Source organism: Pan troglodytes, chromosome 3, assembly GCF_028858775.2.
Source record: "Pan troglodytes isolate AG18354 chromosome 3, NHGRI_mPanTro3-v2.0_pri, whole genome shotgun sequence".
Lineage (NCBI taxonomy): Eukaryota > Metazoa > Chordata > Mammalia > Primates > Hominidae > Pan > Pan troglodytes.
This window is the reverse complement of record NC_072401.2, coordinates 129018022-129077733: the sequence shown is the minus strand read 5'-3', so window position 1 is coordinate 129077733 and position 59712 is coordinate 129018022. Positions and strand designations below refer to the sequence as shown.

Here is a 59712-nt window from a genome sequence, read left to right as displayed (position 1 = left end):
TAACTATTGAAGCTGAGTGATGGTTACATGGGGGCTCATCATGCTAGTCCATTTATATTTGTAGGAATCTTTCCATAATAAAATAGCTTTTAAGTGAAGGACTTAAAAAGCTGATTGGTTGGGCCGGGCGCAGTGGTTCACGCCTGTAATCCCAGCACTTTGGGAGGCCAAGGAGGGCAGATCACGAGGTCAGGAGATCAAGACCATCCTGGCTAACACGGTGAAACCCCGTCTCTACTAAAAATACAAAAAATTAGCCGGGAATGGTGGCGGGCGCTGGTAGTCCCAGCTACTCAGGAGGCTGAGGCAGGAGAATGGCGTGAACCCGGGAGGCGGAGCTTGCAGTGAGCCGAGATCGCGCCACTGCACTCCAGCCTGGGGACAGAGTGAGATTCCGTCTCAAAAAACAACAACAACAACAACAACAACAAAAAAACTTTCCACATTATACACTTATGAAAGTAAAACAAACCATATGTTTTGGAAGGCAATCTAGAAGAATATCTTTGCAACTTTGTATGTAACTAAAGAAAGAAATAGAAAAAAAAAAAACACTAGCCATAAAGAAAGATTGCATAATTGGATTATATTAAAGTTAAGAACTTCTGTTTATCAAAAGATACTATTAGGAGAGTGAAAGGACAAGCCTATACACAGATAGGTAGAGACAATTTACAGAGTTCTCAGAGAAATGCCTGGTGTGTAGTAATCATTCAATGAATATTGGCTGCTATTATTCCTATTATTGTTGTTGTTGTTACTGGAAAACAAGAACTGGTCCTACGTTTATGAAACAATTATGATGAAATAGTGACTTTCTCTGATACACAGAGCAATATGTTTATGCTCCTAGCAATATGTTTAAGAACTGATAAAGATTTTCCTAAGTGTTCGAGGTTTTTATCTATGAAGAATGTCTACTTGGTGCCTTCTGTGCATTTCATCTCGCCTGTTTAGTTTTTATCTGTTCTAAATTTGGTTTAATGTTGCACTGATTGATCCAATCATTTAGAAATGTCATCTTTGTCCCAAACACTAATTTTCCTGTATCACGCTCACTAGGAAAACAGATAACTGTTTTCACTCCCATGTCATGTTTAGCTCCGTGTCAGTTATCCTCTGGGATACTTTGTGAGCTTCCTTTGAAAGATCTCAGAGATGGGTATTTTCCCAAATGGGAATTTTACAAAACACGTCTTCCATAAGGAATATAAAGGTTGTCAGCCTGGCATTTTCTTTCTCCAGTGAAATCTGCCAAAATCCACTGGCGCCATCCAGCCTGTGGAGAATGTGGTACCTCTCGCCAACTTAATTAAGGAGGATGTCTTCTAGCATTGGTAACATGTTTTCCTTACATACGTGTTAATAAAGTATTTTAGAAATATATATATATTTTAAAAAAGGACAAGCATAGAAAGGGAGAAGATATTTGCAACACATATCAATAAACGAAGGATACATACTGATAACTCTTTTATTTTTTAATTTTAATTTTTTTTATCTTTTGAGACGGAGTCTCTCTCTCTGTCGCCCAGGCTGGAGTGCAGTGGCGCGATCTCGGCTCACTGCAAGCTCCGCCTCCCGGTTCATGCCATTCTCTTGCCTCAGCCTCCCGAGTAGCTGGAAATACAGGTGCCCGCCACTACGCCTGGCTAATTTTTTGTATTTTTAGTAGAGACAGGGTTTCACCGTGTTAGCCAGGATGGTCTTGATCTCCTGACCTCGTGATCCGCTCGCTTTGGCCTCCCAAAGTGCTGGGATTACAGGCGTGAGTCACCGCGCACAGCCCATACTGAGAACTCTTAAAAACCACTAAGAAAAAGCCAGACAACACAATAGGAAAAAATAGGCAAAAGATATTAACAGGCAAATCACAAGACAAATATCTAATAAACATTTAACATTTCAACCTCTTTAGTAATGAGGAGAATTCAAGTTAAAACCACATTGATACACTGTTCTTGAACACCTGGCCTCAAGCTACCTTTCTGCCTCCCAAAGTGCTACAATTACAGTCAATGTGCCTGGCCTTACACTATTCTATCAAACGGGCAATAATTTTAAGAGACTCTAACACCAAGTTCTGGCGAGGATGTGAAGCAAAATATACTTTTATATGCTGCAAATGGAAGTGTAAAAAAATTAGGCGTTATCTACTAAAGTTTGACATACACAAATCGTAAGATTACTAAATTCATTGCAGTAAAATCCTAGAGAAACTTGTATGTAGCTGCACCAGAAGATGTTCATAAAGTATATATTTACAGCCAAAATCTGGAAACAACTCAAATGTCCATCAATAGTATAACATATAAACAAACTGCTGTACATTCCTACACTGGAAAACTACAAAGGAACCAGTCCAGGTAGAAAAAGGAAAGCAGAGAGATGTCTCCAAAAGAGGGGATAAATGGATCAACAAAAAAACACAGACAGATTACCTGACATATCAGAGAAAACAAAATAATTCCAGAAAAAAATTGTTCAAGAAATATAATTCTAGCATAGTACATAGTTCAGCTGTGAGTATTTTCTTTTTTTCTTTTTCCTTCTTTTTTTTTTTTTTTTTGAGATGGAGTTTCGCTTTTGTTGCCCAGGCTGGAATGCTATGGTGTGATCTCAGCTCACCGCAACCTCTGCTTCCTGGAGTTTCTCCTGCCTCAGCCTCCAGAGTAGCTAGGATTACAGGCATGTGCCACCATGCCTGGCTAATTTTGTATTTTTAGTAGAGATGGGGTTTCTTCATGTTGGTCACGCTGATCTCGAACTCCCGACCTCAGGTGATCCGCCTCCCTTGGCCTCCCAAAGTGCTGGGATTACAGGTGTGAGCCACTGCGCCTGGCGGAGCTATGAATATTTTCATAGTCACAGTAATATAAACATTGAATATTAAACTACCACCATACCTCTCCCCCAGAGAAAACGAGTAGAGAGAAAAAAGGGGATTAAAGGAAACTTAGCTTGAAAGAAGTAACAGGAAAAAAAGAAAAGCAAAGCAAAAATATAGTACATGCTAGAAAGCACAAAATTAATTGCTAGACATAAATCCAAATAGAACTGTAATGACAATAAGACAGCCAGAAATAACAGTATATGTAAAAATTAGAAGTTATTAAATTGTAATCAAAATAAAATTTAGCTATATATTATGTATAAGAAAAATACTTAAAAAATAAAGACTCACTCATAAAGACGAAGAGATAATAAAAAGTATACTAGTTAACATCTGTCAAAGCAGAAATGTATGTTTTGAGTCATTGGCCTTTAAAATTTAGCTCAGGCCAGGTGCAGTGGCTCACGCCTGTAATCCCAGCACTCTCGGAGGCCGAGACGGGTGGATCACTTGAGGTCAGGAGTTCGGGACCAGCCTGGCCAACATGTTGAAACCCCATCTCTACTAAAAATACAAAAATTAGCTGGGCATGGTGGCACATGTCTACAATTCCAGCTATTTGGGAGGCTGAGGCAGATGAATCGCTTGAACCCGAGAGGCAGAGGTTGCAGTGAGCCGAGATCATGCCACTGCACTCCAGCCTGGGTGACAGAAGGAGACTCCGTCTAAAAAATAATAATAAAATAAAATAAAATTTAGCTTGGGATTACTTTATTTCCATTTTTATTTTATTTATTTTTGAGACAGAGTCTTGCTCTGTTGCCCAGGCTGGAGTGCAGTGGCATGATCTTGGCTAACTGCAACCTCTGTCTCCCAGGTTCAAGCAATTCTCCTGCCTCAGCCTCCCGAGTAGCTGGGATTACAGGCATGTGCCACCATGCCCAGCTAATTTTTGTATTTTTAGTAGAGATGGGGTTTCACCATGTTTGCCAGGCTGGTCTTGAACTCCTGACCTCAAGTGATTCACCCGCTTTGGCCTCCCAAAGTGTTAGGATTACAGGCATGAGCCACTGTGCCTGGCATTTTATTTCAATTTTTAAAGGGAAATTGTTATTACTGATCATATTTTCTCTAAGGGCTTACATCCTTCCTTTCCCCAAAGTTGGATTATCAATGTGGTAATTCTTATAGATATAGATACTGCCATATTACTTTCACAGTTATCATTTACACCCTAATCAACACCTGAGAATGTCTTATACATATTGTGAGCATTATTATTTCAATTTTTTTTTTTTTTTTTTAAAGACAGAGCCTTGCTCTGTCACCCAGGCTGGAGTGCAGTGGCGCTATCTCAGTTCACTGCAACCTCCACCTCCCGGGTTCTAGAGATTCTCATGCCTCAGTCTCCCAAGTGGCTGGGATTAGAGGCATGCACCACCTAACCTCGCTAATTTTTGTATTTTTAGTAGAGACACTGTTTCACCATGTTGGCCAGGCTGGTATTGAACTCCTGACCTCAGGGGACCTGCCTGCCTCGGCCTCCCAAAGTGCTGGGATTACAGGCATGAGCCACTGCACTGGGCTATTACTTAATCTTAAACCCATTCTTTGATAAAGGAAAATTATTATCTTGCTTTAACTTTGCATTTCCCCAACTTTTATGAGGTTGAGCATATTTCCTTTTTATTGACCATATGGACTTCCTTCCTTTGTGAACTATCAATTCATATGTTTTGTCCATTTTTCTACTGTGTGACAACAGAAAATTTCCTTCAATCCCCTTTTTTCTGTTACTGGTTTTCTCTGGGAGAGGGGTATGGTGGTAGTTTAATATCAGTTCTGCAATTTATGTCACAAATATAAGTATTATTTTTCTTCCTTATTGTCTGAGGCAAAAACCTCCAAAACAATGTTGAATAATCATAACATTGTCTACTTGTCTACTTAAAAGAAACAGCTCTAATATTTCTGATTATAAAAACCAGCAGGACACATTAGGTTAAACAGTCTTTATGATATTGAAGTTGTTTCATTCTATTCTTATTCCTTCATTAGGAATGGCTATCCCACTATCACATATTTTTTCATCATGTCAATTAATTGCATCAAGTTCTTCAGTGTTAAAATATTTCATTAAGGAATAAGAACAGCTCTGGTCTACAACTCCCAGCAAGATCGACGCAGAGGATGGGTGATTTCTGCATTTCCAACTGAGGTACCTAGTTCTTCTCATTGGGACTGGTTGGATACTGGGTGCAGCCCACGGAGGGTGAGCCAAAGCAGGATGGGATGTCACCTCACCCAGGAAGCACAAGGGGTTGGGAGATTTCCCTTTCCTAGCAAAGGGAAGCCATGAGTGACTGTACCTGGAGGAGCAGTACACTCCTGCCCAAATACTGCGCTTTTCCCATGGTCTTTGCAAGCAGCAGAACAAGAGATCCACTCCCATGCCTGGCTTGGCAGGTCCCACGCCAACGGAGGCTTGCTTGCTCCTAGCGCAGCAGTCTGAGATCGACCTGGGACATGGGAGCATGGCGGGGGGAGGAATGTCCGCCACTGCTGAGGCTTGAGTAGGCGGTTCTATGCTCAGTGTAAACTAAGTGGCAGGGAAGCTCAAACTGCAGCTCAGCAAGGCCTGCTGCCTCTCTAGATTCCACCTTTGGGGCATATCTGAACAAAAGGCAGCAGACAGCTTCTCCAGACTTAAACGTTCCTGCCTGACAGCTCTGAAGAGAGCAGTGGTTCTCCCAGTACAGTGTTTGAGCTCTGATAACAGACAGACTGCCTTCTCAAGTTGGTCCCTGACCACTGTGTAGCCTGACTGGGAGACACCTCCCAGTAGGGGCTGACAGACACCTCATACAGGCGGGTGCCCCTCTGGGCAAAGCTTCCAGAGGAAGCATCAGGCAGCAATATTTGCTGTTCTGCAGCCTCCGCTGGTGATACCCAGGCAAACAGGGTCTGGAGTGGACCTCCAGCAAACTCCAACAGACCTGCAGCTGAAGGGCCTGACTGTTAGAAGGAAAACTAACAAACTGAAAGGAATAGCATCAACATCAACGAAAAGGACACCCACACCAAAACCCTATCTGCAGGTCACCATCATCAAAGACCAAAGGTAGATAAAACCACAAAGATGGGGAGAAACCAGGGCAGAAAGGCAGAAAATCCCCAAAACCAGAATGCCTCTTCTCCTCCAAAGGAACACAACTCTTTGCCAGCAAGGGAACAAAACTGGATGGAGAATGAGTTTGATGAGTTGACAGAAGTAGGCTTCAGAAGGTTGGTAATAACAAACTTCTCCGAGCTAAAGGAGCATGTTCTAACCCATTGCAAAGAAGCTAAAAACCTTGAATGGCTTTTTCATTCATAAAACGAATGGCTAACTAGAATAACCAGTGTAGAGAAGAGCTTAAATGACCTGATGGACCTGAAAACCACAGTACGAGAACTTTGTAAAGCATACACAAGCTTCAATAGCCGATTTGATCAAGTGGAAGAAAGGATATCAGTGATTGAAGATCAAATTAATGAAATAAAGCAAGAAGACAAGATTAGAGAAAAAAGAGTGAAAAGAAACAAACAAAGCCTCCAAGAAATACGGGACTCTGTGAAAAGACCAAATCTGTGTTTGACTGGTGTACCTGAAAGTGACGGGGAGAATGGAACCAAGTTAGAAAACACTTTTCAGGATATTATCCAGGAGAACTTCCCCAACCTAGCAAGGCAGGCCAACATTCAAATTCAGGAAACACAGAGAACGCCACAAAGATACTCCTTGAGAAGAGCAACTCCAAGACACGTAATCATCACATTCATCAAGGTTGAAATGAAGGAAAAAATGTTAAGGGCAGCCAGAGAGAAAGGTCGGGTTACCCACAAAGGGAAGCCCATCAGACTAACAGTGGATCTCTTGGCAGAAACCCTACAAACCAGAGAGTGGGGGCCAATATTCAACATTCTTAAAAGAATTTTCAATCCAGAATTTTATATCCAGCCAAACTAAGCTTCATAAGTGAAAGAGAAATAAAATCCTTTACAGACAAGCAAATGCTGAGGGATTTTGTCACCACCAGGCCTGCCTTACAAGAGCTACTGAAGGAAGCACTAAACATGGAAAGGAACAACTGGTACCAGCCACTGCAAAAACATGCCAAATTATAAAGACCATCGATGCTATGAAAAAACTGCATCAATTAATGGGCGAAATATCCAGCTAGCATCATAATTACAGGATCAAATTCACACATAACAATATTAACCTTAAATGTAAATGGGCTAAATGCCCCAATGAAAAGACACAGACTGGCAAATTGGATAAACAGTCAAGACCCATCGGTGTGTTGTATTCAGGAGACTCATGTCACGTGCAAAGACACACATAAGCTCAAAATAAAGGGATGGAGGAAGATCTACCAAGCAAATGGAAAGCAAAAAAAAGCAGGGGTTGCAATCTGGTCTCTGATAAAACAGACTTTAAACCAACAAAGATCAAAAGAGACAAAGAAGGCCATTACATAATGGTAAAGGTATCAATTCAACAAGAAGAACTAATGATCCTAAATATATATGCACCCAATACAGGAGCACCCAGATTCATAAAGCAAGTCCTGAGTGACCTACAAAGAGACTTAGACTCCCACACATTAATAATGGGAGACTTTAACACCCCACTGTCAACATTAGACAGATCAACGAGACAGAAAGTCAACAAGGATACCCAGGAATTGAACTCAGCTCTGCACCAAGCGGACCTAATAGACATCTACAGAACTCTCCACCCCAAATCAACAGAATATACATTTTTTTCAGCACCACACCACACCTATTCCAAAATTGACCACATACTTGGAAGTAAAGCTCTCCTCAGCAAATGTAAAAGAACAGAAATTATAACAAACTATCTCTCAGACCACAGTGCAATCAAACTAGAACTCAGGATTAAGAATCTCACTCAAAGCTGCTCAACTACATGGAAACTGAACAACCTGCTCCTGAATGACTACTGGGTATATAATGAAATGAAGGCAGAAATAAAGATGTTCTTTGAAACCAACGAGAACAAAGACACAACATACCAGAATCTCTGGGACGCATTCAAAGCAGTGTGTAGAGGGAAATTTATAGCACTAAATGCCCACAAGAGAAAGCAGGAAAGATCCAAAATTGACACCCTAACATCACAAAAGAACTAGAAAAGCAAGAGCAAACACATTCAAAAGCTAGCAGAAGGCAAGAAATAACTAAAATCCGAGCAGAACTGAAGGAAATAGAGACACAAAAAACCCTTCAAAAAATTAATGAATCCAGGAGCTGGTTTTTTGAAAGGATCAACAAAATTGATAGACCGCTAGCAAGACTAATAAAGAAAAAAAGAGAGAAGAATCAAATAGACACAATAAAAAATGATAAAGGGGATGTCACCACCGATCCCACAGAAATACAAACTACCATCAGAGAATACTACAAACACCTCTACGCAAATAAACTAGAAAATCTAGAAGAAATGGATAAATTCCTCGACACATACACTCTCCCAAGACTAAACCAGGAAGAAGTTGAATCTCTGAATAGACCAATAACAGGAGCTGAAATTGTGGCAATAATCAATAGTTTACCAACCAAAAAGAGTCCAGGACCAGATGGATTCACAGCCGAATTCTACCAGAGGTACAAGGAGGAACTGGTACCATTCCTTCTGAAACTATTCCAATCAATAGAAAAAGAGGGAATCCTCCCTAACTCATTTTATGAGGCCAGCATCATTCTGATACCAAAGCCGGGCAGAGACACAACAAAAAAAGAGAATTTTAGACCAATATCCTTGATGAACATTGATGCAAAAATCCTCAATAAAATACTGGCAAACCGAATCCAGCAGCACATCAAAAAGCTTATCCACCATGATTAAGTGGGCTTCATCCCTGGGATGCAAGGCTGGTTCAATATACGCAAATCAATAAATGTAATCCAGCATATAAACAGAGCCAAAGACAAAAACCACATAATTATCTCAATAGATGCAGAAAAGGCCTTTGACAAAATTCAACAACCCTTCATGCTAAAAACTCTCAATAAATTAGGTATTGATGGGACGTATTTCAAAATAATAAGAGCTATCTATGACAAACCCACAGCCAATATCATACTGAATGGGCAAAAACTGGAAGCATTCCCTTTGAAAACTGGCACAAGACAGGGATGCCCTCTCTCACCGCTCCTATTCAACATAGTGTTGGAAGTTCTGGCCAGGGCAATCAGGCAGGAGAAGGAAATAAAGGGTATTCAATTAGGAAAAGAGGAAGTCAAATTGTCCCTGTTTGCAGACGACATGATTGTTTATCTAGAAAACCCCATCGTCTCAGCCCAAAATCTCCTTAAGCTGATAAGCAACTTCAGCAAAGTCTCAGGATACAAAATCAATGTACAAAAATCACAAGCATTCCTATACACCAACAGCAGACAAACAGAGAGCCAAATCATGAGTGAACTCCCATTCACAATTGCTTCAAAGAGAATAAAATACCTAGGAATCCAACTTACAAGGGATGTGAAGGACCTCTTCAAGGAGAACTACAAACCACTGCTCAAGGAAATAAAAGAGGATACAAACAAATGGAAGAACATTCCATGCTCATGGGTAGGAAGAATCAATATCGTGAAAATGGCCATACTGCCCAAGGTAATTTACAGATTCGATGCCATCCCCATCAAGCTACCAATGACTTTCTTCACAGAATTGGAAAAAACTACTTTAAAGCTCATGTGGAACCAAAAAAGAGCCCGCATCGCCAAGTCAATCCTAAGCCAAAAGAACAAAGCTGGAGGCATCACACTACCTGACTTCAAACTAAACTACAAGGCTACAGTAACCAAAACAGCATGGTACTGGTACCAAAACAGAGATATAGATCAATGGAACAGAACAGAGCCCTCAGAAATAACGCCACTTACCTACAACTATCTGATCTTTGACAAACCTGAGAAAAACAAGCAATGGGGAAAGGATTCCCTATTTAATAAATGGTGCTGGGAAAACTGGCTAGCCATATGTAGAAAGCTGAAACTGGATCCCTTCCTTTCACCTTATACAAAAATCAATTCAAGATGGATTAAAGATTTAAACGTTAGACCTAAAACCATAAAAACCCTAGAAGAAAACCTAGGCATTACCATTCAGGACATAGGCATGGGCAAGGACTTCATGTCCAAAACACCAAAAGCAATGGCAACAAAAGCCAAAATTGACAAATGGGATCTAATTAAACTAAAGAGCTTCTTCTGCACAGCAAAAGAAACTACCATCAGAGTGAACAGGCAACCTACAACATGGGAGAAAATTTTCGCAACCTCCTCATCTGACAAAGGGCTAATATCCAGAATCTACAATGAACTCAAACAAATTTACAAGAAAAAAACAAACAACCCCATCAAAAAGTGGGCGAGGGACATGAACAGACACTTCTCAAAAGAAGACATTTATGCAGCCAAAAAACACATGAAAAAATGCTCATCATCACTGGCCATCAGAGAAATGCAAATCAAAACCACTATGAGATATCATCTCACCCCAGTTAGAATGGCAATCATTAAAGTCAGGAAACAACAGGTGCTGGAGAGGATGTGGAGAAATAGGAACACTTTGACACTGTTGGTGGGACTGTAAACTAGTTCAACCATTGTGGAAGTCAGTGTGGCGATTCCTCAGGGATCTAGAACTAGAAATACCATTTGACCCAGCCATCTCATTACTGGATATATACCCAAATGACTATAAATCATGCTGCTATAAAGACACATGCACATGTATGTTTATTGCGGCATTATTCACAATAGCAAAGACTTGGAACCAACCCAAATGTCCAACAATGATAGACTGGATTAAGAAAATGTGGCACATATACACCATGGAATACTATGCAGCCATAAAAAATGATGAGTTCATGTCCTTTGTAGGGACATGGATGAAACTGGAAACCATCATTCTCAGTAAACTATCGCAAGAACAAAAAACCAAACACCGCATATTCTCACTCATAGGTGGGAATTGAACAATGAGATGACATGGACACAGGAAGAGGAATATCACACTCTGGGGACTGTGGTGGGGAGGGGGGAGGGGGGAGGGATAGCATTGGGAGATATACCTAATGCTAGATGACGAGTTAGTGGGTGCAGCGCACCAGCATGGGACATGTATACATATGTAACTAACCTGCACAATGTGCACATGTACCCTAAAACTTAAAGTATAATAAAAAAAATAAAAATAAAAAAATAAATAAATAAAAAAGAAAATGTGGCACATATACACCGTGGAATACTATGCAGCCATGAAAAAGGATGAGTTCATGTCCTTTGCAGGGACTTGAAGCTGGAAACCATCATTCTCAGCAAACTATCACAAGATCAGAAAACCAAACACTGCATGTTCTCATTCATAAGTGGAAGCTGAACAATAAGAACACATGGGGCTGGGCGTGGTGCCTCATGCCTGTAATCCAAGTACTTTGGGAGGCCAAGGCGGGCAGATCACCTGAGGTGAGGGGTTCAAGACCAGCCTGGCCAACATGGCGAAACCCCATCTCTACTAAAAATACAAAAATTAGCTGGGTATGGTGGCATGCACCTGTAATCCCAGCTACTTGGGAGGCTGAGGCAGGAGAATCGCTTGAACCCGGGAGGCAGAGGTTGCAGTGACCCGAGATCGTGCCATTGCACTCCAGCCTGGGCGACAGAGTGAGACTCTGTCTCAAAAAAAAAAAAAACAAACCCACAAAAACACATGGACCTAGGGAGGGGAACATCACACACTGGGGCCTGTGGGGGATGGGAGGTTAGGGGAGGGATAACATTACGAGAAATACTTAATGTAGGTAACCGGTTGATGGGTGCAGCAAACTACCATGGCACATGTATACCTATGTAACAAAACTGCACGTTCTGCACATGTAACCCAGAACTTAATGTATAATTTAAAAAAAATTCATTAAAATATACCAAGATTTTCAGATAATAGAGAAACAATGTATTTAACATTTGCAAAATTAATATTTAAAATTTAATTGGCTCCTCAACAGGCAACAAAATTTAAAAAGTGAGTTTACTGGTAAGTTATTTAAAAATAAGTATTTAATTAAATGAATCAAAAGATAATGTAACTTATCACTATATTTATTTTTTTATAAAATGCATTTGCAAAAATGTTTCATCAGACACTGGTGTTACAAAAATAAATATAAAACAAATATACATGTTTACATATGTTACTTATAACATAAATACACATTATTTACATCTTCAAAAATTCCAAAATTCCAGCAGGTTTTGTCCATGATTCTCAACATGTCTGAGACGCAGGGAAAACAATAAAAGCACAAATAAACTACACATCATTTACATTTTTGCTTTTAAAAGATTGTTCAATACAAATATATGAACATAGTAAGTTCGGGGGTTATGGTCTAAGAGCAAAGTCAGGTGTTCTAGTTTATATCCACTATATTTAGTAAGTGATTCAAGTTTCATTCTTTGTTCTCTCAGAATACATCCTTTACATTATAGGTTAAAATTCTTTCATAGAAAGGCTTTCTGAAGACTTTATGTTAAATTAAAAAAAATCACTTTACTTGAAAGTCAACAAAAAAGTTATTTATTAAACTTATATGTCTGAAAGGAGTTTTAATCAATGAAAATTAGGAGTCGGATTAGAAAACATCAAAAGGATGGAAGACAGACACTGTAATTTCTGTTTGATGTAGTCTGGTAATTTTTCATTTTCTCCATACCTAAGTGAAGCAAAAGAAAAAAAGACAAAATCGTAACTGAATTACTTGGTTCTTATGAGAGTCCCAAAAAGCACATTATATTTTTCAGTAATTCTTCAATAACAAGAGGCACCTCAGAAAAATTATAACAATTATTTATTAGACACCTAAATCAAGTGAAGCATACAGTTTCTTTTCTTTTAAAACAGACCATTTTCTAAACACATTTAAGTAACAGAAGGAAAATTAGGTAAACTTGAACTGGCTTCGTAATTTCAAAAGCAAGCCAAAAATCTGGATTCCTCATTAAATTTAAAAGGCCCCGGACAGGCGCGGTGGTTAATGCCTGTAATCCCAGCACTTTGGGAGGCCAAGGGGGGTGGATTACGAGGTCAGGTGTTTGAGACCAGCCTGGCCAATATGGTGAAACCCTGTCTCTACTAAAAATACAAAATTAGCCAGGTGTGGTGGCGTATGCCTGTAATCTCAGCTACTCAGGAGGCTGAGGCAGGAGAATTGCTTGAACCCAGGAGGCAGAAGTTGCAGTGAGCCAAGTCGCACCACTAACTCGAGCCTGGGCAACAGAGCGAGACTCTGTCTCAAAAAAAAAAAAAAAAAAAAGCCCTAATTCTACAGAAAAATACCAAGCTAAACACATTATGAATATATTTCTATTTAAATGTTAACATTTTCCAAATGACCATAGCAAATAAAATGTTAACATGTATCCTGGGAACAAGGGTTTTACCCACTTTGCATCTGCATCCTTCCACTTTCTGGAGCACCTCAAAGAGCTTTTAACAAAGCCTCTCAGTTGAAACATAGTTATTTAAGTGATGGCACTGCATTATCTAAATTTAACACAAAAATGCAGTTGGTAGGTATCTACAGATTATATTTGTCCCAAGTACTTCCATTACAATAAGCACTTCTCATAAAAGAGAACGCCTGCATTGGCATCGTCAGTACCCTACTTTTAGTAAGTTCTGATTTAAATGAGGAAAGCAAATAACTCCTTGTTGTTCATATTGCCAGATTCCTTATTTTTGGCTGGGTGCCTGACACATATTTTCATATAGAATGAATATACACATTCAAAAAAGTCTTTCAAACATTAATCACGTTACATTAGATTGGGGATATAGCCTTTCATTTGGGAAAAATAAGCAGGTTATATCTTAAAGATTTCTTTTTTCTGTTCTTTTAAGTAAATAGGTTTGGTATATTATTTGAACCTAGAATTAAGAGTCCCTTACTTCTGAAAAGGGCCATCGAGTTACACTATGGAACAGTAAGGCTACAAGGAACCCAACCTCTTAGAGTGGATTATTTATACCAATTGCCTTGAGTTAATATAGATAATCATAAAATATGCATTAATGACTACATGAATTGCTAAGAATAATTAACAGTTTAAAGAATCACATGATCATTGTCAAAATGAAAGAAGTATCTTTATTAAATCATCCATTTCAACATATAGAGAAAGAGAAATTATAGCAAAGGGCTGAATCTCGACCAGTATTTTAAGAACTTACCTAGTTGTTTGACCATTTGGTGAGGTATAACTGATAGAAGACACTCCTGCCTGCACAACCAACTGGGACCCATCATTAAACTGAACCCACACAGCTCCACTAGTTAACTAGAAAAATAATAAGCATGGGTAAGAACAGGCACAGAAAAAAAAAAAAAACACAGCAGTAGTAGCACACAAAATCACTATACAGTAGAGGGTTTGTGGTTCTGTATTAATATTTAACATATTTAACAGGTTTTCCACAGTTAAAAAAAAAACTCTCTAAGTGACTACAAATTTGGGGCTACGATGGCAGAGCACTGAGAATATTCATGTCTTTTTCAGATTATTCCTTTAATAGCTAAGGTATTACAATATTAAAATTATTAGAAAGTGAATCCTGTTTCCCATTAATTTCCATTAGGATTTCTAAGTTTTTTGGTTGTTGGTTTTTTTCCCCCACAAGAAATATTTAGTATTTCTTAACAAGAAGAGATTTAGGGAATAAAAGCAACATTTTCTTTGTCCTTAAGCCACAAGAATTTCTTTCCTGGCCTGAGAATATTACATTTTAGCCTCTGAAACTTCTTCCTTTAGTCATTAATAGTCACAATGTGTCACTCAAAATGGAGAAGTGCATAGTACATGGACGCCAAATCAAACAGACCTAGGCTTACATCTAGACTCTGCCAACTTAAGAGTACAGTGTAGGATTGTGCAACTTAATCTACCAATATGAAGCATAATTTTACTATCTATAAAAGGAGATACAATTTACTAGGTTATTTTGGGGGATAAACTAGACAAAGTATGTGAAAAACATGGTAGGTACCACAAAGCAGGTGCTCAACAAATGTTACCTACCTCCATAAAGTACTAGGTTGCATTTACTTCACTGTTAAGTAAAAGTACATGTGTCAGGCTCAGAAGTCTCTCCAAGTTTCAAGATTTTAGATAATATACACATATAGGTTCACAACTACATAAAATTCTATAAGTTTGAAACTCAATATTGACTTCACTTTTTAAAAAAGATGGGGTCTTGCTTTGTTGCCCAGGCTGGCCTCAAACTCCTGGACTCAAATGACCCTCCCACCTCAGATTCTTGAGTAACTGGGACTATAGGCACGTGACATCACACCTGGCTTTCACGTGACTTTTAATGGAAAAATCCTTTTCTTCTTTTGCCAAATGAAAGTTACTCTACTGGCCAGGGGCAGTGGCTCACGCCTGTAATCTCAGCACTTTGGGAGGCTGAGGCAGGCAGATCACAAGGTAAGGGGATTGAGACCATCCTGGCTAACATGGTGAAACCCCGTCTCTACTAAAAATAGAAAAAATTAGCCCGGCTTGGCAGTGGGCGCCTGTAGTCCCAGCTACTCGGGAGGCTGAGGCAGGAGAATGGCGTGAACCCAGGAGGCGGAGCTTGCAGTGTGAGACTTTGTCTCAAAAAAAAAAAAAAAAAAAGAAAGTTACTCTACTAATATTGATTACAAATAATTTCCAAAATTTAAAACGTCCCAGATATCACACTCTACTCTTCACAATTAGTAATTATCATGACCTCTACTTTAAAAACTAATGGCAGAAGTGGTCACCCAAGCCTAGCAGGCAACCTCTTATCAGCAATGTCTGGAGTTTTCCAACTGAATACAAATTTAAGAAGTTAAAGTTTTTAATGATATAACCAATGTTAAAAGGTACAAAAACTTCCTTGTAAAAAGATATCATTACAATAATTTGTATTTTTTGGTAATTGTCTTATCAGTGTGAAAATGAAAAGAAATTCATACTGAGAAAATGCACTGTACTAGAAACTTCTCACCTGTGTAGCCCAACCAACATTTTTCACAAAAACAGATTTCAAAAGTTGTGCTGATTTAGGAAGACAATCTTTTAGACTATTAGAAGAGATGTCTGTTCCAGAAGCCGTAGTTGTAAGACCAAGTCCTTCATTTGTAACCATCTACAAAGAATAAAGGACAGGAAGATATTATTCCTCAGCATTTTTATAAGCCACATTCGGCAAAAGCAGACAATTATGAGATTTTTCATTAGCTTAATTTTTTTAAAAACAAACATTTTTTAACGAAAATATAACCACATTATTGGAAATTAGAAAAATACAGAAAAGAACCCCCCACCCTCCTGCACAATTGCTGTTTTCATTTTGGTGGATTTCTTTCATCTTTTTATCCCATGGCATGTTCTTTTTGTGCATGTGGGTGAGTACACACAAATATACACACCTATTTCTTTAATGTTGCATTTTTCTACACTGCTATATAATCTTCATCACCATGTTCATTAAATATATAATAAATTTAATCATGAGTCTATCATGAGCATTTAGGCAGTTAATGATATTTTACTAGTAAAAATAAAACAACTAGCCAGGCGTGGTGGCTCATGCCTGTAATCCCAGCACTTTGGGAGGCTGAGGCAGGTGGATCACAAGGTCAGGAGATTGAGACCATCCTGGCTAACATGGTGAAACCCCGTCTCTACTGAAAATACAAAAAAAATTAGCCGGGCATGGTGGCGGGCGCCTGTAGTCCCAGCTACTCGGGAGGCTGAGGCAGAAGAATGGTGTGAACCCAGGAGGCGGAGCTTGCAGTGAGCCGAGATCGTGCCACTGCACTCCAGCCTGGGCGACTCCGTCTCAAAAAAAACAAAAAAAAAAACTACATATGTGTATGTTAATACACTTAGCTTTCCCCAGAGGGCTGAGATTAGGGCTCATTGAGGTAACATTTAAACAGAGACTTGAAAAATAAGACTTACACATATAAAGTTAAGTGGTTGGGGAAAAGAGTTCCAGGTCAAGTGAACAGCATGTGAAAAGACCCTTTGACTTGTTTAAAGAACTGAAAGGAGGCCTTTGACGCTCAAACATAAATAGTATGGGATAAAGTGGCTCAGGATGAGGCTGGAAAAGTACGTAGATGATAGTAAAGCCACAATAAACTATTTTACAAGAAGGGCATCAGGCAATCATTGAAAGGTTTAAAGTACAGAAGTGACATATATTTACTTACAGAGGGATTAAGGATTGGTGCCTGTGTTGGAGAAGCAGCACTATGCATGACCATTCTGTTGAAAGATGCTCTATCTCTCGTTGGGTAATTTGAATCCACAGAAGGAGGAGGTGATAAGGCCTTAGGTGAACTAGTACTACCAGGTTTTCTGAAGGGGAAAAGTCCAAATATATTCCCCTGAAGCTTTCAATTTACAGAAAACTAAAGAATGTTTATAATATAAACGTCAAACTTTTAAAACATTTTAGCCATATGTTTAAAATTTTCAGACATTTACCTTCCTATGATTATTGGGAAAAAGGGAGCACTCCTAGTTTTCCTTTCCTCTTCTGAAATTATGGATTCCAGTGCTAAACAAATACGATGACCCTATTTCAAAAGAAGAGTGCTTCTGTCATTGTTTCACCTATGTCATTTGCAATCATTATTAATTGGTATGAAAAACCTACAATTAGGTATGTACCTCATTAGCATGGTCCATATACATTTTTATCTCCTCTTTCAAGCTATTAACTTCACTTTCACTTTTTAAAGTGTAAGACTTCCCTGTCTTTTCAATCACCTGAATGAAATCTTCTGTTTTGTGTATTTTTACCCCTAAAAAAAAAATCAGAAAACTGTTCTCTTATCCTTTTTAAAAATATTCCTAGATTTATATTTATTATCATACCAGTATATAATGGCTCCTGGATCAAGGTATCATTTTTATTCATTTATTGACTATTAATAAAATGAGACTATCAAAGCATTCAATAAATATGGATCATCCATTTTTTTCCCAACATATATCTGGTTTAAGCCTGATACTTTTACATTTTAAAAAATCGCTATATTCATACAAAAACATAATTGAAGGATAGCTATAATTATATGTGTACTGTGTGATATGAATGCTTTGCGTCCCTTAAAGGAGGTTTATAGATTAAAAAGTAGTTCATCTTTATAGAATAGATTTAGAAAATAAGAACATTCATCTTTACAGAATAGATTTAGACTCAACCCTATCCTTTTTGCTACATTTATAATTCTCATAATTTGGTATATGTCCATTTAAGGTTTCTAATAAGAAATAGGACATCGCGCATTTCATGTGATTTTTATACCACCAGCCTAGATGTAGTTAAACTGGAGCTAAGTAGAAAAAGAGGACTAATATACATATTATAGGATAAATTGTTTAAAGGAAGGCTAGATAAATTTTGATTAATATGATTTGACATGTATACTCCACTGTGCAATTTATATGTATAGTTAAATACATACACATCTTTAAAACTGACTGTGTTGAATTTTAAAAACCCACATATACGTAACTACTAAATTACAAACTAAAGGAACAAATTACCATTTCCAAATGGTACTTACCATCATAAAACCAAACCTCAAAATCAGCACCAGGAGAATTCTCCATCAAAATGCATTTAGCATATCTTGTAAAATAAGTGATTTTGGGAGATTTAGATCTTACAAGCTGTACAAACCTGGAAGCATATTGATATTTTCGCCAGTATTTTTCTAAGGAAAAAAAATACTTAACATTAGGGAAGAAAGTGTTGACCTGACATACAGTTTTATCTATTTATTGTGATTTCTAATAGGGTTACATTAGACAGGTTTTCTTATTCTTTTCTAAGAGTTATCTCAATGAAGGCTTACTATTCAGTACTTATGTCCATAGTCCATAATATCCAGAAACGAAACTGGGAGTCAAATTTGGTTAACTATAATTATAAATAATCATTTATGTAGCAGCACTGATTTCAAAGCTCAAAAGCCACATACATGGTGAATTATTTTTTAAATGCAGAATGCTTCACAAATTTGTGAGTCACAGGGGCCATGTTCTCTGTAACATTCCAACTTTAGTATACGTGCTCTGAAGCAAGCACAATGTTGAATTTTTTTTAACATAACTATAGCCACATTCTAAACAAGTATACAAATTACATTTGTGAGACATATGACTAATGTTCTAGAGTTAGTTTTTAAATAGAATATAGTACCATTATAACACAGAATATTAATAATAAACATTGCATTAAAGGCATACAACTCTCACCAGAAACAAAGTACAAGAATATGATATGACCTAAAGTTTGACTGAAGCTATTTATAATTTATTATATCTATATATAGAGTTTATACATATATACATATAAATCTACTATCAAAATTTATTCCCTGGTAAATTCACATACCTGGTAAATTGTCAAAGCTGTACCTACTGATGTTGTCAGTAGGTGAGGGTGGTCTATCAGCAAGAGGAAAACCTCTACCACCATTTGGATAATAAATAGTGATCTGCCAAAAGATTTTTTAAAAATTCTAATTACATGCCATTAAGTTCCAGTACTATATCTTGCTAAAACGTATACAAAGTGTTTAAATGTAACATTAAATATTATTTTATAGAAAAATGTTAAATATTCTGTAAAAGTAATTTTTTTGCTTTTTAACTTAAACCAAAAGTTTAGATTTTCTTACTAGATATAATTATTTTTAACACTGCACCAATTTATTTAAATATGTTTAATATGCTATTTCAATTTTTGAATTCCAGAGACACTATCATACTGGCAAACTGATTTTAAAAAAACTTACATCATTGTAAAATGAATTAGAATGCTAAACGTGCTTAAACGATAATTTGAAGTTGCAAGGTAATAAAGTAACTACACATTACCGTATTTCCATCACTAGATATCTGAAGAACTTCTTTCACATATTCTTGAGATGCATACTCCTTTACAAGCTCCACACACACCTCCTCTGAATCAAGTATGCTCACCTAAAAAAAAAAAAAACCCAAAATCAGTAATAATTTCTTTTGTTTACTAGAACAGCTCTGACATACATAATACTTAGGAGTACTTAACCATGGCAGAAACAAATATTGAAGTCAAAATCAAAGCTGCTTCACTACAACAGTCCAGATCAGAGGTATATTTGAGCACAACTGTGAACCATATGGTGCAAAGGTAAGAATGTATAATGAAGTGTGAAGTGATAATCAATGAGCAGAAAGCAAACAGAAGGTAGAGTGGAGAATAAGGACTTTGAAAAGATAATAGCAAGCCAAACAAAGGCAAGGATGAAATGGGAAGTCAAATGGGAACAAACAACAGGATAAAGATAGAATTAAAAAAACACACACCATTCTCAATTCACATACAATAATTTTTAAACTCTAAACTTAAATGTGCATATGCCTTTTCTTTAGTTCCAGAAGCTAAAAAAATAAAAGTTATATTTTCCAGTTTTTTAAAATTTGAGACGGGATTAAATTTACAAACAATAAAAATAGAAGCAAAGGATAATATTAGCTCACTGATTGGAATTGTGAACAAAATAATCTTTAACCAGCATATAGCCAGTATTATTTTAAAATGTTTTTCATTCAAATCTACTTTAAATTAATAATTTAAAATTCAAAACTTATCAGTATCATGTCACTATTATTAAGAAGATAGAGGGAAATAAGAGCTGTTTTTCCATAAACACCCAGTCTCTTTTCTCTTTAATAAAGTTGATCATGTATACACCCCAAAGTAAAAGGACATTACAGAGGACTAAAAAATATGTTCTCAAGAATTGTATTCTCAAGTAAAATGTTATTTAGTAACTTAAGAAGATAACAGACATACCACAGCCTTTTTGGTTTTCTGTCTGATTGGTTTTAACCTGTGAGCAACCAACGGAGATGTAATGCTTCTTAATGTACGATTCTGATAACCCAATGGTGGCTCCATACCCCTAGTCTTGCTCTGTTCAGAAAGAGGATCTGAGCCAAAAACACATTCTTGTTGGATTATCTCAGGTTTACTGTGAAGTGCAGTCATATATTTCATGGTATTTTGCTGTTTTACAGAATGTGCATTATCAGAAGCATCAGAGTTCTTTTTGACTTTTGTATCAGTCCGGGCATTTTTTGATGTGTCCTTCTGCAAATCTGGATGGCCCTGGAAGTCCCGGTTTGGGCTGATGCTGTCATATTCAGTAGTTTTTCTTAAATGAGCTACAATATACATAGAATGAAGCAATTTAGTAAATAACTAAAAACACAAGTCGACACAAAATAACGTCACTCTGATTATAATAGCATTTTTTGAACAAAAGAAATCTAGTTACAAAAAACAAAACAATAAGAGCTCATAATTTTCTAACAAATAAGCAGTTTAAGACATGACTTTGAAAGAACATTTTAAACCAGATCGTGAAGAAATGCCTTTAGTATTCCTAAGACTAAGACACAAAAGATATTAACATAAAATTAATTTTTCAATTAAGGCAAAAACTAGTCACTATATGGTCACCTATTAATCCTAAAGCATGCAACTGCCAATGTGCCAACAAAAGCAGATTTGAGTTCCCAAGTAATCATTCTACATGAGAAAAATATATAAATTTACTCTTTAAGCTAAGAACTGTCTAGCCCATCTTTACTTAGAAATACCTGCAATTAATGAAAATATGCAACTAAAAGCAAAAACACTATATGAACAGCTTTAACATTAATATTTAATATTACACATGTACTTGCACCAGCATTTTTTAAAAAAGTAATTAACTTTACCAATTTTTATTTTGTATGGTTTTAAAGTTCACATACAGAACAGTATCTTTTAAAGGCTTTAAATGATCAGATTATATAAAACTTGGTAAGGCAATTTTTCAATGCTAAACTAAAAATTTGAATTATATTTTTTTTCTTAAATGACTTTTTAGTGCTTTCCCCCCACTCTCCTTATGACAGAAAGTATTTTGTATCAAATAATATACTGAAAAATTGCAGGAACACTACTGGATTATTATAAACAAGGTTATTTCTCCATCTCAGACAAGTCTGTGTTACTAAATATAAGTATCTGTAAACACAACAGATGTGCAAAATTAAGTATGTGGCAGTTTTATAGTTTAAAAAACAAATCTGAATTATCATCTCTAATTACTATAAATAAAAAGATTAATTTCCTTTTGGGCTTCTGAGAATAATATACATTAAAAAAAGAGAATAGACTCAAGATAACATACAACTCTCTGATTAAATTACAGCTGTGTTATTTGCTTTGTCTATGAGGTAATACGATACTTAGTAAAAAATGATCTCCTCCTCTCCATATGTCTCTTTTATTCTTTTTTCCATCATTATTTCCCAATTCACCTTCTGTGAATCTGTCATGTTCATTAATGAGGAATGTTTAACCTTCAAACTCTGTATTATAAACAACATGACTTGGATGACAGCTGTTTAAAAATATTTAGGTTTTAGTAGCTCTGTACTTTAGTGTGAGGTCCCATTGGTACCCTATACTGTCCTTATCAGCTTCCACTTAAAAATAAGGTCAATCATCTTTTCATTATTTTATGGGCACTGATAGAAGGTGCTGATTATAGAGAGGCTGCAAGAGCAGGGGTTAAGAATAAAGTCTCTGAGCCAGACTACTTATGTTCAAACCCTGGCTCCTCTGCTGAATGGTCACATAGCTTGGGCAAATTAAGCTCTGTGTACCCAGTTTCCTCATCTGTAAGACGGAGATAGTAACAGTATCTTCCTCATGTTTTTTTGTGAGAACTTAATATATGTTAAACATTAAGGACAGTGGCTGACTTACAGCAAATATTCAAATATTGTAACAGAGCTTTATTGAGACGTACTGAAAATGCTTTTTTTTTTTTTTTTTGAGACAGTCTAGCTCTATCACCTAGACTGGAGTGCAGTGGCGTGATCTCAGCTCACTGCAACCTCTGTCTCCCTGGTTCAAGTGATTCTTGTGCCTCAGCCATCCGAGTAGGTGGGATTACAGGTGTGTGCCAGCAAACCCAGTTAATTTTTGTATTTTTAGTAGAGACGGGGTTTCACCATGTTGGCCAGGGTGGTCTCGAATGCCTGACCTCAAGTTACCTGCCTGGCTTGGCCTCCCAAAGTACTAGGATTACAGGCATGAGCCACCACGCCTGGCCAATGCTTTTTTTTTTTTTTTTTGACAGGGTCTCTGTCACACAGGCTGGAGTGCAGTGTGATCATAGCTCACTGCAGCCTTGAACTCCTGAGCTCAGGCAATCCTCCTGCCTCAGCTTCTCAAGTAGCTGGGACTACAGGTACATGCCACCACACTCAACTAATTTTTTATTTTTTGTAGACACAGGGTCTTGCTATGTGCCCAAACTGGTCTTGAACTCCTGGCCTCAAGCAATCCACCAGTCCTGGCCTCACAAGTGTTGGGATTACAGGCATGAGCTACTGCACCAAGCAAGAAAATGATTTTCTTTAAAAATCTCAAATAGAACACTGCAATGCTTGGTAAGTTTCCAAGTAATTAATTCTTGATTAAATACTCCATTAAAAACTCACCATTTATTTGCAGATTCCCAAACCACTGTTGTACGGTTTCAGTCTGAGGTGTCGGGTCTGCAAATGGAAAAGGAGTTTTTCCTGGACAAAGATGATTGGAGCTAAACAAACAAACAAAAAAATCCCATAAACTAATAAAAAATTATCAGGTAACTTTTTAAGGTAAAAATATTAGAAAAGGATTTCTTCTGATTTGAATACCTGAACATTTTAGAATAACTATAGAAAACAATATTGGCATAACTATGCTATCTTTAAAAAGCTAAACTCCCATGCCAAAATGCCCAGGGCACTTTGACAGCATTTCTGTATGGCTACTGCCCTCTTATAATTTAAGCATAAAAATCACAAAATGAACAGAAAGAGAAAAAAAACACACAATACAGTCACTAAAAATTAGTTTTCATATTGGAAGCAGTCAGAATTATGACCACTCAATCTCAGCTTTTCTATCTATGTATACAGTTATTATTAAGTACTTTAGGGGGTAAGGCATGACTAATACATATGATACTTTGCACTGGAGACTCACTCCATATAAAATTAAAAATGAGGCTAAAAATTTCCAAATATTAAACAATTTTATAAACACATTCATGAACACACACACTCCTGTTAAGACTGTTAACCACAGGTCAAAATCATGACAGTGGTTTTTTTTTTTTAGACATTCATTTCCCTGGTATCCCCCCGCTTACATGCAGCTTCATATTTATACTAGTGTAATGTTACCAAAAAACAAAATGCCTCTGATAGAATTATTCTTACAGTGCTTGATTGTTATCAGGTCTTTCAAAAGATCCAGAACTACTGGATGTCTTTTCTTTAAAGAAGTTAAAAATGTTGGCATTGTTGTCTGTGGGTGAGTACCTCTCTTCATTTTCACCTCCTCCTGATCTTTTGGACATTGAAAGCATTTCTGCTGAGTGACATCGTTCCATTGTATATGTTTTTGCTTGAGACTGACTATTAGAAGTGCCAGATCTATCAGAGGAATAAGCTCTACGAAGGTATCGAGAATGTGGCCTTTCTTCTGCATCTTGAATTACTCTTCCCCTTCCACTATTACTGGTTTCTTGATTTCCCCACTGAGTATAAAAACTGTTTCCATCTCCTGAAGAAGAAAAATCAGTTGAACTTTTATTCTTTGGAAATACAGTCATTTTATTTGGGAGTGGCTGACCAATCAAAAGTCTTCTTTTGTCAAATAAACTACCACTTATACTGGTACTGGAAGAAGCTGTAATTGCAGTAGAAATTGTGGCATGCCCACTATCAATTGAGTCTTCCACAGTTCCTAAATCTTTACTTTTTGTTGAAGAATTTCGGGACATAAAAGGATGGTCCAATACTGAAGACAGACTTAAACGATCTGCTGGATTTCTACGAAGTAACTGGTGAATAAGGTCCTTGGCCTCTATTGACAAAAAAGTTGGCATTTCATAATCTGCCAATACTACTTTATTTAATGTGTTCTTGACTGTGTCAGTGTCGAAGGGTGGTCTCCCGATAAGTAATGTATAAAACATACAGCCCAGGGACCAAACATCAGATTCAAGGCCATGTGCACTTCGAGTGGCAATTTCTGGTGAAATGTAGTTAGGAGTTCCACATAATGTATAGTGCTTTTCATGGGGCATTTTCAGTTGAGTTGCCAGCCCAAAATCAGCAATCTTGATGTTCATATTACGAGTCAGTAGGAGGTTAGAAAGTGTGAGGTCCCGGTGTAGTATACCATGAGAATGAAGATACAACATCCCTGTGATGATCTGGTGCATGAAGTGTCGAGCTGTTAGGATTTTAAAAAAGAGAATTTACAATTTAGAAACTCTGGAAGATTCAGTATCTAGTATTTAGTATACATTATGAAACCCAGGTAAATATTCTAGAGCACTGTAGTAGAACAGTGGCTTGGAGCTTAGATTTACCAGCCACTTCAATTACCAGCAATTATCAGAGTGGTACCAACACACCCCTCTAAAGAGATCATATTAACCTTTTTTTTTTTTTTTTTTTTTTTTTGAGACGGAGTCTTGCTGTGTCCCTTAGGCTGGAGTGCAGTGGCGCGATCTCAGCTCACAGCAAGCTCCGCCTCCCGGGTTCATGCCATTCTCCTGCCTCAGCCTCCCGAGTAGCTGGGACTACAGGCGCCCGCCACCGCGCCTGGCTAATTTTTTGTGTTTTTAGTAGAGACAGGGTTTCACTGTGTTAGCCAGGATGGTCTCAATCTCCTGACCTCATGATCCACCCACCTCGGCCTCCTAAAGGGCTGGGATTTCAGGCTTGAGCCACCGCGCCTGGCCTATCATATTAACCTTTAAGAAAACTAGGCATTCCTTTTAATCTTCGTTATTTCCAACTGATGAGCGTTTTACATGCAGTTAAGAGAAGCCTAATTTTTTTTTAGCAACTGAGAGTCATTAGGGTAACCATAGCAATTAAGAAAAACAATTGCACAAACGATTCATACATATATTCTAATTGTTAAAAAAAAGAAAAAGCTAAAGTTCCAACGATGTCTCCCAAACTTTCCCAAGTAATCAATTTGTAAGCTTTTTTTTTAAGATGGAGTCTTGATCTGTCACCAGGCTGGAGTGCAGTGGCACAATCTCAGTTCACTGCAATCTCTGCCTCCCGGGTTCAAGCAATTCTCCTGCCTCAGCTTCCTGAGTAGCTGGGATTACAGGAGAGCACCACCACACCGAGCTAATTTTTTTTGTATTTTTAGTAGAGACGGGGTTTCACCATGTCAGCCAGGATGGTCTTGATCTCCTGACCTTGTGATCCATCCACCTCAGCCTCCCAAGTAGCTAGGATGACAGGCATGAGCCACCGTGCCCGGCTAATTTTTGCATTTTTAGTAGAGATGGGGTTTTACCATATTGGCCAGGCTGGTCTCGAACTCCTGACCTCAGGTGATCTACGTGCCTCAGCCTCCCAAGGTGCTGGGATTACAGGCGTGAGCCACTGAGCCCAGCCTAATAAGGCCTTTTTTAATGAAGTATTATTAAAAAATGCAGTAGTCATTATCAAGATGAGTATCAATTTTTTTTCAATTTGTATTATTTCTTTGGAATAAACTTCCAACAATGGAATCTGAGTCAAAGAATATAAATATTTCCGTAACTCTAAATACATATGTCCGAATTGTTTTCCAAATGGCTTATATAGATTCAGATGTACAAGAAGCCTATAAGCAACTACTTCTGTTAGCTTGTCTGTAATCTCAGTTAGCAGAGCAAGATAACTTGAAAACAATCATTTGTGTCAATGTATAGACTTTATTTGGTTCTGCTTTGAACTGCAAAAAATTATGAGAAATTGAGGAAGTCTGAAGCTATATATTTGATAGTAAATAATTATTAGGTGTGATAATGACTTTGTGGCTACGTTTTTAAAGAAGTCTATACTTTGAAATATTTATAGTTAAAAATATGTCTATAATTTGCTTCAAAATACTTTGGAAAATCAAGGTAGTAAAAACAGTAAAGATGAAATAATATGACCATGAGTCACTAGTTTTGGAAGCTGAGTGTTAAGTTCAGGGGACTCATTATAGCACACTACCTGTATGTTTCATGTTTTCTATAATAAACAGTTTCAATGGCTATTTGTGCTTGATTTAGAACTACTTTATAGTCACCAATGACATCCTAAAAAGGTTACTACATTTGAAAAGATACACAGTAAACTGCTACCAATAATTTAATTTAAAATGTGGTTTTAAGGACAGAAGGATAACAAATTTCTTACTTTACTACCGTAATAATTGAATTGTTTTAAGAATTAGCAGCTTGGGATGTAGGAAATCTCCTTTTCTAGCTTAAAGTAATAATTCAAACAGTTTTACTATATATTACAAAATAGCATATTCCTCAAAACTACACTTTAAAATGCAAAACTTTTATCCACCCAAACAAAACAAACAAAAAAAACACACACCTACCTTCATTTTCTGAGAAGGGTTTCACTCTATTCTTTAGATACCTGTTCATTTCTCCATTATGGCACATTTCTAATACCAGATACACATAATTGCTATCTTCAAAATAGTTATAAAGCTGAAATGTGAAAGGGCATAATAAATTAAAATATACAAAAATTCAGTGTCCTTGGTCACTTCTACAAAATTTATATCTTACCTCCAAGATAGAAGGATGTTTCAATTGGCAATGTATTTTCACCTCATTTTGGACTCTCTGTACCATTCCTGCTTTGTACATGGCTTTCTTATCTATCTAAAAATAACAGGTTTAAATGTTGACAGACTTTCAAATATAAACTGGTTAAAAGTGAACTTTGAAAATAAAGTATACTTTAAAATAGACTGAAGTCCTTTTATACGTCTTTGCGGTCAACCTACTGTTATCTGTTTTCCCCATGCACCTAGCAGAGTGCTCGGCAGAGAGGATGCTTGGTAAAAGTTTGCCCAATTAATTCTAATATCCTATCTCAATTTAAATAATCTAATAGCACAACTAGCCTATTAAGAAAAAAAATATCCCAATTCAGGCAAATTTTAGAGCAAAACCTCCAGTTCTTTTTCTAAGTGGTTTAGATAAATGATTTTTTTTTTTTTTAAAGGCAGGGTCTCACTGCCACCTAGGCTGGAGTGCAGTGGCACGATCACAGTTCACTGCAGCCTCAACCTCCCAGGCACAATCTGTCCTCCCACCTCAGCCTCCTGAGTAGCTGGGACCACAGGCACATGCCACCACGCCCGGCTAATTTTTTTTTTTGAGATGGGAATTTAGCTCTTGTTGCCTGGGCTGGAGTGCAATGGCGCGATCTCGGCTCACCACAACCTCTGCCTCCCGGGTTCAAGCGATTCTCCTGCTCAGCCTTCAGAGTAGCTGGGATTACAGGTGTGCAGCACCACACCCGGCTAATTTGGTATTTTTAGTAGAGATGGGGTTTCTCTATGTTGGTCAGGCTGGTCTTGAACTACCGACCTCAGGTGATCCACCCGCCTCGGCCTCCCAAAGTGCTGGGATTACAGGCGTGAGCCACCGTGCCCAGCAGCAGCTAATTTTTGTATTTTTGGTAGAGAGGAGGTTTCACCATGTTGCACAGTTGTTTTCAAACTCCTGAGCTCAGGTGATCCACCTGCCTCAGCCTCCCAAAGCGTTGAGATTACAGGTGTGAGCCACCCACCCGGCTGACAAATAATTCTTAATTTGCTTATGTTTATGTTACTCCTATTAGGCTGACTTCTAACAATCAAGAATAATATTTTGTATGTTACAGGGAAATACAAAATTATACACAGTGAACTATAAACAAATTATTTGTTAGTTGATTTCTACTCATTACTCCAAGTATGGATAATTACACCACATACGAGGTCTACTGAACATTAATGAAGATAAAACTTATTTAAGCAAGGTCAAGGCTTTCCTAAAATATTTTTAAGCTCAACGGCTGGACTTGGCACTATTGTCTTCTGCCTATGCAAAGTGTTCCTTACACTATAATCAAAGGAAAGGCTAGTAGATAAGGAGTTTCTGACATCTCTGATACCTCTCTAGTTACTTGCAAAGTACAGGAGAGAAGTTGATTAGTTTATTCTTACCATTTTGATTGCAACTTCCAAACCAGTGTGAATGGACTCAGCTCTGTAGACACCAGCAAATGATCCTTTACCAAGCAGATTTCCAACTTTAAAATCCTTAAAAGTTAAAATTAAAGATTATGTGTGATGACTCACAGTAGAAAGGAAGATGGGAAGGGGCTGGAAAAAGAAGATAAAATGGATCGAGTGGGGAATTTGACAAAATTCAAGCAGGTATTACACCTCGATGCAGCAGGTGTCTAGGGTGGAAGGCATGTTGACTCCGTGCGGGGATACCTGCGCTTCCAGGCTGGACTGGAAGCTCAGGGTGATGGTGCACCCTAGTGATCTGGTTCCTCAACCTCAGTGCAGCCTAAGCGCCCTCCTCCCATCTCCAGCCAATCCCCAGGAGCGGAGGGCTTGGTCAGAATCCCGCCGCAGCTCCCGCCGGAGATAACCGCCATCCCCTTGGAGAAGTGGGAGGTAGCCCTGCTCTGCTCTAACGCGGTAGCTCGGGCGGGATTGCTGAAAGAAAGCCGCAGTGCCTCGGGACACTGCCTGGGGACACTGCCGGGCGGGGAGGGACTCACCTGTCCCGCCTTCCCTACTCTTGTCTCTTGAGGGGCGGGCCGCTCCGCCCCTAAACAGCTGGGGTCTGGGCCGTTGGGACCCTCCCTAAGCACCTCGGTGCCCGCCCCGCAGCCGTTAGCTTCGTTCGCTCCCCTTCCCACAGCGGTCTCGTGTCCTCCCACAATTACTCCCACCCGCCCCGCTGCAGACTGCCGAGTCTTTTCACCTCGATCTTCTCCCCGATGCAGGTCGCCATATTTCCAGGCTCTGGCCTGGGTTCTCCGGATTAGCTTCCTTCACGCAGTCCCTTCGAGGCAGCGCTCCAAGCAGCCAGCCGGCCTTGGCGCCCATCAGGCTCGGCTCTCTAAACCGCCGCTCCAGGCGACGACGCTGAAACCACGGAAAGTTCTCCCTGACACCTTCCGAGGCCTGGGCGGTGCCTCTGGGCTCCCATTTTGAAAATCTCCCGCCGCTTGCCGTCCGAGCTAGGCTGGTGGTGACGTAACGAGATGGATCGCTCCGGAAAGGCTGCGCCGGGGCGCGCATGCGCGGCAGACCTTCCTTTGCGGCCGGCCCAGGGTTCTAGACTTCGGGGCCAAGGGCCGGAAGCGCTGCGGAGAGTTTAGTTCGGGCGGGAGGCTGTCTCGGGCCCACTCTCGGAAGAACTTCTGCAAGACGGGTAAAAGAGCAGGCCTTAAAGATGGGACACTTATGGCTGATCGGTTACTTCACGGTCCGAAATACCACTTCTAATTCCGGAAAGGGTTTAAAACTATTTTAAAATGTCAAGCGTTTAAGACTTGACGGAACAGGGCAAAAAACATTACCTTCCTTTAAGGAACACCGTTTACACCACTACCGCTTATTCCGTAGTTTGTTATAACTGTAGTTAATGTGTACGGTACCTTAAGAAAACGAACTCCATTCTTTATTTTGGCAAACTCCTAAGTATTTAATATTATAATGTCATTTGTATAATAATTTACAGTTAGATCTCTCATACACATAATTTGTATGGATCAAAAGAGACCTCTGTAAGTTTGGGATGGTGTTTTGCAGTTGAGAAAAGTGTGATGCTTAAGGAAAGATATTTAACAAACAGAAGTAGCGCACAAACTTAGATCTTCTGTTATTAAGTGAAAGCTCTTTTCCTTGAGGTTAGTGTATATTTCTTTTTCTTTTTCTTTTTTCTTTTGAGATGGAGTCTCGCTCTGTCGCCCAGGCTGGAGTGCAGTGACTCGATCTCGGCTCACTGCAGCCTCCATCTCCTGGGTTCCAGCGATTCTCCTTCCTCAGTCTCCCGGGTAGCTGGGATTTACAGGTACGCGCCACCACGACTGGCTAATTTTTGTATTTTTAGTAGAGACGGGGTTTCACCATGTTGGCCAGGCTGGTCTCGAAGTCCTGACCTCAGGTGATCCGCCTGCGTCGGCTTCCCAAAGTGCTAGGAATACAGGCGTGAGCCTCCATGCCCGGCCCATTTTTTTTTTTAAACTTTTTATTTTCAAATAATTTTAAGCTTACAGAAAAGTTGTAAGAATAATAGAGAACTCCTGTTGTCCTTTACTCAGATTAACCAATTCTTAACATTTTGCCACACTTGTTTTACTATTCTTCATGTGTAATATACATGTATAAATATATAAATAAGCCTATTATTTGTATTTTATGAATCATTCTAAAATAGGTTACATACACTATGCTCTTATACCCCTTATTTCTAAAGTGTGAATTTCTTAAGAACCAGGGTATCCTCTCGTATGTTTATCAAATTAAGGATATTTAGCATTGATACAATATTTATATTTAATCTGATCTACAGTTCATATTCCGATTTGTCAATTGTTCCAGTAATGTCTTTAACATTTTTTCCTTCCAGTATAGATCTAGTACAGGATCACATACCGTATTTAGTTACCATATCTTTTTAATTTCCTTTAATATGGAAGAGTTCCTCAGCATTTGTATTTTTGTGACATTGAGATTTTTGAAGAGTGCAGGCCAATTATTTATCATTCGTTCATTTGTTCATTCCAGTATTACTGAGGTATAGTTGACAAAAATTGTATTTATTCAAGTTGTACAGCATGATGATTTCATATACATTGTGAAATGATTACAACAATCAAATTAACACATTGTCACCACTCTTAGGGGTGTGTGTGTGTGTGTGTGTGTGTGTGTGTGTGTTACGGGCCAGTTATTTTACAGAATCTTCCCTACTTTGGGTTTGTCTTGTGTTTCCTCATGATTAGATTCAGGTTATGTATTCCTGATTGTAATATTACATACATGAGGTTATATTCTTTCCAAGAGACCACATTTGGAGGCACGTGATATTGTTTGTCTCTCATTAGTGATGTTAATTTGATCCCAGTTTCTCCACCGTATAAATTGCTGGTTTTCTACTTGCAACTAATAAGCAATCTATGGGGGAGATACTTGAATTTCCTGCAAATATTCTGCTCCTCAGCAAACCCCTCTCTCACAATTTAGCAGTATTATTGATTTTTCCTAAACTAGTCTTTACTATGATAGTTACAAAATGATAATTGTTCTCTTTCCATATGTATTAGAAACAATTTTGCCAAAAAGATAAGCCCCGCCTGGTGTGGTGGCTCAAGTCTGTGATCCCAGCACTTTGTGAAGTTGAGGCAAGCAGATCGCTTGAGCCCAGGAGTTCCAGAGCAGCCTGGGCAAAATAGTGGAAACACAGTCTCTACAAAAAATACAAAAATTAGCCAGGGGAGGTGACTTGCACCTGTGGTCCCAGCCACTCAGGAAGCTGAGGTGGAAAGATCACTTGAGCCTGGGTGGCAAAGGCTGCAGTGTGCCAGGTTCATGCCACTGCACCACAGCCTGGGCGACAGAGCGATACCCTGTCTCCAAACAAACAAACAAAAAACAACCAGAAGAGCCCTACATTTTGCCCTGTTTAATGATATACAGATGGTCCCCAACTTATTATGATGGTACAATTTATGATATTTTGTCTTTACAATGTATTTATAAGGCTATTAAATGCATTTTTTGACTTAGGATATTTTTGACTCATGATGAATTTATTGGGATGTAGCCCCCTCATAATTCAAGGAACATCTGTGTTTTCAGTATGAATTTAGGGATTCCCAGATTATTGAATCAGTTATAATCCATTTCCTCAAAGGATTATAATCCATTACAATCTTATTTTGGTGTTCAAAGTGTCTGAGATTTGTTTAGTGAGAGCTCCTTTCAACCTAGCTGTTTTGATAGGACATATATATATAAAAGCAGTTCTTTACTTTCTGGTACAACAAGATGTTCTAATTTTATTTTGGGCTTTCTCTCACCCAGCACTGAAAGGAGCCATTTCTGCAAAGTGTCCTGACACCTTACAGTAGAAAATGGTGCTTAAAAAACAATATCTGGGAGCTTAGCAAGCTTATTGCGACTTAGGTGTCATTGCATCTATGCCTTTTCAGCAGATGAAACTAAAGAAAAAAATATTAGTAATCATGAGTTCAAGCTGATATCACCAATTCTAATCTAATTTCACATAGTTGTTCCTACTACCTTAAATTTCTATTTAATCACTGTTACCATATATACATAATTTTAAAAATCAAATTGTTTTATAACAAATATTAATAACAAGCATACAAACTCTGCATTTCTGCTTCCCAGATGCAACCCTCTTCAATTCATTTAACTGTTCATTTTTATATATTCTACCGTATTTCTAAATAACATGCTTATTTTCTTTTTTGATTTTTTTCAGTTATAGATTTAGCTCTATTAACTTTCTATTGTGGAAGATGAGGAACTATTTCTTTAGTTGCTTTTACTTTCACCCCTTTTCTTTTTCTTTTTTTTTTCTTTTTTTGACACAGCGACTTGCTCTGTCACCCAGGCTGGAGTGCAATGGCATGATCTCAGCTCACTGCAACCTCTGTCTCCCAGGTTCAAGCGATTCTCCTGCCTCAGCCTCCTGAGTAGCTGGGATTACAGGCACACGCCACCACACCTAGCTAATTTTTGTATTTTTAGTAGAGACGGGATTTCACCATGTTGGCCAGGCTGGTCTCAAACTCCTGACCTCAGGTGATCCATCTGCCTCAGCCTCCCAAAGTGCTGGGATTACAGGTGCGAGGCACCATGCCTGGCCACTTTCATCCCTTTGTGTCCTCAGTTCTTGTGACCTCATTCTCTAAATGTAATTACCTCATAAGTTTTTGTTTTTTCTTTGAGACTGAGTTTCACCCTTTGCCCAGGCTGGGGTGCAATGGTGCGATCTCAGCTCACTGCAACCTCTGCCTTCCAGGTTCAAGCGATTCTCCTGCCTCAGCCTCCTGAGTAGCTGGGATTACAGGCATGTACCACCAAGCCCGGCTAATTTTTGTGTATTTTTAATAGAGACGGGGTTTCTCCATGTTGGTCAGGCTGGTCTCGAACTCCTGACCTCAGGTGATCTGCCTGCCTCCGCCTCCCAAAGTGCTGGGATTACAGATGTGAGCCACCGCGTCCGGCCTAACTTTTTTTTTTCTTTGAGACAGAGTCCCCCTCTGTCGCCTAGGCTGGAGTGCAGTGGCGCAATCTTGGCTTACTGCAACCTCTGCCTCCTGGGTTCAAGCAATTCTTGTGCCCCAGCCTCCCAAGTAGCTGGTATTATAGATATGTGCCACCATGCTCTGCTAATTTTTGTATTTTTCATAGAGACAGGGTTTTGCCATGTTGGCCAGGCTGGTCTTAAACTCCAGACTTCAAGTGATCCACCTGCCCCAGCCTCCCAAAGTGCTGGGATTGCAGGCATGAGTCACCATGCCTGGCTACCTCGTAACTTTTGTTTCTCAATATTCAGAGTTTACAATGTTATTACAATTAAGTAAATATTACAGCTGAGATACACAAAATCCTTTCCCCTCTTTGTATAACTTTTAGTTACTTCTACGGTTTAAGAAAATAGAGAACAAAGCTAGTGCTCTGAACAGCACTTTAAGGAATAGTGATGTGTAATTCTGAGGAAGCTGTGTTAAGACTATCTCATCTCATATCTTTACTTGAAATAATGTTTTCCTCTGAGATAGTCTGAGTCAAGAGATAATTCTTTACTAAGATAGTCTATTGGCTATATATAGGGGCTATGTATAGATGAAGGGATTGCAGGGAACTTTCATTTTCTACCTCCCATAGCCTTAATTTTTAAAATATTTATATTGAGCATGGAATTTTTTATTATAAAAAATTTTCAGGCAAAATGATAGGTAGAGAGAACAGTGCAATAATGAATTTCAAAGTTCAGTAATTTTTAGAAATGTGTCATAGGGTGAGTTTAACTTTTTTATGACTCTTTGAGTGAGGAGTTCCAGGTGGTGCCATGTCTGTGCAGTCTTAACCAACTGAGGAATCAGACCAGAATTTGGGCTGACCACAGCACCTAAAGGGGGTAGAAAAGCATACAGGGTGAGAGAAGGAAACCATAAATTCTATGCAAAAGCTCTGCCCAAATATTTGGCTGTGCCCTGAATTACACATGTGCTGTGCAGATTTTAATGTTAATTGCACAGATTTTTTTTAGCTGCTGCCCACTCCAAGGAAGATAGTTTGGAATTTGAGTTTAGCTCATTTAGATGTCTATAAAAACAACATAATGGTACTTTTTAAGACAAATATAACAAAATCTATTGTATCTAACATGAAGTTTTCAAAATGCCCAGGCTAAAATCTAAAATTAGTAGATATTAACAAAATAAGAAAATGTGACATGAAATTAAAAAAGACAAAACAGAATCAATAGAGACCAACCACAAAGTTGACCAAGATGAAAGAATTAGTATTTAAGGATTTAAAAGTAGCTATTATAACTATTATGCTCCAGAATGCAAAGGAATTTATGCTAGTAATGAATGAGCAAATAGGAATTTCAACACAGAAATAGGAACTAGAAAAAGAACCAAATGGAAATCATAGACCTGAAAAAAGGGCAAATGAAGACTTTGCTGAATGGGCTTAATAGTAGAGTGGGGATGACAGATGAAGGAATCAGGCAACTTGATGATAGATAAATAGTACTTAAAAAATCTTATGAGCCACCGCCTCAAAAAAAATAATGAATACAGCTTCAGTGATCTGTAGAACGATATTTTTAAAAGACCAATGTACGTTATCGGACCCCCACAAGAAAAAAGAGAAAAAGATGGGGGCAAAAAATATTTAAGAAAGAATAGCCAATGAAAAACATAAATATACATATTCAAGAGGCTCAGTCAATCCTAAGCAAGATAAATTCAATGAAAACCACACCAAGGTACATAATAATCAAGTGACAGTCATAATTTGACCATCAAAGTCAAATGATTATCAAAGATAATAAGAAAAATCTTGAAAACAACCAGACAAAAATCAATATATTACACACACAAAAAAGTAATATAAATGATGTTGACTTCTCACAAGAAATAATGGAAGGAAAAAGACAGTGAATTGACATCTTTAAGTGCTGATGAAGAAAGCCCCTGTCAATTCAGAATTCTATTACCTAACAAAAATAGTAATTTAGATAAATGAAAACAAGATAATTCATCATCCACTGACCTGCACTACAAGAAATGCCAAAGGAATTTTTTCACACTGCGTGGATTTGATAAGAAATAGAAACTCATATTGTCAGAAAGTAATCAAGAACATCAGAAATGGGAATTATGGGCTGTGCATGGTGGCTCATGTCTGTAATCCAATCACTTTGGGAGGCCGAGGCAGGCGGATCACTTGGGCCAGGAGTTCGAGACCAGCCTGGCCACCATGGTGAAATCCTGTCTCTACCAGAAATAAAAAATTAGCTGGGTGTGGTGGAGTGTGCCTGTAATCCCAGTTACTTGGGAGGCTGAGACACGAGAATCGCTTGAACCCAGGAGGTGGAGGTTGCAGTGAGCTGAGATCGCACCACCACACTCCAGCCTGGGTGACAGAGTGAAACCCTGTCTCAAAAAAGAAAAAAGAAAGAAAGAAATGGAACTATGTAGATAAATATAAAGAACTATTATTTTGTTTCTTTATTTCTTTAAAATACACATCAGTAAATAATGTGAAAATTAAAATATTTTATTTGGCCAGTTGTATATCTTCTTCCCTTTTAAAAAAATATGAGACAGGGTCTTACTATGTTGCCCAGTTTCATTTCAAACTCCTAGGCTCAAGTGAACCTCCTGCCTCAGCCTCCGAAGTAGCTGGGACTAGAGGTGCGCTTGGCTGTGTATCTTATTTTGAGAAGTGATTTTTCAGGTCATTGGCCCATTTTTTAATAAAATTACTTCTTTCTTGCTATCAAGTTGAGTTCTTTATTTTGATATTAACCCTTTATCAGATGTATGGTTTGCAAATATTTTCTCCCAAGTCATGGGTAGTCTCTTCACTCAGTTGATTGTTTCCTTGCCTGTGCAGAAGCATTTTGGTTTGACACAATCTCAGTTGCCAATTTTTGCTTTTGTTGCCTGTGCTTTTGGGGTCATATTTTAAAAAAATCATCGCCTAGACAAATATCATGGAGCTTATCCTTTATATTTTCTTCTAATAGTCTTACAGTTTCAGGTCTTGTGTTTAAATCTTTGATCCATTCTGTGTTGATTTTTGTATATCAGCTGACATAAGGGTTCACTCTCATTCTGCTGCATGTGGAGGTCTAGTTTTGACAACACCCTTTATTGAAGAGGCTGTCCTTTCCATATTGTGTGTTCTTGGCACTTTTGTTGAAGATCAGTTGCCTAAATGTATGGATTTATTTTGGGGCTCTCTATTCTGTTCCATTTGTCTATATGTCTGTTTTTAGGCCAGTACCATGTTGTTTTAATTACTATAGCTTTATAAATTATTTTGAAATCAGGTAGTATAATGCCTCCAGCTTTCTTCTTTTTGCTCAAGATTGCTTTGGCTACTCAAGGTCTTTTGTAATTCCAGGTTAATTTTAGGATTGCTTTTTCTATTTCTGTGAAAAATGCCATTACAATTTTGATAGGGACTGCCCTGAATCTGTAGATTGCTTTGTGTAGTATGGTGTATTAGTCTGTTTTCACACTGCTATAAAGAACTACCTGAGACTGGGTAATTTATGCAGAAAAGAAGTTTAATTGACCCACAGTTCTTCAGGCGTAACAGGAAGCATGACAGAGAAATGACCATAGTTCAGATGTCAGGGATTAGCACGGGATTGTGAGGGATGATGGCTCCAGTCCTGAAAAGCCCAACAGTGGCGCCTTTGGAGGGGGCATAGCCATGTTTCCCTCTCTGGTGGTAGTGGAGGGGTCTGCAGTGGGGATGGCTGTTGGTTACCTCAGTTGCTGGTGTCCTCTATAGAGCAGGTGAGTGGGGACCACAGTAGCCCATGCTGTGCGGCTGATACTAATAGCTCCTACCCTTGTCTTTTGTTCCTGTCTCTAGATGTCTCAGGTATACTGCTGTCCTTTGATTGTTCCACATTGGTTATTCTCCATTTTTCTCCTCCACTGTGTTACCACAGGTTCTTAAATGGGCCCTTGATCCCTCCCAAAGTTATTATCATTTATGGATAACTATTATTATCCATAACAATACTCTGCCATCTTGCTAACATCACTGTCCTCTCCAATTCATTTAATAATTATAAGATTATTTATTTATTTATTTATTTTGAGACAGAGTCTCGCTCTGTCGCCCAGGCTGGAGTGCAATGGCCTGATCTCGGCTCACTGCCACCTCTGCCTCCTGGGTTCAAGGGCTTCTCCTGCCTCAGCCTCCCAAGCAGCTGGAATTACAGGCGCATACCACCACCGCTGGCCAATTTTTGTGTTTTTAGTAGAGACGGGGTTTTGCCATGTTGGCCAGGCTGGTCTCGAACTCCTGACCTCAGGTGACCTGCCTATCTCATCCTCCCAAAGTGCTGGGATTACAGGCGTGAGCCGCTGCACCAGCTGACATCTATACAATTTTATTTATTATTATTATTATTATTATTATTTAGAAAAAGTCTTGTCTGTTGCCCAGGCTGGAGTGCAGTGGCACGATCTGAGCTCACCGCAACCTCCGCCTCCCATATTCAAGTGATTCTCCTGCCTCAGCCTCCTGAGTAGCTGGGATTACAGGTGCCAACCACCATGCCCGGCTAATTTTTGTTTTTTTAGTAGAGACAGGGTTTCACCATGTTGGCCAGGCGGTCTTGAACTCCTTATCTCAGGTGATCCACCCACCTTGGCCTCCCAGAGTGCTGGGATTACAGGCGTGAGCCACTGCACCCGGCTGACATCTGTGCAATTTTAAAGATACTTCCTTATAGGATGCTTTGGTTCTTCATCTGTTTAATCATAGCTACATCTCTATTTCTTTTTCTTCTTTTCTTTCTTTTTTTTTTTTGAGATGGAGTCTCGCTCTGTCACCCAGGCTGGAGTGCAGTGGTGCAATCTCACTGCAACCCCCACCTCCCGGGTTCAAGCGATTCTCCTGCCTCAGCCTCCGGAGTAGCTGGGATTACAGGCGTGCACCACCACACTCAGCTCATTTTTGTATTTTTAGTAGAGACGGGGTTTCACCATGTTCACCAGGATGGTTTGATCTCCTGACCTCATGATCTGCCCGCCTCAGCCTCCCAAAGTGCTGGGATTACAGGTGTGAGCCCCCACGCCCAGCCATGTCTCTATTTTTTTAAGTAGCAGTACACATTCAATTCACCAATTCCCTACTTTCTGTAATCAGAGTTGGTGTCAGTTGCTTTGTCACTATCATCACATGAAAAGAATAAGGTTCTAGATTTCAAGGCAGCATCTGATACTTCCTTTGCTTAACTACTCTCCTAAAATCAAGACATAGGAACAAGATCCCCCCCAAAACTCATTCAAGTCCTACCGTCTTGCCCACTATGTGTCAAATAGCGGTGTGGTACCCTCATAGCATGTATCCTAGGCTCTGAGAAAAGTAAGGAAAGTCAACATTTAATGAATATTTACAATGTGCCAGGCACTATTCTAAGAAGTTTGCCCATGTTAGCTGATCTAATCCTCACATTAGGTTTATTCTTTTTCCATTTTATTGGTGAAGAACAGATACTATTTTACAGATTAAGAATCTGAGGCAGCCTGGCTCCAAAGCCCACTCCAAAGCACCACACGTCAAGTGCTGGCATCCATTATTCATTCTTCCTGCTTTTGCTCCTGCCCCACTTTGTCTATTCACCGCATGGAAGCCAGTGAAATTCTGTTAAAACATTTTAGATCATGTTGGCCCTCTGCTCAATCTCTGCAGTGGTCCCCATCTCACTCAGAGTAAAAGCTGAAGTCCTTTCAGTAGCTTACCATGCTCCTCCACGTGGTCTTCTTTCCCATCACGTATCTGCTTGACCTCACTCCTGCTGTTTTCCCTACATCCACTTCACTCCAGCCACACTGGCCTTCTGACTTCTCCCAATACACCAAGCATACTCCAGCTTTGGCACTTGCTCTTCTCTCAGCCTGGAGGGCTAAGTGACTCACCCTCTCCTCTTTCAAGTCTGTATCTGATGTTAACTTTTCAGCACAGCCTTCCCTGCTCATTCTATTTAAAAACTTCAAGTCCCTCCCTTTTCCTGGAAAACCCTGTTTCCCTTCCCTGCTTTATTTTCAGAAGAAGAATCTCAGGCAGCCTGGCCTCTCTGCTTTATTTTCCCTTACACGCTTCAACATCATACTTCTTTATTCTGCTCATGGTCTGTTCCCCCACTAGAATGTCCTCTGTGAAGACAAGTTTTATTATTTGTTCTTTTGCTGCTGTACCTTCACTATCTAGAATAGTACTTAGTGTATAATAAGTCCCCAGAAAAATATTTGATGAATGAATGAATTAATCTAAATATATGGAAGTTGGAGCAGAGGTTGAGAGGCTGAACAAGAATGGGTGGGTACAAGTCTACAAGGAGGAATACCTCAGAGGCCTGGAACAGAGAGGGTAGGCAGGATTAATGCTAGGACATGGAATAAAGAGGAGGAGGCTGCCTTGGGCTATTACTTGTTCTTCTAACTCCAGGGATCCTTATTTGACCTGTGTGTATCTTCCTGTAGGACAAGGGTTCTTGATTTTGCACAAGATAGTGATTTGACAGTCTGATGAAGCCTATGGACCTTTCTCAGAGCAATGTTTTTAAATGCATAAAATACATAGGATTGCAGGAAATTATTATGAAATAAAATTATCAAAATATTTTATACTTTGTGATATGATGCAATGTGTATATTTATAAAAATCTAGCAGCTGATTTAATAACTCCTATAGTTTTAAAGTAGCAATGACTGCAAGTAATATTTTATTATACCTACATCTGTAATGCAATGTGAAAATGTTTGCAATTTTTGGTAGTTGCAAAATTACTATAGTGACTTATATAGCTACTACAGTGATTTGTTGTTTATATTTATGGAATCCTAATCTTCAGTCAGATATTAATGAAAATAAATACTTCACTTTTTTTCTCATCGAAAAAATAAAAATAAATAAAAATGTGGTTTATATACGCAATAAAATATTATTTGGCCTTAAAAAAGAAGGAAATCTTTTCATTTGGATAACTTGGATTAACCTTGAAGACATTATACTAAGTGAAATTAGCAATCACAAAAAGACAAATGCTGCATGATTCTGCTTATATGAAGGATTCAAAGAAATCCAACTCATAGAAACAGTGAGTAGAATGGTATTTGGTCCCTTCTACCATGGAAGGGGGAGGGGAAACAGGTAGCTGTTGTTCAACTTTTAGCTCAACTTTGAAACATGGAAGATGAAAAAGTTCTACAGATGTATTGAATTACAGTGTGCATTTAATTAGTAATACTGTACTGTATGTACACTTAGAAATTGTTAAGAGGGTAGATTTATGTGTTTTAAAAAATATATATTTATGTATCTTTTAGAGAGGGGGTCTCTCTATTTTGTCCAGCAATCTTCTCACCTCAACCATCCCCAGCACACACCACTGCACTGGCCTCTGTGGTGTTTTTTTGTTTGTTTTTCTGCAAAGGAAAAAAAATTGGTCTCGTAAGCCAGACTCTTCTCCTAAAATGCAACCCACTGTATGTGCAGGTGTCATCATTCTATTTGTGCTGCCCGGTAAGAATTAGGCCTCAGGGAATAGGCACAAAATTGCTGATAGCCAGGCTACTGCTATTTTTTAAAAAATAAATTGTTCTTCACCCTTGGTCCTGGAGTTTTATGTATACTACCAAAAGTTGGGTATTTGCCAACTTTACCAGCATCAGTGAGACTGTGTCAGGCTGAGTTACCTTGCAAGTAGGGCAAAATCCAAGACTCTTCAAAGTTTGTGACAAGTTTACAGATAAAATAGATTTTGTTGATTTCCTGATTATTCCTCCATTTCTTGAATAACACTGCTTGGTGATCATAAATTAGTAATTTATTTATTTATTTATTTATTTTTGATATGCATAGGGTGAGGCCTGGCAGGGTCCCAAACATGAAGCTTCTGTGTCATCAAGATGCATCACCCTCCTGGCACATTAATTTTTGTCACCAATGAGAAGACTGAGCTTTAGTGTTGTTTTTACTGGGGTTTCATTACACAGACAAAATTGATTAAATCACTGGTCACACGATTGAACTCAATTTCTAGCCCCCTACTCCTCCCTGAAGGTTGGGCTGATTTCACCTTTCAAAAAGCCCAACTCTTTAATCACATGATGTGTCTTTCCATCACGGCGAGCCCACAACCTGAAATAAATTTATGTTTTTATCCCTCGCCACTCCCCACCCTTTCCCCTGAGTCCCCAAAGTCCATAAGTCCATTCTATCATTTTAATGCCTTTGAATCCTCATAGCTTAGCTCCCACTTAAGAGTGAGAACATATGATGTTTAGTTTTCCTTTCCTGAGTTACTTCACTTAGAATAATGGTCTCCAATTCCATCCAGGTTGTTGCAAATGCCATTATTTTGTTACTTTTTATGGCTGAGTAGTATTCATTCCATGGTATGTATGTAATTTCCTAGATTGACTCACAGCCCTCAAGAAAGTGCTATACTTGCAACAGTTTTATTATGGTTTACAGATAAAGTAGATTTTGTTGATAGAAGACACACACAGAGACACACGCACACACGCACACACACAGAGACAACAGCTTTATTATGGTTTACAGATAAAATAGATTTTGTTGATAGAACATATATATGTATATCTCACATTTTCTTTATCCGCTTGTTGATTGATGGGCATTTGGGCTGGTTCCATATTTTTGTAGTTGATCTGTGCTGCTATAAACATGCATGTGCAAGTATCTTTTTCGTATAATGACTTCTTTTTCTCTGGGTAGATACCCAGGGGTGGGATTGCTGGATCAAATGGTAGTTCTACTTTTAGTTCTTTAAGGAATCTTCACACTGTTTTCCATAATGGTTGTACTAGTTTACATTCCCACCAGCGGTGTAAAAGTGTTTTCTTTTCACCACATCCATGCCAACATCTTTTAAAAAAAAATTTTTTTTTTATTATGGCCATGCTTGCAGGAGTAAGGTAGTATCCCATCATGGTTATGATTTGCATTTCTCTGATAATTAGTGATGTTGAGCATTTTTTCATATGTTTCTTGGTCATTTGTATATCTTTTGACAATTGTCTATTCATGTCTTTAGCCCACTTTTTGATGGAATTGTTTTTTTCTTGCTGATTTGTTTGAATTCCTTATAGATTCTGGATATTATAATAGTACATTCTCAGATGTATAGATTGCAAAGATTTTCACCCACTCTGTGAGTTGTCTATTTACTGACTATTTCTTTTGCTGTGCAGAAGCTTTTTAGTTTAAGTAAGTCCCATCTGTTTATCTTTGTTTTTGTGGCATTTGCTTTTGGGTTCTTGGTCATGAAGTCTTTGCCTAAGCCAGTGTCTAGAAGGGTTTTTCCAGTGTTATCTTCTAGAATTTTTATGGTTTTAGGTCTTAGATTTAAATCTTTGATCCATCTTGAGTTGATTTTTGTATAAGGGGAGAGATGAGGATCCAGTTTCATTCTTCTACATGTGGCTTGCCAATTATCCCAGCACCATTTGTTGAATGGTTTTCTTTGCTTTGTTGAAGATCAGTTGGCTGTAAGTCTTTGGGTTTATTTCTGGGTTCTCTATTTTGTTCCCTTGGTCTATATGCCTGTTTTTTTTTTTTTTTTTTTTTTTTTGAGACAGAGTTTCATTTCTGTTGCCCAGGCTGGAGTGCAGTGGCATGATCTTGGCTCACTGCAACCTCTGCCTTCCAGGTTCAAGCAATTCTCCTGCCTCAGCCTCCTGAGTAGCTGGGATTACAGGCACCTGCCACTGCCCCTGGCTAATTTTCTGTATTTTTAGTACAGATGGGGTTTCACCACGTTGCCCAGGCTGGTCTCGAATGCCGCCTGCCTCAGTTTCCCAAAGTGCTGGGATTACAGGCATGAGCCACTGCGCCCGGCCTATATGCCTGTTTTTTATACCAGTACCATGCTGTTGTGGTGACCATGGCCTTATGGTATTGTTTGAACTCAGGTAATGTAATGTGGTGCCTCTAGATTTGTTCTTTTTGCTTAGTCGTGCTTAGGATATGCAGGCTCTTTTTTGGTTCCATATATGAATTTTAGGATTTTTTTTTTCTGTTCTGTGAAGAATGGTTATGGTATTTTGATGGGAATTGCACTGAATTTGTAGATTGCTTTCGGCAGTATGGTCATTTTCATAATATTGATTCTACCCATCATGAGCATGGGATATGTTTCCATTTGTTTGTGTCATCTGTGATTTCTTTCAGCAGTGTTTTGTAGTTTTCCTTGTAGAGGTCTTTCACATCCTTGGTTCAGTATATTCCTAAGTATTCTATTTTATTTTTGCAGCTATTGTAAAAGGGGTGGAGTTCTTGATTTGATTCTCAGCTTGGTCATTGTTAGTGTATAGAAGGACTATTGATTTGTGTACATTAACTTTGTATCTTGAACTTTTGCTGAATTTATTTACCAGTTCCAGGAGCTTTTTGGATGAGTCTTTAGGGTTTTCTAGGTATACGATCATATCATTGGTGAACAGTGACTGTTTGACTTCTTCTTTACTGATTTGGATGCCCTTTGTTTCTTTCTCTTGATTGCTCTGACTAGGACTTCCAGTACTATGTTGAATAGAGGTAGTGAAAGTGGGCATCCTTGTCTTGTTCCAGTTTTCAGGGGGAATGCTTTAACTTTTCCCCGTTCAGTACATTGTTGGCTATGGTTTGTCGTAGATGGCTTTTATTACCTTTCAGTATGTCCCTTTTATGCTGATTTTGCTGAGGGTTTTAATCGTAAAGCAATGCTGGATTTTATCAGATGCTTTTTCTGCATCTATTGAGATGATCATATGACTCTTTTTTAAATTTTATTATTATTATACTTTAAGTTTTAGGGTACATGTGCACAATGTGCAGGTTTGTTACATATGTATACATGTGCCATGTTGGTGTGCTGCACCCATTAACTCGTCATTTAGCATTAGGTATATCTCCTAATGCTATCCCTCCCCCCTTCCCCCACCCCACAACAGTTCCCTGTGTGTGATGTTCCCCTTCCTGTGTCCATGTGTTCTCATTGTTCAATTCCCACCTATGAGTGAGAACATGTGGTGTTTGGTTTTTTGTCCTTGCGATAGTTTGCTGAGAACGATGGTTTCCAGTTTCATCCATGTCCCTACAAAGGACATGAACTCATCATTTATTATTATTATTATTTATTTATTTTTAAATTATTATTATACTTTAAGTTTTAGGCTACATGTGCACAATGTGCAGGTTAGTTACATATGTATACATGTGCCATGCTGGTGTGCTGCACCCATTAACTCGTCATTTAGCGTTAGGTATATCTCCTAATGCTATCCCTCCCCCCTCCCCCCACCCCACAACAGTCCCCAGAGTGTGATGTTCCCCTTCCTCTGTCCACGTGTTCTCATTGTTCAATTCCCACCTATGAGTGAGAACATGCGGTGTTTGGTTTTTTGTCCTTGCGATAGTTTTCTGAGAATGATGATTTCCAATTTCATCCATCTCCCTACAAAGAACATGAACTCATCATTTTTTATGGCTGCATAGTATTCCATGGTGTATATGTGCCACATTTTCTTAATCCAGTCTATCATTGTTGGACATTTGGATTGGTTCCAAGTCTTTGCTATCGTGAATAGTGCCGCAATAAACATACGTGTGCATGTGTCTTTATAGCAGCATGATTTATAGTCCTTTGGGTATATACCCAGTAATGGGATGGCTGGGTCAAATGGTATTTCTAGTTCTAGATCCCTGAGGAATCGCCACACTGACTTCCACAATGGTTGAACTAGTTTACAGTCCCACCAACAGTGTAAAAGTGTTCCTATTTCTCCACATCTTCTCCAGCACCTGTTGTTTCCTGACTTTTGAATGATTGCCATTCTAACTGGTGTGAGATGGTATCTCATTGTGGTTTTGATTTGCATTTCTCTGATGGCCAGTGATGGTGAGCATTTTTTCATGTGTCTGTTGGCTGCATAAATGTCTTCTTTTGAGAAGTGTCTGTTCATGTCCCTCGCCCACTTATTGATGGGGTTGTTTGTTTTTTTCTTGTAGATTTGTTTGAGTTCATTGTAGATTCTGGATATTAGCCCTTTGTCAGATGAGTAGGTTGTGAAAATTTTCTCCCATTTTGTAGGTTGCCTGTTCACTCTGATAGTAGTTTCTTTTGCTGTGCAGAAGCTCTTTAGTTTAATTAGATCCCATTTGTCAATTTTGTCTTTTGTTGCCATTGCTTTTGGTGTTTTAGACATGAAGTCCTTGCCCATGCCTATGTCCTGGATGGTAATGCCTAGGTTTTCTTCTAGGGTTTTTATGGTTTTAGGTGTAACGTTTAAGTCTTTAATCCATCTTGAATTAATTTTTGTGTAAGGTGTAAGGAAGGGATCCAGTTTCAGCTTTCTACATATGGCTAGCCAGTTTTCCCAACACCATTTATTAAATAGGGAATCCTTTCCCCATTTCTTGTTTTTGTCAGGTTTGTCAAAGATCAGATAGTTGTAGATATGCGGCATTATTTCTGAGGGCTCTGTTCTGTTCCATTGATCTATGTCTCTGTTTTGGTACCAGTACCATGCTGTTTTGGTTACTGTAGCCTTGTAGTATAGTTTGAAGTCAGGTAGCGTGATGCCTCCAGCTTTGTTCTTTTGGCTTAGGATTGCCTTGGCAATGCGGGCTCTTTTTTGGTTCCATATGAACTTTAAAGTAGTTTTTTCCAATTCTGTGAAGAAAGTCATTGGTAGCTTGATGGGGATGGCATTGAATCTATAAATTACCTTGGGCAGTATGGCCATTTTCACGATATTGATTCTTTCTACCCATGAGCATGGAATGTTCTTCCATTTGTTTGTATCCTCTTTTATTTCATTGAGCAGTGGATTGTAGTTCTCCTTGAAGAGGTCCTTCACGTCCCTTGTAAGTTGGATTCCTAGGTATTTTATTCTCCTTGAAGCAATTGTGAATGGGAGTTCGCTCATGATTTGGCTCTCTGTTGGTCTGTTATTGGTGTATAAGAATGCTTGTGATTTTTGTACATTGATTTTGTATCCTGAGACTTTGCTGAAGTTGCTGATCAGCTTAAGGAGATTTTGGGCTGAGACAATGGAGTTTTCTAGATATACAATAATGTCATCTGCAAACAGGGACAATTTGACTTCCTCTTTTCCTAATTGAATACCCTTTATTTCCTTCTCCTGCCTAATTGCCCTGGCCAGATCTTCCAACACTATGTTGAATAGGAGTGGTGAGAGAGGGCATCCCTGTCTTGTGCCAGTTTTCAAAGGGAATGCTTCCAGTTTTTGCCCATTCAGTATGATATTGGCTGTGGGTTTGTCATAGATAGCTCTTATTATTTTGAGATACATCCCATTGATACCTAATTTATTGAGAGTTTTTAGCATGAAGGTTGTTGAGTTTTATCAAAGGCCTTTTCTGCATCTATTGAGATAATCATGTGGTTTTTGTCTTTGGTTCTGTTTATATGCTGGATTACATTTATTGATTTGCATATGTTGAACCAGCCTTGCATCCCAGGGATGAAGCCCACTTGATCATGGTGGATAAGCTTTTTGATGTGCTGCTGGATTCGGTTTGCCAGTATTTTATTGAGGATTTTTGCATCAATGTTCATCAAGGATATTGGTCTAAAATTCTCTTTTTCGGTTGTGTCTCTGCCAGGCTTTGGTATCAGGATGATGCTGGCCTCATAAAATGAGTTAGGGAGGATTCCCTCTTTTTCTGTTGTTTGGAATAGTTTCAGAAGGAATGATACCAGTTCCTCCTTGTACCTCTGGTAGAATTCGGCTGTGAATCCATCTGGTCCTGGACTCTTTTTGGTTGGTAAGCTATTGATTATTGCCACAATTTCAGATTCTGTTATTGGTCTATTCAGAGATTCAACTTCTTCCTGGTTTAGTCTTGGGAGGATGTATGTGTCGAGGAATTTATCCATTTCTTCTAGATTTTCTAGTTTATTTGCGTAGAGGTGTTTGTAGTATTCTCTGATGGTAGTTTGTATTTCTGTGGGATCGGTGGTGATATCCCCTTTATCATTTTTTATTGTGTCTATTTGATTCTTCTCTCTTTTCTTCTTTATTAGTCTTGCTAGTGGTCTATCAATTTTGTTGATCCTTTCAAAAAATCAGCTCCTGGATTCATTAATTTTTTGAAGAGTTTTTTTTTGTGTCTCTATTTCCTTCAGTTCTGCTCTGATTTTAGTTATTTCTTGCCTTCTGCTAGCTTTTGAATGTATTTGCTCTTGCTTTTCTAGTTCTTTTAGTTGTGATGTTAGGGTGTCAATTTTGGATCTTTCCTGCTTTCTCTTGTGGGCATTTAGTGCTATAAATTTCCCTCTACACACTGCTTTGAATGTGTCCCAGAGATTCTGGTATGTTGTGTCTTTGTTCTCGTTGGTTTCAAAGAACATCTTTATTTCTGCCTTCATTTTGTTATGTACCCAGTAGTCATTCAGGAGCAGGTTGTTCAGTTTCCATGTAGTTGAGCAGTTTTGAGTGAGTTTCTTAATCCTGAGTTCTAGTTTGATTGCACTGTGGTCTGAGAGACAGTTTGTTATAATTTCTGTCCTTTTACATTTGCTGAGGAGAGCTTTACTTCCAAGTATGTGGTCAATTTTGGAATAGGTGTGGTGTGGTGCTGCAAAAAAATGTATATTCTGTTGATTTGGGGTGGAGAGTTCTGTAGATGTCTGTTAGGTCCGCTTGGTGCAGAGCTGAGTTCAATTCCTGGGTATGCTTGTTAACTTTCTGTCTCGTTGATCTGTCTAATGTTGACAGTGGGGTGTTAAAGTCTCCCATTATTATTGTGTTGGAGTCTAAGTCTCTTTGTAGGTCACTCAGGACTTGCTTTATGAATCTGGGTGCTCCTGTATTGGGTGCATATATATTTAGGATAGTTAGCTCTTCTTGTTGAATTGATCGCTTTACCATTATGTAATGGCCTTCTTTGTCTCTTTTGATCTTTGTTGGTTTAAAGTCTGTTTTATCAGAGGCTAGGATTGCAACCCCTGCCTTTTTTTGTTTTCCATTTGCTTGGTAGATCTTCCTCCATCCTTTTATTTTGAGCCTATGTGTGTCTCTGCACGTGAGATGGGTTTCCTGAATACAGCACACTGATGTGTTTTGACTCTTTATCCAATTTGCCAGTCTGTGTCTTTTAATTGGAGCATTTAGTCCATTTACATTTAAAGTTAATATTGTTATGTGTGAATTTGATCCTGTCATTATGATGTTAGCTGGTTATTTTGCTCATTAGTTGATGCAGTTTCTTCCTAGTCTCGATGGTCTTTACATTTTGGCATGATTCTGCAGCGGCTGGTACCGGTTGTTCCTTTCCATGTTTAGTGCTTCCTTCGGGAGCTCTTTTAGGGCAGGCCTGGTGGTGACAAAATCTCTCAGCATTTGCTTGTCTGTGAAGTATTTTATTTCTCCTTCACTTGTGAAGCTTAGTTTGGCTGGATATGAAATTCTGGGTTGAAAATTCTTTTCTTTAAGAATGTTGAATATTGGCCCCCACCCTCTCCTGGCTTGTAGAGTTTCTGCCGAGAGATCCACTGTTAGTCTGATGGGCTTCCCTTTGTGAGTAACCCGACCTTTCTCTCTGGCTGCCCTTAACATTTTTTCCTTCATTTCAACTTTGGTGAATCTGACAATTATGTGTCTTGGAGTTGCTCTTCTCGAGGAGTATCTTTGTGGCATTCTCTGTATTTCCTGAATCTGAACGTTGGCCTGCCTTGCTAGATTGGGGAAGTTCTCCTGGATAATATCCTGCAGAGTGTTTCCAGCTTGGTTCCATTCTCTCCGTCCCTTTCAGGTACACCAATCAGACGTAGATTTGGTCTTTTCACATAGTCCCATATTTCTTGGAGGCTTTGTTCGTTTCCTTTTATTCTTTTTTCTCTAAACTTCCCTTCTTGCTTCATTTCATTCATTTCATCTTCCATCACTGATACCCTTTCTTCCAGTTGATCGCATCGGCTCCTGAGGCTTCTGCATTCTTCACGTAGTTCTCGAGCCTTGGCTTTGAGCTCCAACAGCTCCTTTAAGCACTTCTCTGTATTGGTTATTCTAGTTATACATTCATCTAAATTTTTTTCAAAGTTTTCAACTTCTTTGCCTTTGGTTTGAATTTCCTCCTGTAGCTCGGAGTAGTTTGATCGTCTGAAGCCTTCTTCTCTCAACTCGTCAAAGTCATTCTCTGTCCAGCTTTGTTCCGTTGCTGGAGAGGAACTGTGTTCCTTTGGAGGAGGAGAGGCGCTCTGCTTTTTAGAGTTTCCAGTTTTTCTGCTCTGTTTTTTCTCCATCATTGTGGCTTTATCTACTTTTGGTCTTTGATGATGGTGATGTACAGATGGGTTTTTGGTGTGGATGTCCTTTCTGTTTGTTAGTTTTCCTCCTAACAGACAGGACCCTCAGCTGCAGGTCTGTTGGAGTTTGCTGGAGGTCCACTCCAGACCCTGTTTGCCTGGGTATCAGCAGCGGTGTCTGCAGAACAGCGGATTTTCATGAACCGCGAATGCTGCTGTCTGATCGTTCCTCTGGAAGTTTTGTCTCAGAGAAGTACCCTGCCGTGTGAGGTGTCCGTCTGCCCCTACTGGGGGGTGCCTCCCAGTTAGGCTCCTCGGGGGTCAGGGGTCAGGGACCCACTTGAGGAGGCAGTCTGCGTGTTCTCAGATCTCAAGCTGCGTGCTGGGAGAACCACTACTCTCTTCAAAGCTCAGTTGGAAATGCAGAAATCACCCGTCTTCTGTGTTGCTCACGCTGGGAGCTGTAGACTGGAGCTGTTCCTATTTGGCCGTCTTGGCTCCTCCTGACTTTCGTTTTTAATTCTGTTTATGTGGTGTATCACATTTATTGAATTGTGGATATTAAATCATCCCTGCATTCCTGGTATGAAACCCACTTGATCATAGTGGATTATCTGTTTGATATGCCATTGGACTCTGTTAGCGTTTATTTTGTTGAGGATTTTTGCATCTGTGTTCATCAGGGATATTGGTCTGTAGTTTTTTTTTTGTCATGTCTTTTCCTGGTCTTGGTATTAGGCTGATACTGGGTTCATAGAATGGTTTAGGGAGAATTCCCTCTTCCTCTGTCTTTTGGAATAGTGTCATTAGGATTGATACCAGTTCTCCTTGGAATATCTGATAGAATTCAGCTGTGAATCCATCTGGTCATGGACTTTTTTTGTTGGCAAGTTTTTAATTAGCATTTCAATCTCACTTCAATAACAGTGAGATTATTGGTCTGTTCAGAGTTTCTGTTTCTTCCTGGTTTAATCTAGGAGGGTTGTACATTTCCAGGAATTTATCCATCTCCTCGAGGTTTTCTAGTTTATGTGCATAAAGATGTTCATAGTAGCCTTGAATGATCTTTTGTATTTTTGTGATATTGGTTGTAGTATCTCCCATTTTGTTTCTAATTGATCTTATTTGCATCTTCTCTCTTTTCTTGGTTAATCTTGCTAATGGCCTATCGATTTTATTTATCTTTTAAAGAACCAGCTTTTTGTTTCATGTATCTTTTGTATTTTGCGGGGGAGGGGTTTCAAGTTCATTTAGTTTTGGTCTGATCTTGGTTGTTTCTTTTCTTCTGCTGGGTTTGGGTTTGGTTTGTTCTTGTTTCTCTGGCTCCTGAAGTGTGACCTTAGAGTGTCTATTTGTGCTCTTTCAGACTTTCTGATGTAGGCATGCAATGCTATGAACTTTCCTCTTAGCACCACCTTTACTGTATCCCAGTGGTTTTGATAGGTTATGTCACTGTTATTGTTCAATTCAAATAATTTTTCAATTTCTGTCTTAATTTTATTGTTGACCCAACAGTCATTCAGAAGAGGTTATTTAATTTCCATGTATTTGAATGGTTTTGCAGGTTCCTTTTGGAGATGATTTCCAATTTTATTCTACTGTGATCTGACAGAGTACTTGCTATAATTTAAATTAAATTTGTTGAGACTTGTTTTGTGGCCTATCATATGGCCTATCTTGGAGAATGTTCCACATACTGTTGAATAGAATGCATATTCTGCAGTTGTTAGGTAGAATGTTTTGTAAATACCGTTAAGTATATTTGTTTGAGGGTATAGTTTAAGTTCATTGTTTCTTTGTTCACTTTCTGTCTTGATGACCTGTCTAGTCCAGTCAGTGGAGTATTAGAGTCCCCCACTATTACTGTGTTGCCATCTATCTCATTTCTTGGGTCTAGTAGTAATTGTTTTATAAATTTGGTAGTTCCAGTGTTAGGTGCATATATATTTAGGATTGTGATATTTTCCTGTTGGACTTGTCCTTTTATCATTATATAACGTCCCTCTTTGTCTTTTTTAACTGCTGTTGCTTTAAAGTTTGTTTTGTCTAATATAAGAGTAGCTATTCCTGCTCACTTGTGATGTCCATTTGCATAGAATATCTTTTTCCACTCCTTTAACTAAAGTTTATGTGAGTCCTTATGTATTAGGTGAATCTCTTGAAGGGAGCAGATACTTGGTTGGTGAATTCTTACCCATTCTGCAATTTTGTATCTATTAAGTAGAGCATTTAGGCCATTTACATTCAATGTTAGTGTTGAGATGTGAGGTACTATTGTATTCATTGTGCTAGTTGTTGCCTATATATCTTTTTTTTCATTGTGTTGTTGTTTTGTAGGTTCTGTGAGATTTATGCTTTAAAGAGATTCTATTTTGTATATTTTGGGGATTTGTGTCAAAATTTAGAGCTCTTTTTAGCAGTTCTTGTAGGGCTGGTTTGGGAGTGGCAAATTCTCTCAGCATTTATTTGTCTGGAAAATACTTTATTTTTCCTTCACTTATGAAGCCTAGTTTTGCTGGATACAATATTATTGGCTGCTAATTGTTTTGTATAAGGAGGCTAAAAGATAGGAACCCCAGTCCCTTCTAGCTTTTGGGTTTCTGCTGATTAATCTGCTGTTAATCTGATAAGTTTTCCTTTATAAGTTACCTGATGCTATTTTCCCACGGATCTTAAGATTCTTTCCTTCATCTTGACTTTAGACAACTTGATGACTATGTGCCTAGATAATGATCTTTTTGCAATGCATTTTCTGGGTGTTCTTTGAATAGTGGTTTTCCTGTATGTCCTAATTATTGTCAGTTTGATTCCATTCCATATACATCATTCCTTCCTTTTTAACAGAATCCCAATTTTTTGAGGAAAAGTAACATACAAGGTGAGAAACTAAATTTTTGAGCTTACTTTGCAGATACAGGTAGCCTTGACACTAAGTTCTGGGCAAAGCACATGTGTCACAGTTACTGTGTGAAGGTTCTAGGAATATTTTCTTGTTGTTGTTTGTTTGTTTTCATTTGCATGGTGAATAGGCCTCTTTTGTTCTTCCCCCTTTATGAGGATATTTTTTCCTGGAATGTGGATATTAATGCTTTATAAAAGAAATTACTTAAAATACTAGGCCAGTGAAAATTAATAAAGAGGAAGTGGAAGAATGATTATCTATCAAGCTGTCTGATGTCAAGGTGGTTAATGAGGACAGTGATCCAAACTGAAAGTAGCCTTCAAAACTTTATTCACTTGCTACGATAGTTCAGGCAACAGACAAAGAAAAAGTGCCAGCTCCTCAGTGTTTCATTTCACTCCATGCAATGGCACTGGGTGATGGCCAGTCCGATGACAGGCAAGGCAGGTGGGTGGGTAGAGAATGCCTCACTGCTGAAAAGCACTGAACAAAAGGCTTCTGCCATTTATGGACCTACGCTAGGCCTACAGGGAGGAAAAGGGAAGGGCTAGCAGTGGAAAAGTACTGGGTCAAAGGGGAAAAGTGTCTTAGTCAGGGGCCCCTTACAAGGACATCTCCGTGGAGGCACCCACCTTTTAAGGAGGTCTCTGAGTGGAGGCACCTGGATTAAGCCTGCTGAATGTATAAGCAATGATGGCCCTAGGCAGGGGTTGGGAGCTGAGTACTTGTCTGCAGCTGTCCAGAGACTACAGTGCATTGACTGTGCATCAAATCTGATGTGGGTAGGGCAGTTTTCCCCCATGAGGCCTCCTAAGCAAAACTTGTGGTTGGACTTGAAGTATCACACACAGGAATTTGGCCTGGAACCAGACTCCTCATTACCAAGTAAGGAGGAATTTAAAGTTAAAAGGAATAACAAGCATAAAAAAGGATGTTACATAATGATAAAAGTCACAACTGATTAAAAATATCTCATAAATCCCTTTGAGACAGAGCAGGGACCCCTCTTAGTGGCTTATAACTCCCCTACCTTGAAAGCATGAAAATAAAGGAAAATCTTGAGTTCCTTCAAGGGAAATTCCAGATACCTAGTGAACTCTGAGCAGTAAATGAGCAACTTCAAAAGCAAGGTTATAGTAGCTTAAAAATGATATCAAGGTAGTTAGAGTCATAAGATGTTTTGTTCCATATAGAAACTAAAGATAAAATCTTAACATGTGTCCCTGAATTACTTTTCAGAAACCTGTACCCCTGCCAAATGGATGCACTGGCACATACATAGACCTCAGATAAGGGGGAAACAGAGGACTGAACTCTGACTACCCTTCCTTGTTCTAAAATTCTTCTTGAGGGGCTTGGAGGAAGTCACACCCATGAGGCAGTGCTAATTCTTTTCTGCTGACCTGAAATTTTTAAACAAAGCTTCTCTTTCTTAACCATTTACAAATCAGAAAATCTTTGAATTTACCTAAGATCTGTAAGACCCCATTTTAAGATATTCAGCCTCTTTAGGTCAAACCAGTGTATAACCTCCACATATGGATTTATGACTTTGCCCATCACCTCTGTCTCTCTACCTTTAAAAACCCTTACTTGTAAGCCGTTGGGGAATTCAGGTCTTAGCATGAGCTACCTAATTCTCTTTGCTTGGTGCCCTGCAAATAAATGCCTCACTTTCTTTCTTTCTTTTTTTTTTTTGAGACGGAGTCTCTCTCTGTCGCCCAGGCTGGAGTGCTGTGGCGCGATCTCGGCTCAATGCAAACTTTGCCTCCAGGGTTCAAGCAATTCTTCTGCCTCAGCCTCCCAAGTAACTGGGATCATAGGTGTACACCACCATGCCTGGCTAATTTTTGTAGTTTTAGTAGAGATGGGGTTTCGCCATGTTGGACACACTTGTCTCGAACTCGTGACTTCAGGTGATCTGCCTGCCTCAGCCTCCCAAAGTGCTGGGATTACAGGCGTGAGCTACTGTGCCTGGCCAAATGCCTCACTTTCTCTCACTGCAGCCCTGATGTCAGAGTTTGGCTTTGCAGTGCTGCATAGGCAGGCCCAGGTTTGATTCGGTAATACTTTGAACCAAAAACTATAGTGGTTAAATACACAAAAGTATTAGAAATTCAAGAACATGATTTTTTAAAAAAGCATCTATAGTGGGAGATAGCATCATAACTGTGATACATATGGAATTAAATTTTAACAGGCTTGTGTATATATACAAATATACATACACACACCTGTGTGGATATATGTCTATGTGTGGATATATGTCTGTAAGTATGTAAACATATATGGCAACTGTCTCAAACTAGTTTAGTAGCATTTTATTTTTGTTGCTGCCAAGGAAGACAACCATCTGAGATAAAATGTGCTTTTCAACTCAGGATCTGGTTTTGGTAAAAGGCGAAAGATTTATGTGATCTGAAGAGAAACCAGAGTATAGGAACTGGTTTTGGTTAGGTACTTTTTAGAACATTATTTGTTGTCATGAATTATAGTTCTCATATTGTAATCAATAACTAATATGTTTAATATTCATTTAGATTTACTCTCATATTTATTTGTGTTTTCTGGTGTAGTCTTTTTCTTGCATTTTCCTTCTGTTTGAAGAATTCCCTATTAGTATTATTTTTGGTGCATATTTGGTAAGAACCAAAGAGTTTTTATATGAGAGAGTATTTTGTCTTCATTTCTGAAGGGTATTTTCACTGGGTATACAATTCTAGGTTAATAGATATTTTCCCTTTTTCTTCACTACTTGAAGTAGTGGACATTTCATTCTTTTGTCTCTTGGAGTTCATCATTTACATTGAAAATCAGCCATTAACTAGTCTTATTGCTCTGTAGAGGAGAAATGGTCTTTTTCTCCTTTTCAACAGTTTTACAACTCTCTTTCTTTTTGTTGTTGTTGTTGAGATGGAGTCTCGCTCTGTTGGCCAGGCTGGAGTGCAGTGGCATGATCTCGGCTCACTGCAACCTCCACCTCCCAGGTTCAAGCGATTCTCCTGCCTCAGCATCCTGAGTAGCTGGGATTACAGGTGCCCGCCACCACGCCTGGCTAATTTTTTGTATTTTTAGTAGAGACGGGGTTAGCCAGGATAGTCTCGATCTCTTGACCTTTTGATCTGCCCGCCTCGGCCTCCCAAATTGCTGGGATTACAGGCGTGAGCCACCACACCTGGCCCTACAACTCTCTTAAAACAAAAGATGGCCATCGTATTGGGGCTTTGTGATCAAGGAGGAAAGAAGTAAAAGGTGAGGTCAAAGAGTTAATGGTACAAATCATGTAGACCTTACAGGTTATGGTAAAGACTTTGGATTTTATTTTGAGTGCTATGGAAAGCCATGGAGTGTTCTAACCAGAAAAGCAGCATGTATCTGATGAAAGTTTTGAAAACATCAAATTTGAATTCCATATTGGGAATAGATGTTAGGAAGGCCAGTTAGTGCATTGTAATAATCATGTAGGTGAGAGATGGTGGTGGTTTAGACTAAGGAGTGGTATAAAACTATTGTAAAATCATAAAAGAGTAATCAAATAGTTTTTCAGTATTTGTTATTATAATAATATATGTTTTCCTTCCTTAGTCTGTTGATATGGGGAATGATGTAGATTTTTTAACAATAAACCATCCTTGCATTCTGGGGATACCACCAATTTGATAGTATACTTTTTATATATTAGTGAATTCGGTTTGCTAGAATTTAGAAATTTATAATTTATTATGTCTATGTTCATGAGCAAGTTTAGAAAAATACTTTTGTTCTTTATACCAAACTTTTCTGGTTTGATATCAAGAGTATACAATGAAACTGGCTTTATATGAGGAGTTGAGAAGTATTCTTTTCCAAGTTTCTATAGCATTTTAAGTTCAAAAGGACTTATTTATTCCTAGAATATTTGTTTGTTAAAACTATAAGGGAATGATATATTTTTAATAGGTAGATTTTAAACTCAAAATCAATTTCTTTAATGCTTATATGTGTACTTACCTTCATCAAATTTGCTAGAGGCTTGTCTGTTTTTTAAAATACATATATATTATTATTATTATTATTATTTTTTTAAATTTTATTTTATGGCCAGATGCAGTGGTTCACACCTGTAATCTCAGCACTTTGGGAGGCTGAGGCAGGCAGATCGCTTGAGCCCAGGCATTTGAGACCAGTGTGGGCAATATGGTGAAACTTTGTCTCTACTAAAAATACAAAAGAATTAGCCAGGCAAGGTGGCACATGCCTGTAGTCCCAGCTACTTGGGAGGCTAAGGATGGAGGATCACTTGAGCTCAGGAGGTCAAGGCTGCAGTGAGTCAAGATCGCACCACAACACTCCAGCCTGAGCAGTGGATTTAAGCCCTGTCTGAAATTTTTTTTTTTTTTTTTTAGATTTAGGGGTTACATGTAGATGTTTGTTGCTTACTGGTGGGGATTGGGCTTCTAGTTATACCCATTACTTGAATAGTGAACATTGTACCTGATAATGAAGTGGCATTGTTTATCTGGGGGAAATACCTGAAGTTCGTTGTTTCACGCTAAGGAAATTGAAGATGCAGACACACACAAAGTGGCTTTAACAGTGGAAAGTTTAATACATGAAAGAAAGAAGAGACAGCTTCCTCATGCAGAGGAAGGGGGCCCAAGTGGGTTTCTGAGTTTGGGGCAAGATGTGGTTGGTTTTATAGATGAGCTTCAGGAGGCAGTATTTGATTTATATAGGGTCCAGAGGATTGGTTGGACCAGGTGTGCTATTTACGTAGCATGTGAGGCAGCTGGCCTTCCCACCCTAATCTTTTACTATGCAGATAGGGTCTCTGCCTGGCTGGTGCCATGACACTTGCACACGTGGTGACAAAGAAAAAGGAGGAGAAAACTTCCATGTTGAATATACCTGGCTTTCAGGTATCCCTTTTCTGTTGGCACAGCTGCAGGCATTCACCTATGCAAGCTTCCACCTGGCTTATCTATGCTTGCAGCTTGACTTTTTAAAAAGGCTGCTTTTTGTTAGAAAAGAAATGATTTGGGGGCTGCTTTTTTATTAAAAGAAAATTCCACTGAGATCTCTTCTACCCTTACTGACTGCCTAAATAACTCCCTTTTAGCTCCTGTATCAATAGGTTATTTTTCAGTCCTCCCCATCTTCCACCCTCTCCCCTTCTGGAGTCCCCAGTGTCTACTATTTACATCCTTATGTCCATATATTTAGCTCCCACTTATAAGTGAGAAAATGTGTTATTGGTTTTCTGTTTCTGAGTTAGTTCACTTAAGATAATGGCTTCCAGCTTCATCTATGTTGCTTCAAAGGACTTGATTTCATTCTTTGTTATGGCTGCATAGTATTCCATGGTGTATATATACCACATTTTACTTATCCAGTCAATCATTGATTGACACTTAGGGCAGTTCTATGACTTTGCTATTGTGAATAGTGCCAGATGAACATGTGAGTACAGGTGTCTTTTTTTTTTTATACAATGATTTCCTTTCCTTTGGGTAGATACCCAGTAGTGGGATTGCTAGATTGAAGGGTAGTTCTATTTTTAGTTCTTTGAGAAATCTCCATGTTGTTTTCCATAGAGGTTAAACTATTTTATGCCCATCAATAGTGTATAAGCCTTTCCTTTTCTCTGCATCCTCTCCAACATCTGTTATATTTTGACTTTTTAGTAATAGCCATTCTGACTGATATGAGATGGTATCTCATTGTGGTTTTAATTTGTATTTCCTGATGACTAGTGATGTTGAGCATTTTTTATGTTTGTTGATTACTTGTATGTCTTTTTTGAGAAGTGTCTGCTCATGTCCTTTGCCCACTTTTTAATGGTATTTTTTTTCTTGTTGATTTAAATTCCTTACACATTCTGAATATTAGTCCTTTGCTGGAGGCATAATACAAATGTTTTCTCCCATTTTGTAGGTTGTCTGTCTGCTCTGTTGATTTTTTCCTGTGTAGAAGCTCTTTTGTTTAATTAAATCTCATTTGTCTATTTGTAAAAATTTTGTTCCATTTGCTTTCAGGTCTTCATCATAAATTCTTTGCCTAGGCTACTGTCCAGAATGTTTAGGCCAATGTTTTTCTCCTAGGTTTTCTTCTAAGATTTTTTTAGTTGGGTGTGGTGGCTCATGCCTGTAATCCCAGCACTTGGGGAGGCCAAGGCAGGTGGATGACCTGAGGTCAGGAGTTCGAGACCAGCCTGGCTAACATGGTGAAACCCCATTCCTACTAAAAATACAACAAATTAGCCAGGCATAGTGGCACATGCCTGTAATCCCAGCTACTTGGGAGGCTGAGGCAGGAGAATTGCTTGAACTCAGGAGGGGGAGGTTGAAGTTAGTCGAGATTGCACC

At 38.6% G+C, this 59712-nt stretch overlaps 1 protein-coding gene and 1 pseudogene across 9 annotated transcripts; both read right to left on the bottom strand.

Annotated features, from left to right (window-relative positions):
• Positions 1-11992: 11992 nt before the first annotated feature.
• Positions 11993-33776, bottom strand: PLK4 (polo like kinase 4). 9 transcript variants are annotated; one of them, XM_016952176.4, is made up of 17 exons: positions 33712-33776; positions 29860-30301; positions 29085-29180; positions 27655-27750; positions 27459-27573; positions 24281-25301; positions 23513-23613; positions 20805-21175; positions 19844-19948; positions 19359-19461; positions 18526-18675; positions 17624-17757; positions 17438-17529; positions 17161-17308; positions 15948-16088; positions 14142-14248; positions 11993-12624 (listed from the first exon to the last, which is right to left on the bottom strand). In XM_016952176.4, the coding sequence occupies exons 2-17, from the start codon at positions 29887-29889 to the stop codon at positions 12522-12524; spliced, it is 2913 nt and encodes a 970-aa protein (XP_016807665.1). In that variant the 5' UTR covers positions 29890-30301; positions 33712-33776; the 3' UTR covers positions 11993-12521. The 9 variants fall into 9 exon arrangements, with proteins under 9 accessions (XP_016807665.1, XP_016807667.1, XP_063665912.1 ...); XM_016952178.4 differs by lacking the exon at positions 33712-33776 and having other exon boundaries at positions 24383-25301; positions 29860-30181; XM_063809842.1 differs by lacking the exon at positions 33712-33776 and having other exon boundaries at positions 27655-27746; positions 29860-30163.
• LOC112209081 (U6 spliceosomal RNA) lies at positions 18958-19049 on the bottom strand (annotated as a pseudogene).
• Positions 33777-59712: the final 25936 nt, after the last annotated feature.

What these genes read in the sequence shown, in the direction of transcription:
- PLK4 (XM_016952176.4), bottom strand. Translation starts at nt 29,889, where the DNA reads ATGGCGACCTGCATCGGGGAGAAGATCGAG. An exon ending in TATCTAGTGATGGAAATACG is followed by an intron (nt 19,462 to 19,843) that starts GTAATGTGTAGT and finishes ATCTTTTGGCAG; the next exon opens with ATCACTATTTATTATCCAAA. An exon ending in CCAAATGGTCAAACAACTAG is followed by an intron (nt 12,625 to 14,141) that starts GTAAGTTCTTAA and finishes TGCTTCACTTAG; the next exon opens with GTATGGAGAAAATGAAAAAT.